General features: G+C 38.2%; 1 protein-coding gene across 1 annotated transcript; it reads left to right on the top strand.

Annotated features, from left to right (window-relative positions):
• The first annotated feature begins 43,525 nt into the window (after positions 1–43,525).
• LOC118653764 (melanoma-associated antigen B10-like) lies at positions 43,526–44,653 on the top strand. Its single transcript, XM_036304520.1, has 2 exons — positions 43,526–43,838; positions 43,914–44,653. The coding sequence occupies exons 1-2, from the start codon at positions 43,526–43,528 to the stop codon at positions 44,651–44,653; spliced, it is 1,053 nt and encodes a 350-aa protein (XP_036160413.1).
• The last annotated feature ends 27,436 nt before the right edge of the window (positions 44,654–72,089 follow it).

The raw sequence follows: 72,089 nt of genomic DNA, 5'->3' as shown, positions 1-72,089 counted from the left end.
TTCTATCTTCTTTCACATTTGTATCCCCTTACTAGAGTGCTTCCATGAAACAAAGGGAGGCAAAGGAAGCTGGAATCAAGAATATTCTTCCCATGCTTACTGTGCTAGTATATTCTAAATGAATGAAAGTATGATATTTTTAGGGCTTAGTTTATAGTCTATTGAATGGGACCAGTATTCAAATGTATGAGTTTAGAGCACAGGTTGGCAAATTTTTCCTGAAAAGGGACAGATAATAAATATTTTACTGCTTCTGTTTGAAGACCATCTGGTCTCTGTGTCAACTACTCGCTCTGTTGTGGTAGCAATAAAAATGGCCATACATTGCACATAAACAAATGAGCATGGCCCAGTTTCCCCCCAAAAAAACCTTTTACTTACAAAATCAGGCAATTGTCCTGGTTTGGTCTTTGAGCTGTCAACCCACTGGTTTAGAGGGTAGCTTGTTATGTGCATATTTCCCAAGGCAAATTCCATTGGCAAAATCACAACAACGTTTTACATAATAATTCTTTCCAAACTATTCAGTAATGCATGTAAATTAAATTTTTATAACTGAAAATTGGCAGTCAGATAGAAACTAGGTTACTTGTGTGTTAAATAATAAATTTCTTTAACAAAGGACATAATGGACTAAGGAATACTGGAGGTTCAAGTGGAAAAAGCCTACATATGTAATATCTTTATGCAAGTATAAATAATTAAAAGGTTATAGATACATTTAAAAATTTTTATTCAAGTATTATTGGCATACAATACAGGGTGGGTAAAAGTAGGCTTACAGTTGTGAGTACGTGCAACACAGTTTATTCTTGTATTATTATCTTTTAATACATATTTTTCTTGATTTCAGAGAGGAAGGGAGAGGGAGAGAAAGATAGAAACATCAATGATGAGAGAAAATCATTGATAGGCTGCCTCCTGCACACCCCACACTGGGGATGAAGCCCGCAGCCCGGGCACGTGCCTTGATTGGGAATCAAACCGTGACCTCCTAGTTCATAGGTCAATGCCTCCCACTAAGCAATGCTGGTCGGGCTTTCTTGTATCATCATTTATTAATTATTGTATTATTTTCCATACAAACAACTGTCAACCTGCTTTTTACCCACCCTGTATTATTACAGATACATTTTATAAGATGATCATGTGTTTTTTTATATTAAATTCATTCACATGTAGTTTAAGTTAATAAATGTTAACTATCTCAGCTGGCGTATCTCGTAGGTCAGCTGGTGCTGGCCTATGAACCAGGAGGTCAGGTTCAATTCCCAGTCAGGGCACATGCCGGGGTCGTGGGCTCCATCCCTAGTGGAGGGCATGCAGGAGGTGGCTGATCAATGATTCTCTCTCATCATTGATGTTTCTCTCTTTCTCTCTCTCTCTCTCCCTCTTCTTTCCTCTCTGAAATCAATAAAATATATGTTAAAATAAAATAAATGTCAAGTAGAACAGAGGACTCAACTTTGCACATCTGAATTTTCTTGAGAGTTTTAAGAATCACAGATGAAGCATTTCTATTTATTATCATGGCAGGAAAACTATTAATAAAATTGCATTCCCCCTGCCATGAACAGCTGAAAGCATGGACAGAATATGTGAAACAATTCTTTTCAGACTTGAACAACTGCAGAATTCCTGGGAGAAAAAGGTGAGCCCTTCGATAGCCCAATATTTCAGCCTGGATGTATTTGCTAAACTCTGGCAAAGGGAAAGTGATTCCAAACTGAGCACAGAGGCATTTCCAGGATTAAGAGACAGAGACAAAAGTTTGGAAGGCTGAGATGGCTGTAGTTTGTGGGGCAGAGTACCAGGACAGAGAAATTAGGTATTGAATGAGTCCCATATATCTGAATTGGGGTCCTCTTGAACATCTGGCTGAATAAATGTCACATGCATAAGGTGAGACTTCCCAAGGTCCGGAAAAGAACAGCTATCAGAGAGATATAAACTGAAAAGTTCTCAAAGTTCATATGGGGTGAGAACATAACCAAAGTAAAGTAGTCTATTGATCATCTGAGAATTCAGTAGAGACCCCAAAAAGGCCACATTATAGGAGGAAGGTTATGCTAACCCTAGAATAAAAGCTAACCTAAACCCATCCTAACAAAGCTTAAAAATATGTCTCAGTAAGAAAATGCTGATAAGCAAGTACTGTACATAAATGTCCAAAATCAAACTCAATGTTCTTTCAAGGAAAACAACAAAAGACATTATTAACATGCATAATGTCCAGTATCCAATTCTCAGTTACTAAATATACATGTAGCAGGAAAATATGACTGATGACCAGGAAACAAATCAGTTAAAATGACCTAGAATTGACAGATGATAAATTTAACAAAGACTTTAATTCATTATTATAAACATAATTAAGGAAATAAAGAAAATGTGAATATAATCAAGAAAAAATTTATAAACGTGGAAATTATCCTGTGACTGTATTCACTCTGTCTCTCCCTAGCCCACTTGTCCTTGACTTGTCAGTTATAAGGAAGGAGTTATAGTTAATGCTTTGCTGCTAATTTTGCCTTATTTGACATATTTAAATGAAACATTCTCTATGGTATATATTTATAGTCACACTTGCTGGAGATGATTCTTTCCTATAAAACTCATATCTAATACAATTAACTGCTGAAATTATTTAAAAGAACTAAAATAACTTTGACTATTAAGCACATTTCTTAAATCAAATGTGGTATGTATTTGATAAAATTCCAATGAAACAAGATTATCAAATATCATTCAGAGTCAAATTTTCTAAGTATCTAACTGCACTGCATACTTGAAAGTCAAATCTGAGCCTGATTAGAGGATGTTTCTTCGTCATTCACTTTCATACTGCCTTTCAGAGAGATTTGTGTACCTGTTCTAAATTTGACAAGGATAATTTACTATATTTTCTCAAGCAACTTCTGGATGTTCCAAAGATATATCAGTAACTATCACAGGCACCCATAATTAATGCCGGAGTTGAGTCAGCATACAGAAAGTGTAGCCTTTGGATGGCAACTCTTGGCTGAATTCCTAATGTTCTGTTTCAATTTCTGATGAGGTGATGAAGTGGAAAGCTTGTACGATGTAATTTTGCCATATGTTTCTTTTGGGATTTTTGAAAGAGGATCAACGGTTTAAAATCACCAGATGAAACATGTCAGCTTGCAGAGACTAGAATGAGGAAGGTCAAAGCTAATGTTTTTTGAAATTCTACCTGAAGTGTCTGAATCCATTCCGAATAAACCTAAGTAGAGTGTTACAGTAATGCTTGTTAGGACTACAGAAATATGATACAAAATATGTGACTACACTATAATTCATACCTATTCTACATATTTAATATTAGAAACAGATATGATGTTAATTTGTTTTACAAAAGTTAGCATAATGCCACTAGTTTAAAATGTAAACAAGCCCAGACCATGATGAGACTCAATTTACAAATGTAACTTTTTTTTCAATAATTACCATTTAATAATCCCTGCAGTATTCCTAATACTTGCCAAATAAATTAATTTTGGATGACAGTCAGTGGTTAGGATCTGCTTAATATTTAATCTTTGTCATGTTTGCATAAAATGAGCATGAACCCTAAATAACACCAGTTTCTAAATATTTGAATTGGTTTGGCTTCAAAAATATTATTCTAATAAAAGCAATAACATATGTACACATTTTTAAGGGAAACAATTATAAGAATACTTTGATGAGCAAACCAGATAAACAAACATTATATTTGTAAGGCATGGGAGGATTTTTAAAGGCATTCTACTTACCCAGCCAGGATAAAGAAAATGACAGTATTCCAAAGGAATTGCTTAAAACAAAGACATTGATACCACATTGAAATCCCCTGATTTTTTTGTTTTCCTTTTATGTTTCTGATGGAGTTATTATTTACACACACACACACACACACACACACACACACACACAGAGTGGCCAGATTATTATGACCACCTAGCGTTTGTAGGCAAATTAACTATAATTTTGCGCTGAAGTTGCAAGGGGGCCAGATCATTATAAATAGGGAATCAGATTGTTTACCATGACAGTAGAAGTGATTTTTTTCTGAAGATGTGGGTAAACAACGCGATTTAACAGACTTTGAATGTGGGATACACACACACACTGAGTGGCCAGATTATTATGACCACCTGATGTTTGTAGGCAAATTAGCTGTACACTGCATCATACGGGATATGGAAGTCAAAGGCCTGTTCGAACACCTTTGCTGTCTGCAGTTACAAAGATAAAACGTCTCCAATTCGCACAGGAACACAAGAATTGAACAGTCGAGCATTGTAAAAAAGTCATGTGGTCCAATGAATCACGTTTCCAGTTGCATCATGCAGATGGCAGAGTGAGAATTTGGCGGAAACAGCATGAAAGCATGCACCCCACATGCATGAGTACAACCCTTCAAGCTGGTGGGGGCAGTGTTACGGTTTGGGGCATGTTTTCCTGGCATGATTTGGGCCCTTTAATTCGCGTGGAACAACGTCTGAATAGCACAACATACCTAAGTATTGCTGCTGATCAGGTTCATCCTATCATGTTGATGGCGTATCCCAATGGAGATGGCTTCTTCCAACAAGACAGTGCACCATGCCACGGTGCTTATATTGTGCAGGAGTGGTTTCAAGAACTTGAGGGAGACTTTACCTTGCTTAGGTGGCCCCCACAATCACCAGATCTCAATCCAATTGAGCACTTGTGGGACGAAGTTAAAAGAGCCATCAGGCAGCTGGTTCCACAACCATCAAATCTCACAGAACTGGACAGTGCTATTCATCAGGCATGGTGTCAGATTCCTCACATCACCTTTCAACATCTTGTGGAGGCAATGCCAAGAAGAATCGCTGCAGTATTGAAGGCAAAATGTGGCCCAACGAAGTACTGATGGGGTGGTCATAATAATCTGGCCACTCAGTGTATATATTTCAGAGAAGAATGAAGAGGAGGGAGAATCATCGAGCCTGCAACCCAGGCACATGGACCGGAATCGAGCTGTGGCCTCCTGGTTCATAGATCAATGCTTAACCACTGAGAAACACTGGCCAGGCCTGACAGGAATGATCTTATTTCACCTATAAGACCCGCACTTTTAAATTTTTTCATTAGAATAATTTTGTTCTTCTAGAAGCCACTATGTTCTATCCCCTAACCCAACCCTATCAAGAATGTGAGTAAATTAATATTTAGTCTAGCTCAACTAGAAAATAGTTTTACTTTGTGTATTAAATATATATTATACAGAAATGTATATATGGCTTGTTATATTTTTTTTTCTAAAAAGATATATTAATCACACAGAAATTTCCAAGACTGTAATGGAACCTGTTTTTTATTAAAATAGTAAGACCTTTTTCAGACTTGTGTCTCCATTAACTAATTTTTAAATGATTTTCAGGGCAGAGTGTGGGTCTTCTTAAAACTTGCAAAGTATTTTGCACACTGTGATCTGTTCTTATTTTTTCTCAAAATTTGAGTATGAAAATTTTCAAACATATCAAACATCTGAAATACTTGCATATTAAATAGCCAGATAACTACCTGTAATTGCTACCATCTTTATGTTTGCTTTATTTCATATATCTTTTCATTCCCGTATCCATCCATCCATAAATCCATCTTTCTGATGCATTTTATAAACATGCATATCTTTATCTAGAGTTCACTATTTATTTTCAGACCTTATATTCTTAGAGGCAAAATTCACACTCACACTCAGGGAAATCAACAAATCTTAAGTGTACTGTGTCATGAGCTTTGACAAAATATACTGTGTAACCCTTGAAGATATGAAATAGATGCAAATCCCTATCAAGATATGAAACATATCCACCTGGCCGGTGTGGCTCAATGGTTGAACATCAACCCATGCACCAGGAGGTCGAGGTTTGATTCCAAGTCAGGGCACATGCCCAGGTTGCATGCTCAATCCCCAGTAGTGGGTGTTCAGGAGACAGCTGATCGATGTTTCTTTCTCATCGGTGTTTGATCTCTCTCCCTTTCCTTTTCCCTTCCTTTCTCTGAAATCAATAAAAACATATTGAAAAATATATATGAAACGTTTCCATCATCCCAGAGAATTCCTGAATGCCCTTCTGAAGTCAGTACCTAAGAAGTGACTCCTGTTCTTATTTTACCCATAGTTTAGTTTAGCTTTGGACTTAGCTTAATGTCTGCTTCCCATTTCTCCACATCCCAGTAATTCATTTTCACACTGAGCTAGAACATTATACCACTTCTGTAGTGAAAATCAAACAAAGAATAGACAAACAAAATAATATAAACTAAAACTAATTGATCTCCCCATTAACCAATGGGACCACCATGACATTCAACATCCATTACAAGTTGGTCCCAAACTTCTTTCAAGCATTGCTTAAGGCATCCCCTATAACCCCCATCAATTCTATAATTACACCAATCTCTGTTTCCTTAAATAACCCATAAATATTACACTATTATCTTGGGTCATAAACAAGCATTTAATAGATTTAATAGTCATGATTTTGGCTATCTGAATATCCATTGCATAGTAAATTTAAATACAGCTGAATTACAGATTTTTTAAAAATACATTTTTATTGATTTCAGAAAGGAAGGAAGAGGGAAATAGAAACATCAATGATGAGAGAGAATCATTGATTGGCTGCCTCCTGCATGCCTCCCATTGGGGATTGAGCCCACAACGCGGGCATGTGCCCTGGCTGGGAATTGAACTGTGACCTGCTGGTTCATAGGTCAATGCTCAACCTCTGAGCCAAACCAGCTGGGCTGAGTGACAGATTTGAATTACAAGTTCTGTAAAATTGATGTGTGGAAGCAAGTACTACAGTAAGTGAATGACCCCATGCATCTGCCTCTCAATGTAATGACATTTGTTATAGGTCAAATATACATTCAGTCTCACCCAGATTTTGAAGGCATCACTTAATTATTTCACTATGTTTTAAAGGGACATTTTAAATTAGAAGGAAACACAACTTACAAGATTCACAACCTTAGGATTTATCCCTCTGATATATAAATACTGTAACCTAGTTACTTCTCTGTGCTGCAAAAAATGGAAAAATAAACTTTTATTCTTATTCTAAATATGTTCATTTTTATCATAGCCCTTTATGTTTTCTCTTAATTACCTATTTACATGCTAATTCTTTCTTAGAAATTAAAGATTAGAAAGAATCCCACATACTTGAAATGCTGTAGATTGTTTTTTAGAATATATAATTCAGCTATTTCTTTCTAAGCAAGATTTAAAAAAGGACTTTTAATTATTTTTATTTAATTTTTTGGGGTGACATTGGTCAGCATGAACATATAGGTTTCAGGTGTGGGATTCTATGTTACAAGATCTGTATATTGCACTGTGTGTCCATCACCCAAAGTCAAATCTCCTGTTACTATGTATTAAGATCTTCTTCTCCCTCCACCCTCTTCCCTCTGGCAACTACAACACTGCTCTATTCATGAGTTTCAGGTTTTATATCTCATATATGAGTGAAATCATATGGTTCTTAGCTTTTTTCTGACTAACTTATTTCAGTTATCATAATGTTCTCAAGGTCCATCTATGTTGTTGCAAATAGTGCTATTTCATAAAAAAGAAATCTTAGAGACCATGATGAATTGGTTATATATAAAAATATCAATCTAATATCTTAAAAATGTATCATATCTACATAATTATTCATTTTCTTTCATCCGTTTTGAATATTTTTCTCCTTTATACTATTCCATGCACTACATTCACACAAATTCAAGAAAATAAGGAAAGATAGATAATTTTAATCATACTAACAATTTTTGTTAATTTAAGGAATCAAGAAAAGATTGGAAACAGATCTTCAAATATCTTTCTTATCTCTCATGAAATTTCTTCTATTTGAATGACAATATAAATGCCCTGTTTTGAGATATTCATGTAGGAGTTGATAAATGTACACAAAATAAGGGAGACTCGTAAAAAATGTAAACTGATTTGTAAAATCATGTCAATACCACTGATAGATAAACCCCCAAAGTAAACTAAACTGTTATAGAAATATTTTTTAAACACTATCAAAAAGAGTTCATGAGATGAACAATATGTGATGTCATATTATATCCACAGATAGTGTTTACATTAAATCAGGAAGGACAAGTTAGAATCTCAGAGGCTCAACACAAGAGTTCATGTCTAACTTATGCCTGAGTGAATGCCGTTTAGCAGGGGATCTGCACATCACAGTCATTTGGGGACACAGGCTGGTGGAAACTCCAAACTGAAATGTTTCTCTGATCTCTCAAAATGAGAGATTATAGGAAATCAAGAAGTGTCTTATAAAGATTCCCCTCACAGATACATATCTTCCCCTGGATTTTAATTGGCTAAAGCAAGTCACATGGCTAAATTCAACTTTAAGGGTATATGGAAGTGCCTCGATGATCACTTCAGTATTCTTGACAGTTGATGATAAACTGGTTTTTGTGAAAGCCTGGAAGTTTTTCTGTTTGCATTTGTATTTAGGACATTTCATTACCACTAAAAGCAACGGTGTACACATATGTGTTGGGCGAGTGGGTGGTTTCCTTAATTCTTGCATTATAGCAAGTAACTTCCATCATTCACAATTTCTTAGCTTTCTGTATACTTACTAGCTGAGTGAGAATGGTTAAGCTAATGGTCCATCCCATTAGTTGAGCAATAATAATGAATTAGCAGTACCATTGTGCCTCAGAAACCATGGGCTTTTTCCTTGTTGTACCTTCTTTCATCACCATAAGAAAAAAGATGGATGTAATAGATCCACCTTGATGCCTTGTTAAGTTTAACCTTTTTATATATGTAGGTTCAGAGGAAACAGAAGTGCATACTAATAATGTCCAATTAAGGTTTGAAGGTTTCAGAAAAATAAAATAGCTCAGTTGTTTCTGAAATTAGAAGTTCATTCTAGGATAATATGAGCAGAAATCAGCATTTTTTTTTTTATGCCAGAGCACCACAGCAATTCAGTATGAGGAAGGGAGGGCTGGGAGAGACAAGAACTAGATCATAACATGTCTTGTATGTTATGCTAAGAAGTTTGGATATTATCCCATAAGTGAGATTGCAATAAGAAGAGCATGTTTTAGTGGGTTTTGTGTATCTGGATGGATATGGCCATTAGACATTTGGATATTTCAGTTGAAGCTGTGGGGATAGCTTGTTGCTGGATAAAGAGATTTGAATGTGATCTGCATATAGATGGTGGTGAATAGTGGAGACTGGAAAATATACCCCAGGGAAAATTGTACAGGTGGAGAAAATAGTGGGCAAATGTTGACATCAAAGACTGTTAACTATATTATTACTAGAGGCCCGGCCCTTGAAATTCATGCACAGGTATGGTCCCTAGGCCTGGCCTGGGATCAGGACTACCTTCCCCAGCTGCCTGAAGCCAGCCCCGCCCCCCACTGCCACCCACCCTAGTTACACGTTCGCCATCGGGTGATCAATGCCTGACGGCGGGGGGAAGGGACCGAGAGGTCGGCTATTCCTGCCCACTCACCAGTCCGACCCCCGCAGTGGGTGATCATCAGGAGATTGGAGCCTGCTGGCCAGGGAAAGGGACCAAGAGGTGGTCAGTGCGCCTCACAGTGACTGGTCCAGTGGTTGTTCTGGTCTTTCTGCTTTTAGGGTCAATTTGCATATTACCCTTTTATTATATAGGATTTTCTATTTGTACCAGTTATGGGAACCTTAGCTAACTCTCACTGTAAAATCCACTGACTACTGTTCTGAAAATTACTGGCAAGGAGTAGTACAAAGTGCTATAAAAACCATAATGGTGGGGATAATAACAAAGGGTGAGCTACTTAAGCTTGTCAAAAAATAAAAGAAGAAAGGGAAAGGATAGCCAGCAGCTTGTTTATCAGACTCAAGATGTGCCAGGTACAGTTCTAAATTATATATATTATAGTTCTAAATTATATATATTACATATCTTCATTTAGTTCTCACAAAAAAATGGGAACAGAGAATGGTTAAGTAACTTGCCAAGCTAGTAAGAGTTAAAACAAGGATTTATTTTTAAAAGCAGAATTTTTTTTTACCCAGGTTGTCTGGCTCCATAATCTCTGCTCTCAACCATCATTGCCTCTCTCTGCTTAAACTGATTCCAATATATGCAACCCTATGTTCATTGCAGCACTATTTATAATAGGCAAGATTTGGAAACAGCCCAAGTGTCCATCAGTAGATGAGTGTATAAAAGAGTGTGGTACATTTACACAATGGAATACCACTGAGCCATAAAAGAGAAGAAAAGCATAGATGGACCTAGAGAGTATTATGCTAAGTGAAATAAGTGACTCACAGAAATACAAATACCATATGATTTCATTTACATGTGGACTCTAATGAAGAAAATAAACAAACACAATAGAAACAGACTCATAGATACAGAGAACAGACTGACATCTGTCAAAGGGAAGGGGTGTTGGGAGGCTGGGTGAAATAGGTGAAGGGATTAAGCAAAAAACCCCACACGAACTCATAGACAGTGTGGTGATTACCAGAGGCAAAGAGGGGTGGGGGCAAGTAGAAGAGGGTAAATGGGGGATAAATGGTGATAGGAGGAGACTAGGCTCTGGGTGGTATGTACATAATACAATATACCAGTGGTTCTCAACCTGTGGGTCGCGACCCCTTTGGCAGTCGAACAACCCTTTCACAAGGGTCTCCTAAGACCATCCTGCATATCAGATATTTACATTACGATTCATAACAGTAGCAACATCACAGTTATGAAGTAGCAACAAAAATAATTTTATGGTTGGGTCACAACATGAGGAACTGTATTTAAAGGGCCAGAAGGTTGAGAACCACTGCAATATACAGATGATACATTATAGAATTGTACTCTTAAAACAGTATATAATTTTATTTACCAATGTAACTCCAACAAATTCAATAAAAATATTTTAAAAACTAGTCCCATTGTTTTCAGAATTTAGCTCACGAGATCGTGGTGATATTTTCAGCTATACTCTTTCCAGCCTTGTAGAGAAGCATCTAATATACTACATTTTCTTGCTTCAGTTTGTACTTTAGTAGGTTCTGACTTTTAATAACTGTTATAGTGCTATTAACCATAACAAATGGAATGTTAAGCATTCTTATTTATTAAATTAACTATTATTTATTTGGAAAGCAGAGGCCATTTAAACTATCTTTAAAATGAAAAATCTGTAAAGAAAGTGGAAATGTTAAGATGACTTAGAGTCAAGACATTCTATGATAAAGTTATCCAGTTATTTATTCTTTCTGACATCAGTTTCCTCATCTGAAAAATCGTGTCTATTTTATAGAATAGTTGTGGGCATCAAAGCTGGTGTTCATAGAACATCTAATAATATTCTCAAACAAATTTCTCAATGTTTTGTATACTTCATTTAAAACTCTATATGAAAGTACAACTCAAATGAAAATTACATTCCAAACATAATGACTGCTATAAGGAAGAGAAACATTATTGTATGGCTATTAGTAGAACATCAAATTGTCTTACGTTCATTCATTTCACAAAATCTAATTTCATGTAAAATTTAAAACTTAGAATAATGATATATTAGTGTCAGGTTTAGAGTACTTTGAAATCATTAGTTTGAATATTCTAAAATTATACATCTAATTTGCACCACCTCAAAGTCAACTCATAAACCTCTTTCACACACCCAAGTTTGAGGTAGAGCTAATATGACTTTAAAATAACATTTTAGTCATAAGTAAAGGGAAAAATTTTTCTCAAAAATATCCCATTAAAATAAGGAAGAACAGTATCCGTGAAATAAAAATCTGTTCACATAATATAGTCTGCTATCATGCATAATTAAAAACTCATTTGGGCTTTAGAAGTCTAGAAAAATATTCCCATTCAGACATAAGCTGCATATAAAGAACTGGGGAAGATGAAATAGAGGGCTTTGTTTTTTCTAATCATGTATAATGTCTGCATATGCATGTTAGCATTTTTGAATTGCATTAATATTGAAATCTTAATTTGAGTCAACTGAGAAAACATTCATCGAACATTTACTCTATGTGTAGCACTATGTTAGGTTCTGATATAGAAGAGAAATTGTTCCTACCAGCAGGCAAATCACAGCCTTGTGGGGGACAGCCAATCAGAAAATCAGTAGCAAGAAAAAATTACTATAAAAACAGTGCCATATTCTTGTAGAAGTGATTAGGAAAAGCTTAATAAATGAAATTATTTTTACCTGGATTTACACATTTTCAGTGGGAAGGGAAAGGTACATAGCAGCATGATCATGAATAATAGCAGCAAGGAAGAAAAAAAATCAGAGCATATAGGTAAAATCAGTAAACTATTTTAGGCAATTAAAATGTTTAGAGAGTACTTATTTATTCATAATGTATATTTATAACAACTATTGTATCAGAATATACAAAATATAGCACTTAAAATAGTTTCACAAAATGATAATTTTTATTTAGCAAAATTATTTTAATGGTTGTACGAAGTGTTGATTTGGTACTATATGGAAAATGAGGGGAGAAAACCTGGGGGAAACTAATACTTTCTAATAGAGCACTTTTTAAATTCAATTTTGTCCTCTCTTCATATGCTGGTTGTGTGTATTTGGCAGGAGCATGACTTAACATGGGTGCGGGTGTGTGATGAGAAAAATTTTAAACTTGTGTGATCATATCATACTTTTGAAAATTTTATATATATCATAAAATTTTGGTTGCCAATGAGAAACTATTTTTAAAAACCACCTGTTCAGGATGTTAATATAAAATTGAGAATTGCTTACATAACTTTTTAGAAATAGGTTATGACATGCAATAGCCACTGGTGCATAAGACGATGGTAGGAAAATAATGAAAACTTTCTAGAATATAGGATTTGGGCAGTATGTATCTTAGGGCTTTAGGCATTGTTGCTGCTTAGAGACAACTACTGTCTGTAATGTGTTTATAGGCTACATCTTACCATGTCATTCTCTTCCTCCTCCTCCTTCCTTTTCTTTCTCCCTCTGAGAGTTATGTATCAGATGGTTCCCTAGAACTCTAACGCATGCACTTTTCCCACACCCTCAAACCCACTCTTGGAGATGGCCTGTATTAAGAAGCATTTTGTTGATCAGTAATCATGGAATCATAGGATATCATTCTGAAAACGTGATTACTTGAGCATTTCTTGTCCAAAACCTAAGATAGTTAGGAAGAACTAAACTGAACTAAGTAGATGAATTATTAGTCTTATAAGATTGGAAGGTACTATCATAAGAATAATCTAGAAGCAAAAGCACTGTACTAAGCACTTTAAATATATTGTTTAATTTAACATGCAAAATATAGGCATGTAAAAAATATACAGACTCACATGTATCCAAACCACACCAAAGATGTCGCTTTTGAAAATACACATGTATTATATCATCTTTATGAATAAACAATTGGAAAATAGCAAAACTATTTGGCTTGGAAAACTGAGTTCTTCTAAATGTGGGTGTCGAGTATACGCCAACTCCACTAATACCATTGGAATATCCAAATGCAAGCATCTGGATGTGAGCATATTAATAAAAATCATCTTTCTGCAAAATAGCTCAGTATTATAAAGTTGCACACCTGAAATTTATATAATGTTATTAACCAATGTTACCCTGATAAATTTAAAAAGAAGATAGAAACAAATAAATAAACCTAAAGAAAAATAAATTAACTAATAAATTTAAATGGCTCAACTATTAGTTTACAACAATGTATGTTCGTATACAAAACTATTTTTACCATTATATTTTATCTAAGCTACTGAACCAAGTTTAGCATTCACAAATTGTCTTCATCCTTCTAACTGTGACAGATCATGTCTGTTGTCTTTTAGTTGTTTCATTGACATTCCATACTATATATAGTGTGTACTGCAGGAGTTGGAACTCTGGAAACTACATTTTCCAAACCCACTTGATAATTGTTGGGTAATCATTCTCTCTGGGTCTCTCACATTTCTACTTGAAAACAAGGCATTAGCTGCCCTATTTTACAGATTCTCATTACAAGGACATTTATATAGCAAAAGGCCATGAAAAATCAAGGCTAAAGCTACTCTAAGAGGAATTTGCATCCTTGTAAAAATAACTTTAATACAGAGCTGATTGTATAGTGCAGTTAGAGAAATTTTAATTAGTGAAATTATAAAGTAAAATGTAATAATATACATCTTCAACAGTATTTTAATAGAGATTTCAACTAGCTATTGTATTCCAGCTAAATTAAACTTCTTTTGTTCTTTTTATATTAAAATTTTATGTCTACTTTTATGCATGGTGTTCAAAGCTTAATTTGACAAAGCTGTATTTTATTTAGCAGTAAATTGAAGCAAAAAGAATATGAAGAAAGGAGCATAAGACCTAGGTTATGTTCTGCCTTTTTTTACATTCTAATAAAATGTCTAATCAAAATTACCTAGATATATTTGATGCCTACTTCCCATAAAATTAGCAACAAAATAATCTACCCTAATTTACCTCACATCATTGTGGTATAGACTAAATGAAATAAAGTAAGTGACACACTTCCCATATTATACATTTCTTTATAAAAAATAGTTGTTGCTCAGCCAGTGTGGCTCAGTTGGTTGAGCATCATCCCATGCACCAGAAAGTTGCTGGTTCCATTCCTGGTTGGGACACATGGCCATGTTGCAGGTTCAATCCACACTAGAGGGCATACATGAGGCAACTGATCAATATTTCTCTCTCACTGATGTTTATATCTCTCTCCCTCTCCTTCCTCTCTCTGAAGTCAATAAAAAAAAAACATTTAATTTTTTAAATTGCTAATTTATGTATATTTTTATTATAAAAGGAATTGATGCAGCTTACCATCTTTGACCCCCATGCACTTCCAACACTAGCAATTACAAGCCCATAGAAATGTTGGATGAAATGTATTAAAAAGGCAAATATTTCTATATTTTAAGTCAATATAAAAAAAGATCTACTCCCAAAGTATCAGCAAAGAGTAAGGAACAAAAATATAATAATAAGAGAGTGATATTATCCCATGAAGGTTTAAATAATTAATTTTTGAACCTGAAGGTAAAACTCTAAAATAAATTTTTTCATAACAGCAAGATCTTGGATACATACAACAATATGAATGAAACTTAAAATATTATGCTAATTGAAAAACATGACTCAAAGGGTATATATTGGGCTCCTGGTTACAGTTAGGATGGTATAGACTCACTTCACCCTGTTCCTCCCTGATAAGTAAAACTAAAAACCCTGGACAAATTATAACAGATGTAACAGACGATCATAAGAGTACTCTGAAAGGTAGCATGAAGTGGGCAGACTGGCTAGGGAATCTCAGGTCTTGAGAAATTATGTGACATTGGGTTCTCTATTTTTTTTTTCTTTTCGTTTCTCTCTCTCTTTTAAGTATTCTATGTACTCTTAGTGGGTGGTGGATTAATCTCTAATTTGGAACACCAAACAGATACATACCCTGAAAAGCCCAAAGAAAAGCCATTTTTTCAGCCAAAACACACAGAAAGGGAAAGCCAGAGTAACAAACACTTTTAGCAAATAGCCAGACACCAACAAATACCATGCATGTCCCCCAACCTTCCCCTGTTGGGTCAGTCCTGGGCAGATCCTTGTGCAACCTACATGTGAAACTGATCCTGCATTCGTGGATTGGAAAAATCAACATAGTTAAAATGGATGTATTACCCAAAACAATATACAGATTTAATGTGATACCCTTCAAAATCCCAATGTTGGTTTTTAAAGAAATAAACAAAACAAGAAATTATCAGATTTGTATGGAACCACAAAAGACCCCGAATAGCCAAAGCAACTCTGAGAACAAAGGAAAGAATCTGGAGGTATCACATTACCTGACTTCAAATTATACCACAGAGCTACGATAATCAAAACAGCATGGTTTTGGCAGAGAAACAGAAACACAGATCAGTGGTACAGAACAGAGAGCCCAGATATAAAAGCACATGTATACGGGCAGATAATTTTTGAGAAAGGAACCAGAAACACACAATGGATTAAAGATAGTCTCTTCAATAAATGGTGCTGGGAAAACCAGAAAGCCACATGCAAAAGAATGAAACTGGATTACAGTGTGTCCCCATGTACAAACATTAATTCAAAATGGATCAAAGCCCTAAATATAAGACCTGAAACAATAAGTTACACAGAAGAAAACATAGGTACCAAACTTATGTACCTTGTTTGTAGAGAACATTTTATGAAATTGACCCAAGACAAGGGAAGTAAAGGCAAAAATAAATGAATAGGACTATATCAAACCAAAAAGCTTCTGCACAGCAAAAGAGACTGACAACAAAACAAAGAAGCAGCCAACCAGATGCGAGATATTTGCAAACAGTGGCTCTGACAAAGTTTTAATTTCCAAAACATATAAAGAACTCATAAAACTCGACACCAAGCAAACAAACATCCCAATCAAAAAGTGGGCAGAGACCTGAAAATACATGTCTCCCAAGAAGACATGTGAACAGTCAATAGATATATGCAAAGATGTTCAACCTCACAGGCAATTAGGGAAATGAAAATAAAAACCACCTCACACCTGTTAGAGTGGCCATTATCAACAAGACAAGTAATAACAAGTGTTGAAGAGGTTGTGGAGAATAGGGGATCCTCATTCACTACGGGTTGGAATGTAGACTGGTATAACTACTATGGAAAATGGTCTGGTGATTCCTGAAAAAATTAAGAATAGAGCTACCATATGACCCAGCAATCCCTCTCCTTGGTATATACCAAAAACAAAGCAAAACAAAAAAAAAAAACCAACAACATTAAAACATGCATTCACAAAGGTATATGCACCCCTATGTTCACTGCAGCATTATTCAAGATGGCCAAGACATGGAAACAACCAAAGTGTCCTTTGATAGAGGACTGGATAAAGATGTGGTACATATACACAATAGAATACTACTCAGCCATAAGGAAGGATGAAATACTGCCATTTGCAGCAATATGCATGGATCTTGAGAATATTATGCTAAATGAAATAAGTCAGTCAGGAAAAGCTAAGAACTATATGAGTTCACTCATTAGTGGGGTATAAAACTGAAACTCTTGAACACAAATAGCAGTGTGGTGATTGTCAAAGGGAAGGGGTTGGGGGGACGGGGAGGAGGGTTTGGTGATAAGAGAAAATTTTACTTTGGGTGGTAGGCACATGGTGCAATATACAGATCTTGTAACATAGAAACGCACACCTGAAACTTATATGTTCATGTTGACCAACATCACCCCAATAAATTTAATAAATAAATATGTTTTAAAAATCATTTCAATAATATTGTAAATATATTTTAAAACAGTGTGAATCTTAAGTATCTCACCAAAAAGAAAAAAATATTTTCGTAATCATTTCACAATGTATGCATATATCAAAAAGTCATGTACACCTTAAATATATATAATTTTTATTTGTCAATTATACCTTAATAAAACTAGAAGTAAATAAAAAATAAAATAAAGAAAGCCAGAAAATATCTAAAAGTTTAAAATACAAATAAATTTCAAGGGCAGCAAATAGAAAACAGTATAAATATGGCAGCTATTAATCCAAATATATCAATCATCACTTTTAACATCAACACCCTAATTTTACCAATTAAAAGACAGTGCCTTTTATAAGACCCTGGCATATGTTGTCTACAAGAAACCTACTTAAAATATACAGAAACATATGGATTAAAAGTAAAGGAATGAAGAAAGTTATACCATGCTAACACCAATTAAAAGGAAGTGGCATTAGCTATATTAATTTCACAGACAGGAAAGTTCAGATCAAGAAAATTTATCAGGGATAAACAGGGGCATTATATGATAAAAGGGTAAATCATCCAATAACACATATTGATCCTTAATGTGTATACACCTAACACAGTATCAAAATATGTGAGGATAAGGCTGATATAACTGCAAGAGAAATAGATGAATCCACTATTATAGTTGGAGACTTTATCACACCTCTATCAAATATGGACAGATCCAGGAGGCAGAAAATCAGTAAGGACATAGTTGAACCCAACAGCATCATTGATCAACTGAATATAACTGACACTTATAAACTATTTCCAACAACATCAAAATACACATCTTCTCAAACTTACATAGAACATTCTGAGCTACAAAACACACATTAACACATTTAAAAGAATAAAAATCACAAGTTTCTATTCTCAGACCACAGAGAAATTAAACAAGAAATCAGTAAAATAAAAATAGCTGGAAGTCATACAAAATATGTTATTTGACCATAATGAAATCTAACTATCAATCAGTAACATGGAAACAATAGAAAAATCTCTAAACACTCAGTAATTAATAAATATATGTTTAAATACTCTATGGTCAAATAAGCAGCTCGAATTTTGAAAATTACATGGAAATAAATGAAATGAAAATACAACACATCAGAATATGTGATACAGAGCTACACTAGTGCTGAGAGGGAAATTTTTAGTAAGGAGTGCTTACATTGAAAAAGAGAAATGTCTCAAGTCAATATGTAAGTCGCACTGCTAAAAACAAGAAAATAGAAGAGCAAAATCATTCCAAAGTGAGAAGAAGAGAATGATAAAAGAAAAGCAGGAAAAAAATGAAATTGAAAATAAAGAAAGAAAACATTTTAAAAAGAAAAAGTTGTGTCTTTGAAAAAAATCAATGAAAATGGGTAAACCCAGATAGCAAGACTGACAAAGACAAAAAAAAAAAAAAAATAGACGATGCAAATTACTAATATCAGAAATGAAAGAAGGGCCCTACATGGTTTGGCTCAGTGGATAGAGTGTCAGCCTGAGGACTGAAGGGTCCCGGGTTTGATTTTGGTCAAGAACACATTCCAGGGTTGGGGGTTCGACCCCAAGTAGGGGGCATGCAGGAGGCGGCCAAATAATGATTCTCTCCCATCATTGATGTTTCTATATATCTCTCTCCCTTTCCCTTCCTCTCTGAAATCAATAAAAATGTATTTTAAAAAAAGAAAGAGAGGCTATCACTATAAAGGAATGATACAGTGATCTTTACACAGATTTGACAATTTAGAAGAAATGGACCAATTCCTCGAAAACCACAAACACCAAAACAATCAAGTTGAAACAGATCATCTGAATAGTTTTAAAACTATTGAAGAAATTGAATTCATAATTTTACAAGATGTCAAAAAAATCCAGGCCCAGCCCAGCTGTTATGGCTCAGTGGTTGAGCATCAACCCATGAACCGGAAAGTCATGGGTTTGATTCCTGGTCAGGTCAGAAGCCGGGTGTTGCAGGGTCGACCACCATTAGGGGGAGTGAAGGAAGCAGTTGATCAATGACTGTCTCTCATCATTGATGTTTCTATCTCTCACTCCCTCTCCTTTCCTCTCTCTGAAATCAATTTTTAAAAAATTAAAAAAATATCCAGGTCCAGATGGTTTCATTGGTAATCTACCAAGTTGTCAAAAAATTAACACTAATTTTACAAATTTTTTCACAAAATAGAAAAGAAAGGAATGTTTCTCAACTCATGTTATAAGACCAGTAGTATCCTGATATCAAAACCAAAGACAGTTCAATAAGAGAAAACTACAGCCCAACTTGCATGGCTCAGTAGTTGAGCATTGACCTATGAACCAGGAAGTCATGGTTCAATTCTTGTCAGGGCACATGCCTGGGTTGCAGGCTCACCCCCACTGCAGCAGATCAATGATTCTCTCTCATCATTGATCTCTCTCTCTCTCTCTCTCTCTCTCTCTCTCTCTCTCTCTCTCCTTCCTCACTGAAATAAATAAAAATATATTTTTAAAAAAGAAAGCTACAGAGTTATCTCTCACATGAGCATAGATGCAAAAATCCTGAATAGCAAATTCTTTGCAGTGATGCCTAAAATTAGTTACACAGCATGACAAAATGAGATTCATTAAAGGTATGTAAAGCTGGTTCAATATTTAAAAATCAATCAGTAGCTCTAGCCGGTTTAGCTCAGTGGATAAAGCGCAGGCCTGCGGACTCAAGGGTCCCAGGTTCGATTCCGGTCAAGGGCATGTACCTTGGTTGCGGGCACATCCCCAATAGGGAGTGTGCAGGAGGCAGCTGATCGATGTTTCTCTCTCATTGATGTTTCTAGCTCTCTATCCCTCTCCTTTCCTCTTTATAAAAAATCAATAAAAAATATTTTTAAAAAATCAATCATTACAAACTACAATATAACCAGAATAAAGAAGAAAAAAATATGATCATAGCAACTGATATGGAAAAGACATTTGGAAAAAACCCAACAATCATTCATGATTAAAAAAAAATCACATCAAGTTATCCACAGAGTCTATTTACCACAATTTGGTAAAGAGCATCTTTTTCTTGAATTTATTAGGGTGACATTGGTTAACAAAATTATATAGATTTCAGATGCACAATTCTACAACACATCATCTGTACACTGCATTATGTGTTTACCACCCTAAGTCAAGTCTCCATCCATCACCATTTATCCCCCCTATACCCTCTTCCACCTCTTAACATCATATTTAATGGAGAAAGATTGAATGTTTTCACTCTGTCAGGAACAAGGCAAGCTAGTCTGACCCCACCACTCCTATTAAACATTATTCTAGAAATTCTTGCCATTATGTCAAAACATAAATAACATACACACATATTGTAAAGAAGAATTAAAATTATCCCAATTTGCAGAAGATACTATTGTCTGTCAAAAATTACAAGCAATCTACTAAAAATCCTTCTAAAAATAATAAGTGATTTCAGTAAGGTTGTAGGATACATGATCAAACACAAAAAACAATCGCATTTCTATATACTAAATATGAAAATGTGAAAATTGAAATAAAGAATTCCCCAAATTTTAGAAATATGCCAAATTAAAGACGCAAGATCAATAGAACCAAAGAAGATTAGATTAAAACAGACATTCATGGGTGTACATCATACTTAAACTGCTAAGAGCCAACAAATTAAAAAACAACAACATTAAAAATGCCAGAGAAATAAAGATGAATTGCCTACCTGGGAATGATGATATAAATGCCTGCATTCTCAGGAGTATTTATCCATGGAGACATGGAGAAAATGGGGCAGCATCTTCCCAATGCTGAAAGCAAAAAATATAGCTGTCAACTAAGAATTCTATGTTCATCAAAATTATCCTTCCAAACTGAGAATGAAATAAAACACAATCAAATCTAAGATGACGTGTCACTAGACAAACTATAATGCAGGTAATACTAAAGCAAAGTCTTTAAGCTGTAGAGAAAAGACATCTCATGGAAATGAAAAGCTATAGGAAAAAAGCGAGGTATATTGCAGAGAGAAAATATGTGGATAAATATGACTTTTTTTCTATTTGGAAATATATCTCTATGAAGCAAAATGGTCAATATTATTGTATATATAAAATACATGACAAAAATATATTTGTCATATTAGAAATATAACAAAGGAAAGGAAATGAATTTAAGGAAATAAAGTGTTGGGAGGATACATTCAAATTGAGTGGTACTATCATAACTCTAAATAGACCAGAATAAGATAAAGATTTATATGCCAATCCCTAGAGCAGCAATTAAACATGGCATATAGGTAGTAATCTCATTACCATGGCTGTATAATGAATTCTTCCTAAATTTATCTTTTATAATATACTCATTATTTACTGTGTTTGTTTCCCACTGGATTGTACCTCATTAATACCACCTTCACATGGCTTATACCTGACACACATTGGAAATTGAAGAACAATTTATTGAATCAATGAAATATTTAAATTGAAATACATTATGTGAACTGATAAGAAAAAATGCAATCCTGGGAAGATCATGTGTCTTCACAAAAACAGTTTGTCTTATGGGCATAGAAAGTGTATTAATTTTCAATAATAAAAAAAAATACAGATCCAAAAGTATTTCAATAACTAGTGATTGCAGAGACGAAACTTCCACTCATGGCATATCAGCAGTCTTTAGCCCAACTATCCTGCTGAGAAACATTAAGAAAGCTGGAAGATAGTAAAGATACTATTTGAAGGCATCACGACCCAAGGAAGCAAGCATTTAAAGAGGTGGGATCTCAGAAGAGAAGCCTACGTGGTGAAATACACCTGAATTTGCTACTTCGTTGCTCTGGAAGTGTTTTGCTGATTCCAACGATGAGACTCCGGATCCAAGATACTAAACAGGAAGCTGTAGCTAAGCAACTGAACAGGATTCCAGGCGTCTCAACCAACGCAGGGCCACAAGTTGTACCTAACTGTGCACCAAGGGAGAGAGACTCTGAAAAACAAACCAGGGGTTCGGTAGGCACCCCCAGGTGGCTATGCCCTAATGGCTATCTGAACCTAAAATAGAAAACACAAAACCTGGGATCCGGTTTCCAGAAAAACTCAATCACTGAGTGTGATGAGATGAACTATCCCCACCTTAATTGCCTCTCAAAAGCAAATGCTCACTGAAGAAAAGATCAAACCACTCAGCAACTTCAATGACCTCTAGTATTTCATAGAGAAAATCCAGCACGTGATCAAAAATAACCACACGCAAAACGTAGGGGGAAGCACAACCCCTAACTTTTTGCATGTGGTTATTTTTTTTTTTTATCACGTTCTGGATTCTCTGGGGTGAGGGCAAGTGCCGGGGGTGGGGGGTGGGGGTGGGGGTAAGGGAGGCCAAGGGGAAGGCTAATGGAGAAAAAAAAAGGAGACATATGTACTACTATTTGTAATACCTTAAACAATAAAATAAAAAATATTAAAAAATCAAGGGGAAAAAAAGTAAGGTTGGACGGTCCCACCTCAGAGCCAGCTGTCAGCTGCCTGTAGCCTGACACCTGAGAACCCCTGTCTCCGGCCACCCTGGGAGAGGGGGGTCCCTCAGGGACATTTCAAGGTCCCCACCGCCACCCATGGCTGCTGACTCAGCTTTCCGCTGCCCTCATCCACCACAGTGGGAATGACCGGTTGGTCCCTGGAGAAGCCACCACCTTCGCCCGCCCCGCAGCCTGTCCCACAGCCCTTGCCATGAGGCTCTGTTGATCTACGTGGTCGGGGGAGGGAGGGTTTGGGGGGGCACCCCTGGAAAACCTGTTACCTATGCCTCCACCCATGCTTCCTACGCCTCCAGTGGCGGTGCTGGGCCCCATCTCCCAAGTGCGCCAGAATTACCATGCCAACTGCGAGGCCTCCATCAACAACCAGATTAACTTGGAACTCTACGCCTCCTACGTGTACACGTCCATTGCCTTCTATTTCGACCACCAGGACGAGGCCCTGCAGCACTTGGCTACCTTCTTCCTGTGGCAGTCAAGGGAGGGAGTGGGAGCAGGATGAGGCTGCAGAACCAGGGAGGGGGGGGGGCGGATCCGCCTGTGAGATATCCGGAGGTCTGACTGCAACCAGCGGGCGAGCGGCCTGAAAGCCATGAAAAGCGCCTTGCACGTGGAGAGGATGGTGAACCAGAGTCTGCTCCATCTGCACCAGCTGGCCACCGGCAAGAAGGACACCCACCTGTGCAATTTCCTGAGGGACCACTACCTGAGCCAGGAGGTGAAGTTCATCTACAGATTGGGAGCCAGTGTCACCCAGCTGTGCAAGCTGGGAGCCCCGACATCCAGCCTGGCAGAGTACGTCTTTCACAAGCTCACCCTGGGTGCCAGCAAGGAGAACTGAGCCTGGACTGCCTTCCTGAGAGCCATGGGGTGACTTCCCCTGGCCGCCCTGCCCAGCATGCCTATTGCCATATTGCCCTTGCAAAACGGGCACTTCAGTTTTCATGTTGAAGTTTTAATATTTCTTCAAATAAAGTGATTGGTTCTTAAATAAAATAAAAATAAGTAAGTGGGAAGGAAAACAACACCTATTTCATCACTGGGGTGGGGGTGGGAATTCATTTCCTTCATTCACTGAGGATGTTGGAACAGACAGAACTAAGACTTGACTACAACCAGTCAATTTAGAGCAACAGTGAGATACCTATTAGATGGGCAACAATGAAAAATATTGACCATAGCAAATGATGGCATGAGATAGAGCAAATGTGACTCTAGTATAATGATGGTAGGGAGTATAACAGTATATTCACACCACATAACACTTTGGCATATTCTAAAATAACTGAAATGTACAACTATCACATAATCCATGCATTCTGTTCCTTGAAGTTTTTATAAAAAAAAAAAGTGAAATGATACCTCTCTACAAAAACTTCTACAACAATGTCCATATATGGAAGCGGTTCTCAACCTGTGGGTCGCGACCCCTTTGGCGGTCGAACGACCCTTTCACAGGGGTCGCCTAAGACCATCCTGCATATCAGATATTTACATTATGATTCATAACAGTAGCAACATTACAGTTATGAAGTAGCAACGAAAATAATTTTATGGTTGGGTCACAACATGAGGAACTGTATTTAAAGGGTCAGAAGGTTGAGAACCACTGATATGGGGAAGGGTGAAGGGCTTGTGAAGGATCACACAGAAGAAATGGGAGTTTCATAAGGAAACTTGGTAGGGGAGGAATGAATATTTATATTGCAGTGATGGTTTCACGAATACATATTTTGAAAAATATGCTGTTAATGATAGTGTTTTGAAATTTTTTTTTAAATTGGTTATACCGCAATGAGCCTATTCAAAATGTGCAGCATGTGTCAAATGTGTGTCTTCAAGAAAATTTGGAGCATTTTATAGATATTAACAAGATCATTCTAAAATTGAATGAACAGAGAATGGATCTACAACACCTAACAACATTTTGAAATAGTAGAATAAAGATGGAGGAATCTCTCCACCAATTTCAAGATGTATTATATAGCTACAATATTCAAGATCCTGTGGTATTACTAGAGAGAGAGACACATAGATCAATGAAACAGAAAGGGAACCTAGAAATGTCCCATACAGCATGGCCAATTTATTTTTTATAAAGCTTCAAAAGCTATTCAATTGAAAAATAATAGTCTTTTCCCAAACTGTGCTAAAGTAATTGGCTATCCATAGGCCAAATATTGAGCCTCAGTCTAAACTTCACATCTCATACAAAAAAAAAAAATCAACACAAATGTATCACAAATCTAGTTGTAAAACAAAATCTGTAAAACTTATATAAAAGAAATAGGATATGAACATTCAGGTCTTAGGATTGAACAAAGAGTCAATAGATTTGACACCAAATGTACAATCTATACAAAGGAAAATTAATAAGTTAGACTTCATCAAATTTGAAAACTTTTGCTATACTAACAGTTTTATCTCTCTTAATCAATTGGAACAGCAAGCTACATACTGTGAGAATTTGTTTATAAGTCATAAGCTGACAAAGGGGTATTTATAACATATACAGAACTCTCATAACAAAAAGTTTTTAGACCTAATAGAAAACGGTCAAAAGAAATGAAGAAAAATTCCACCAAAGGTATATACTTACAGCAAATAATCACGTGAAAATTGTTTAACAACTTAGAATGGCTAAACACCATAACATACTGGCAATGATACAGACAAACTCATACATTGCTTGTTGTAATGTCAAATACAGCCACTCTGAAAAAGTTAGGCAGTCTCTATAAAAACCAAACATGCAAATAGCATATGACACAGAAATTGTACTTTGAAATATTTATCCCAGAGAAATGAAGACCCATGTTCACAAGAAAACATGTACTGAAATGTTTATCACAGCTTTTTCTGTAAAAGCCAAAAACTGGAAACACCCAGGTGTTTTTAAAAAAGTGATTTACACAAATGGAATACTGCTTGGCCATGAAAAAGAAGGAAATCTTACAGTTTGTGACAGCATTATGCTATGTGAAATAAACCAGAGAAAGACAAGTGCCATATGATTTCACTCATATGTGGAATCTAATGAACAAAAAGAACTAACAAGCAAAAGTAGAGAAAGACTCATAGAGAGCAGGCTGACAGCTGTTGGGGAAAAGGGGGCTGGATGAAGGGTGGGGTGAAGGGATTGAGCAAAAGAGGAAAAAAAGGGAGGAAAAACTCATAGATATGGACAACATGTGGTGATTGGCAAGGAGAGTGGTGGTGAGAAGAGGTAGAGGAAGGTATAGGGGTGATAAATGGTGATGAATGGATATTTGACTTGGAGTGGTGAACACACAATACAGTGTACAGATGAGGTGTTGTAGAATTGTGCACCTGAAGCCTATGTAATTTTGTTAACCAGTATCACCCCAATAATTCAATAAAAAGGAAAAAATGTGAATGATTACACCCATACCATGGAATTCTCCTCAGTAATAAAAAAACAAAACAAAACAAAACATTTGTATTCAACAACCTTGATGATACTCCAGATAATAATTCTAAGTGATAAAAGCCAACCCAAAGGTCAATAAGTAATGATTACCTTCACTGCCTGGTCTGCATGGCTCAGTGGTTGAGCGTCAACCTATGAACCAGGAGGTCATAGTTCAATTCTCGGTCAGGGAACATCCCCAGATGTGGGCCTCATATTTAAAAAAGAATGATTCCACTTGTAAAATATTCATTGAATGAAAAAAGTTACAGAAATGAAAAACAGATTAGGAGTTGCTAGAAGTCAGGGATAAGCCAAGGGGCAAGGAGGACTTGTCTATAAAAGGGAAACACTAAGGATTCTTGTGGTGATTGAAACGTTTTGTATCTTGACTAGTATAAATGTTAATATCTTGGTTGAGATACTGTACTATAGTTTTGTAAGATGTTAAAATTAGGGGAAAGTGGGTACAGGGTATCCAGAATATCTGTATTATTTCTTAATAACTGCAAATGAATATACAATTACCAAGAATAGAAATTAAATTTTGTTTATAGTTTTTTTTTTTATTGCTTAAAGTATTACAAATGGTATTACATATGTGTCCTTTTTTTCCCCCACCCTTGACAATCCCCTGGCTTCCCCTACCCCCCAGTGTCTCTGCCTCAAACAGATTGTTTATAGTTTTGATATAAAACAAATTGATTGGAACGGGAGAATAAAAACACCTATTACATAACACTTGTTTCAAAAAATAGTCTTGGAGAAGACACCTGCTTCTTGTAACAGTCAAATAGCATAAACATCCTGCTGAGAAAAACTGGGAAAGCTGGAAATACATGAAAGACATCTCTTCAAGATATCAAACTCAAGGAAGCAAGCATGGAAAGGACAGAATATCTCAGGAAGAAGAGAGACCCTGGTAGTGAGATCCAAATTTGGTAACATGTTTCCCCACAAAGTATTTGCCAACTCAAAAGAGGTTATTGAACGCTGGAGATGCTAAGCCTAAACTTGAGGCCGAGGAGCTAAGCACCTGAGCAGCACTCTCAGCTTCGCAAGGGACACAAATTGAGCTCAGGACACAGCCAGGCAGAAGGCTAATGAAACAAAACAAACCTTGTGGGTTATTTTGGCATCCCTGAGGGGCTATACGCTAAATATCTACATGAACCAGAAATAGAAAACGCCTCCAATAAGACTGGAGACCCAGTTTTAAAAGTTGGTTTCAAGGTGAAAAAGAACTTCCCCCAGGTAACTGCCTCTGAATAGTGAAAGAAACGGTCCCTGGAAGAAGAAAAATGCCACCCAGAGCCTACAATTTCCTCTGTAGAAGTTCATACAGAAAATCCAACATGCACTAAAAGTAACCATACATGCAAAAGTATAAAAGGATTAACATTAGGCCTTTGATCTGTTTTCTCCATTTACTGGGGATACCTGGGACAAAAAGAACTAAGACTTGGTTACACATGTGCAATTCAGACAATGGGCTACCACTGCACACCATGAGAAGGACTACCGTTAAAAATACTGAACATAACAAGTGCTAGCAAGAATGCAGAGTGGAGGAGACACAATGCTGGTAGGATGTAAAGTGGTATAATCATGGTGCAAATATTTGTCACATTATAAAATAACTTAGAGATACCCTAATCATGTGATCCAGCATCCCACTCTTTGAAGTTTATTCTTGAAAAATGAAAGTATCTGACTATATAAACATTTATATCATTAAAGTGTGTACAGAAACAAATATATATGTAAATATGTATTTACATAAATGATTTTTTATATATATGTGCACACAAGTGACATTTTAATTTGCTTTATTTTTGTTAGCAATATATCATGGATATATCATCTATAACTACATAAGATCTACCTGATTGGTTGTATAGTTACATAATATCCATGGAATGAACACAATATAATTTATTTAAAATAGCTCTTTTGCCAATGTTATAACCAGAAGTTTATGCTTAATTTTGAGTAGCTGTGTTGGATACAGTCCTAAAAGTCAAATTAGTTTTTTAAAGAGTTTGTAAAATAAGAATTTGCTAAAAATGCCAAATTAATTTCCAAAAGATCAGTACCATTTTAAAATTTCTTGATAATCTGGTATCAAGATAAAGAGAATCTTGTTATTTATTTAATTTGCACCAATTATTAAGCATATTTATTATAATTGTTGAAGATTTATGCTTATGCTGTATAAATTGTTGTATTTTACTATTCCATTGATTAGTTTATTATTTTATAATTATTTGGAATAACAAAAATTTTCTATATTAAAACTATATAGATGTATATACTCATGTTACTTTCTCTTATGTTTTATATATTGCCTGTTACTGAGTCAACTCCATAATATACTTACATAATAGTTTCAGATATAGACTGTGATTTGCCAAAGCAAGTATTTTGCTGTAGGTAATACAAGTGTCACTTTATTCTTTATAAAGGATTTTAATTTCTTCTATTTTTTTCTCAACAGCAAGTGAGCAATTATAAAAACAATTTTGATATTTTACTTGGAAATGCACTTAAATTATTTTACTTTGTACACAATTTGTAGATATGTATTAAATAAGAAATAAAAATTAAATATTTTTCCTATAGATTCTCTTTTGCTTCTGCTATGTTTATTTTGCTATTGTCAACCACATAAGTAATATTTTTATTTAGATACATTGAATAATTTGGACTTACAATATTGGCATTGAAATATTTGAGGCATTTTATTATTTAACTATATATTAGGCACTTATATGAAATATAACAATATCAGTGAAGTAAACAATTGTATACCAACTGAAAACATGTAAAAAATAAAGATATATTACCTATCCGAGAAAAACATGATTTATAAGATGGCTGGCTTCTCAGCAGAATCCATGGAGAACCAGAGAAAATGGAGAAGAATCTTCCCAATGCTGAAAGAAAATATAAAACTGTCAACCCAGAATTCTACATCCATCAAAATTCTGCTTCCAAACTGAGAGTTAAATAAGACACAGCCACATAAACAAACCTGAGACAATTTTATGCTTGACTAACTGTAAATAACATTGCTACCAACATGTGGTAGACACAGAATCACGGGAATGAAGGAAGAGTCTGGGCTGCAGTCCAAGATGACATCCTCCATTGGTAGCAGTTGGTAATGGCAGCTGATTGGAACTTCAGCCTGGGAATTTACATAGCAACCAAACTGCTGCATTCTATTGATTATAAGAGAGTCATTAAGGGTAGCCTAGAAGCCCTGGTTGGTTTGGCACAGTGGGTAGAACACTGGTGTACAGACTGAAAGGTCCCAAGTTCAATTCCTGTCAAGGGTGTGCAGGAAGCAACCAGTCAATGTTTGTTTGTTTTCTCTCATATCATTGATGTTTCTATCTCTCCCTCTCCCTTCCTCTCTGAAATAAATAAAAATATATTTTAAAGAAAAGGTTGGCCCAGGGGCCATAAACTCCTTCTCTTAAAACAAGGGAGTGTCAAAAATATGTGGCATGTTTTTAAATCACCACAGATAAAAACCCAAGAGAAGAATTTATGTTGAATAACAAAAATTATCTAATAAACACAAAAGTAGGCACAAAAAGAAAAGAGAAATAGAAAGAGATGGAAAAATAAAAAATAAAGGTCAAGATAGACAACTATATATCAATCTATATTAATAGAAGTATTATTTTTAAGTCTAAATATTCCAGTTAAAAGGCAAAGTTTTTCAGACACACACAAAAAGTCCCAAGTATACACTGTTTATATGAGGGAAAATTTAAATTGAAAGATAATGTAAGGTTGAAAGTAATAGTATAGAGAAATAATGTATCATTAATAATGTATCATATATTAAAATTAAAAAGTAAATTGAGCATAAGAAAGCTGGGATAGGTAAATTACTGCCAAACACATTAAACATCCAGGGAAAAAATTACAAAGAAGGATATTTCATTATGATTTTAAAAATTCATCAAGAAATTAATACATTATTTACATGAGAAATGTCATTATAGAATCTAAAAACAGACAAACTATAAGCAATTTTATTCCAATAAATTTGAAATTACATGAAATATCTAACCCAACTTAACCAAAAATAAAATGGGAAACCTGTATGCTCCTATGCTTATTAAATAAGGTGAACCTGCAATGAAAAATCTATTTATATACAAACCCTGGGTGTAACCCCATCACGACCGAGGCTCAGCCAACTGGAAGGAAGTCAGTCCTGCAGGGGTTGCCTTAGCAATGGCTGCACCCTCCCCGAGCTGTTTTCTGTGAGGGCAAGGTTTGAGGCAGGAACCCGCCCTTGAAGCGTGGAGGCATATCTTTATAAAGTTTTAATACATTATATTAGAGGTCGTGGTGGTACTGTTTTACCCACAGCGTCTACAGGAATTGCTGCAAATTTACTTCTCGGTAGAAGCACCTTTCATTCCCAATATAAATTACCGATTCTATTAAATGAAACAGTGAAGTTGCTAAAACTATTAAAAAGGCACAAATTCTCATTGTGGATGAATGCACATGGCATCCAGTCATGCTATAAATGCCATAGACAGATTGCTAAGAGAAAGTATGAATTTGAATGTTGTATTTGGTGGGAAAGTTCTTCTTGGGATTTTCGACAATGTCTCAGTATTGTACCGAATGCTATGCCATCGGCCATAGTACAAACAAGTTTAAAGTACTGTAATGTTTGGGGATTTTCAGAAAGTTGTCTCTTACAACAAATATGAGATCAGAAGATTCTGCTTATAGTGCATGGTTAGGAAAACTTGTAGATGGCAAACTTGATAGCAGTTTTTATTTAGGAATGGATATTATTGAAATCCCCTGTGAAATGATTTGTAATGGATCTATTATTGAAGCTACCTTTAGAAATAGTATATCTATAGGTAATATTAAAAATATATCTAAACATGCAATTCTTTGTCCAAAAAATGAGCATGTTCAAAAATTAAATGAAGAAAATTTGGATAGACTCAATGGAGATTTTCACACATATTTGAGAGATGATTCCATTGATTCCACAGATGATGCTGAAAAGGAAAATTTTGCCATCGAATTTCTTAATAGTATTACTCCTTCGAGAATGCTGTGTCATAAATTAAAATTGAAAGTGGGTGCAATCATCATGCTATTGAGAAATCTTAATAGTAAATGGGGTCTTTGTAATGGCACTAGATTTATTATCGAAAGATTATGACCTAACATTATTGAAGCTGAAATATTAACAGGATCTGCAGAGGGAGAGGTTATTCTGATTCCAAAAATTGATTTGTCCCTATAAGACACTGACCTCCCATTTAAATTAATTCGATGACAGTTTTCCGTGATGCCAGCATTTGCAATGACTATTAATAAATCACAAGGACAAACTCTAGACAGAATAAGCATATTTCTAATTGAACCCGTTTGCGCACATGGTCAGTTATGTGTTGCTTTCTCTCGGGTTCAATGATCATGTGACGTTAAAGTTAAAGTTCTAAATACTTCATCAAAATGGAAATTAGTCAAGCACTCTGAAAGTGTTTTCACTCTTAATGTGGTGTACAGGGAGATATTAGAATAAGTTTAATCACTTATCAGTCATTGTTTGCATCATTGTTATTTTCATATCATGTTTTTGTTATTTTTATATAATGCTTCTGTTGTTATTATATCCTTTAGTTACTGTTTATTAATAAAGTTATATATATTTTATCTTTAATTTCTTTATTGGTTAAGGTATTACAAATGTGTCCTCATCCCCCCATTAACCTCCAACCCCGCCCCCCCCCACACACACACACTCATGTTCTCATCCCCCTGTTGTCTGTGTCCATTGGTTTGGCTTATATGTATGCATACAAGTACTTTGGTTGATCTCTCCCCCTTACCCCCACCCTCTCCTACTTTCCCTTTGGGGATTGACAGTAAAACTTACTTGCTTTGATGTCATGTTTTCTTTTGATATAAGCTTCTTCTTACAAATTCCAAGAAAGGAGAGGATTTGGGAGTAACATGTAGTTCATTGGGAAAAAGCTTCCCAATACTTCCAGCCGACTCCAGACAATTCCCCATGCACAGAAGTGCTTTATAAAAGTTGATTCAGTGGCCCAGCCAGTGTGGCTCAATGGTTGAATGTCAACCCATGCACCAAGAAGTCACAGGTTCGATTCTGGGTCAGGGCAGGTGCCCAGGTTTCAGGCTTGATCCCCAGTAGGGGTCATGCAGGAGGCAGCCGATCAATGTTTCTCTCTCTCCCTCTTCTTTCCTCTCTCTCTCAAATCAGTAAAGACATATTTTTTATATATTTTTTTATTGCTTAAAATATTACAACGAGTAGTACATTTGTCTCTTTTTTCCCCCCTTGAACTTCCCCCAGCCTCCCCTACCCCCCAGTGTCTTAATAAAGTTATATATTATTTTCATATACATTTTACTAATTTCCTTTCATCTATCACACTTCTACTATAGAGAAAAGGCAAGTAGCAATATTAAAATATTGCCTCTAATTCAGCGGTTCTCAACCTGTGGGTCGCGACTCCTTTGGGGGTTGAACGACCCTTTCACAGGGGACGCCTAAGACCATCGGAAAACACATACATAATTACATATTGTTTTTGTGATTAATCATTATGCTTTAATTATGTTCAATTTGTAACAATGAAAATACATCCTGCATATCAGATATTTACATTACGATTCATAACAGTAGCAAAATTACAGTTATGAAGTAGCATCAAAAATAATTTTATGGTTGGGGGTCACCACAACATGAGGAACTGTATTAAAGGGTCGCGGCATTAGGAAGGTTGAGAACCACTGCTGTAATTAATTCCCTTTTAATGTGCAAGAATTTCATGGACCAGGCCACTAGTCTTCTATAAAAATCCACAGTCTCTGGTGACTGAGTTGGTGATTTTTTCCCTATAATTGAGAAAGGAATGACACCAATCTAGAGTTACATCAAGTCTGACATATCTTGACAAAAGTGGGTTTTAGCCAATAAGAAATTTCTTGTTGGATTAATACTTTGAAATCATAATGTTGCAATAAAACAAAGGAAGAAAATAGTATGACTATTAAAAGAGATGCAAAAACTGGTATAACTTATCACCCACTTAAGATTATAAATAATTCAAAAAACTGCAGCTAATATTATAATAAGTGCTGAAATATTTAAATCTTCCCTTGAGATCAGGACTGAGAAAAGGATTCCTATCACAATTTCAATTAAATATTTATGTAGGGCAATACTACACACACACAAAAAAACAACAAAAAAAAAACACATAAGGATGAGAAAAGAGGAAATGCAACTGCAATTATTAACATCTTAAATGAATATTATAATAAATGAATTGAGCAACACTGATGAACACATGATTAATAAAAACTCAACTGTAATTCAATCTGCTAGAAACAAATAATTAAAATATTAAATTGACTATAAATACATTTAAAACAAACTCAAAGATTATCAAATATTAGGAAAAATTTTAATGAAATTGTGCAAGCACTTTGCATGACAAAACTATGGAAAATTATTGATAGGAATGAATAAAGATATGAACAAGTGAAATGGTGTCCAAAGTTTATTAAAGAAGATTCTTTTTTCTCAGACGATCTATGCTTCCCACATGTTCTGTAAGGCTATAAGTAATAAAAAGGCCTAATGAGGAAAATTAATATAAAATTACATTCCCATTAAATAGAAAGTGTAAAAAAATTACTGGTGACTGTTAAGGAGAGTTTTGGAAATTGTGGTTTCCCACCACTAACGTTCCAAGAGAAGCTGTGCAGTAGCTGGTGAATATATTCTACTGGGAAATTACAGATAGGTTGATGGCTAGTGACTGCTTCATTTTATCAGTTAATATCTAAGTTCATATGATGCTCTTATTTGAGAGTATTTGGGTATCTGGCTACCTAACTATTGAATTTCTTATAGCCTACTATTCCAGAATGGATCTTTTCAATCATGGGGACAGTTTTCATTTTTATGATTACATTAAAGTTGCATGCATAAATAGGACATGGGGTGTATAATTTCGGGAACATTTCAATGTTAGCATCACTGTGGACTCATGTGGGTTATGTTCATGTATGTGCCGTGCCCGTGGGTGCCTAGAACCCATAGAATTGAAGAAGTTTTGCTTGGAATGTTTGAGAAAACGACACTAAGGTCAGAGAGGTGAAGACATTTTCCCAAGTTTATGGAGACAGAATGGCACAGTTGAATCTGGAAGCCACCCTCCTCAACCCAGTCCTGAGGGGTACATTAGCTATTCTCTCAAAGTGAGTTTCCATAACTATGGACACTTAGTAACAAGTGTGCCTCCTTTAAGGAGGAGGAGGACACATTCAAACTCATCAGGATCATTTCCCGAGACCTGAGTAAATGCTGTACCTGGATTCTGTTTGGGTCCAAATCACAGTTATTGTTTCAATTTGTATACTATGTGATCACACATCAACTAAGCAAAGCTATTAGCTGACTTCCCCCTCCAGGGTCCCAGGTCTTGGAGGAGAGAAGCGATGCTGAGCATCCAGGTGCGGGCTCTCAGACCTGCGGAAAGGGGACTCCCAGGCTCCCAACCACGGGGACTTCCCAGAATGCAGCGCGGGACCCCCGCGTGGGCCCCCCCCCCGCCCCGCCCCGCCCCCACCAGGTGCTCAGACGCACAAGGCCTGGCGGTTGACGCCAAAGCTCTATTGCCTCATTTCTGTCTTGGCGTTTCCAGGGAGTGAGCGGTGAGATCTGAGGGCCTGAGGCTGGTAGGCCTCGGGTAAAGAGCGAAATCCCAGTCTTCCTTTGTGGTCAAGGAGTGGAGGAGAAGATCCGGAGCGCCCGGAGGTACTGTCAGGCCCATACCCCTGCCCCTGCGGTCTACCTGGGGAGGAAACGGCAGGACTCTCACTCTCTGGGATGGGGACGGAGGTGGGAGTGAAGTCTTGGTCTAATGGACCCGGTTGGAGGTCAGTCTTGGTCAAATGGGGGGGGGGGTCTTGTCTAATGGGGGTAGGGAGGTCTTGGTCTAATGGGGGGGGCTTGGTTTAACGGTGGTGGGGTTCTTTGCCTAATGAAGGTGGATGTTCTTGGTCTAATGGTGGTAGGGGTTTTTGTCTAACGGGATTGGTGGTTTTTGATCTAATAAGGGTGGGGAGGCTTGGTCTAAAACGGGTGAGGGGTAATTTTCTAATCTAGGTGGGGTTCTTAGTCTAATAGGGTTTGGGGTTTTGGTCTCATGGGGGTGGGTGGTCTTGCTCTAATGGGGGAGAAAGGTCTTGTTATAATGGTTGTGGGGTGTTCAGGGTTTAATGGAGATGGTGGTTCTTGGTCTAATGGGGGTGGAGGAGGGCCTTGGTCAAATGTGGATGGCCACAAGAGTGAGGACTGAAATTCCTAATAATTACTTAGGACAGAAGATTCCCATGGGAGTGTGTAAGAGATCAACCAGAGGACTTGTATGCATGCATAACCAATACACACAGACAGTGGGTGGTGAAGGCATGTGCTGGGGAATTCAGAGGTTGGGGGAGGTCACATGGGGTAAAAGGATACATGTAATATCAAATGTAATACGTTAACCAATAAAAGAGTGATCCTACTCATTTGTGGAACATAATTAACAATGTAAATTAATGAACAGAAACAGATCCAGAGACAGAGAAGCATGGATCAGAAGTTCAAACCTCAGAGGGAAGGTAAGGGAGGGTGTGTGTAATGGGGAGAGATCAACCAAAGGATTTGCATGTATGCATATAAGTCTAACGGATGGACACAGATACCAGTGGGGGGAGGGCATGAGTGGGGGATTGGGAGCGCAATGGGGGATAAGGACACATATGTAATACCTTAAGCTATAAAGAAAAATTTTAAAAAAATTACATTCTCAATAAATACATAGAATAAAAAGTGTACTCTTGACTGTTAAGAAGAGTTTTGGAAATTGTGGTTTCCCACCACTAAAGTTCCAAGAGAAGCTGTGCAATAGTGGGTGAATATATTCTACTGGGAAATTACAGATAGGTTGATGGCTAGTGACTGCTTCATTTTATCTGTTAATATCTGAGTTTATATGATTCCATTATTTGAGAGTATTTGGGTATCTGGCTACCTAACTATTGAATTTCTCATAGCCTACTATTCCAGAATGGATCTTTTCAATCATGGGGACAGTTTTCATTTTTATGATTACATTAAAGTTGCTTGCTTATGTAGGACATGGGGTGTATAAATTGGGGAACATTTCAATGTTAGCATCACTGTGGACTACTGTGGGTTATGTTTATGTATGTGCCGTGCCCGTGGGTGCCTAGAACCGATAGAATTGAAGATGTTTTGCTTGGCATGTTTGAGAAAACGACACTAAGGTCAGAGAGGTGAAGACATTTTCCCACGTTTATGGAGACAGAATGGCACAGTTGAATCTGGAAGCCACCCTCCTCAACCCAGTCCTGAGGGGTACATTAGCTATTCTCTCAAAGTGAGTTTCCATAACTATGGACACTTAGTAACAAGTGTGCCTCCTTTAAGGAGGAGGAGGACACATTCAAACTCATCAGGATCATTTCCCGAGACCTGAGTAAATGCTGTACCTGGATTCTGTTTGGGTCCAAATCACAGTTATTGTTTCAATTTGTATACTATGTGATCACACATCAACTAAGCAAAGCTATTAGCTGACTTCCCCCTCCAGGGTCCCAGGTCTTGGAGGAGAGAAGCGATGCTGAGCATCCAGGTGCGGGCTCTCAGACCTGCGGAAAGGGGACTCCCAGGCTCCCAACCACGGGGACTTCCCAGAATGCAGCGCGGGACCCCCGCGTGGCCCGCCCCGCCCCGCCCCGCCCCCACCAGGTGCTCAGACGCACAAGGCCTGGCGGTTGACGCCAAAGCTCTATTGCCTCATTTCTGTCTTGGCGTTTCCAGGGAGTGAGCGGTGAGATCTGAGGGCCTGAGGCTGGTAGGCCTCGGGTAAAGAGCGAAATCCCAGTCTTCCTTTGTGGTCAAGGAGTGGAGGAGAAGACCCGGAGCGCCCGGAGGTACTGTCAGGCCCATACCCCTGCCCCTGCGGTCTACCTGGGGAGGAAACGGCAGGACTCTCACTCTCTGGGATGGGGACGGAGGTGGGAGTGAAGTCTTGGTCTAATGGACCCGGTTGGAGGTCAGTCTTGGTCAAATGGGGGGGGTCTTGTCTAATGGGGGCAGGGAGGTCTTGGTCTAATATGGGTGGGGGGCTTGGTCTAACGGTGGTGGTGTTTTTGGCCTAATGAAGGTGGATGTTCTTGGTCTAATGGTGGTAGGGGTTTTGGTTCTAATGGGATTGGGGGGTTTTTGTCCAATAGGAGTGGGGCTGCTTGCTCTCATAGGGGTTGGGGGTGATTGTCTAATGGAGGTGGGGGTTCTTAGTCTAATAGGGTTTGGGGTTTTGGTCTCATGGGGGTGGGTGGTCTTGCTCTAATGGGGGAGATGGGTCTTGATCCAATGTGGGAGAAGGGTCTTGTTCTAATGGGTGTGGGGTGTTTATGGTCTAATTGAGGTTGGGGTTCTTGGTCTAATGGCGGTAGGGGTTTTGGTCTAATGGGATTGAAGGGTTTTGGTCTAATATGAGTGGGGAGGCTTGGTCTAATAGGGGTTTGGGGTTTTGGTCTAATGCTTGTAGGGGTTTTGGTCTAATAGGATTGGGGGTTTTGGTCTAATAGGGGTGAGGAGGCTTGGTCCAATAGGGGTCGGGGTGTTTTTTTCTCTTGGAGGTGGGGGTTCTTAATCTAATGTGGTGGGGGGGTTTTGGTCTAATGTGATTGGGGTGTTTCATCTAATAGGGGTGGGGAGTCTTGGTTTCATGGGGGTGGGGGTCTTACTCTAATGGCGGAAAGGGGTCTTGGTTTCTTGGGGGTGAAGTTTCTTGCTTAAATGAGGGGTACTTGGTCTAATGGGGGTAGGAAGTTCTTTATCTAAAGGTAGTTCTTGGTCTAATGGGGGTCTTGATCTAATGAAGGTTGGGGTTCTTGGTCTGATGGGGATGGGGGGGTCTGGGTCTGATAGGGGTTGGGGTCTTAGTCTAATAGGCGTGGGGTCCTTGGTCTCATAAAAGTGGGAAATCTTGGTCTTATGGGGTGGTGGTCTTGGTCAAATGGGGGTGCCCATATGAGTGTTTTTTGAAAACCCTAATAATTCCTTAGGACAAAGGAATCCTATGAGTACGGTAGGAGATCAACCAACAGACTTGTATGCATGCATATAAGCAGACACAGACACTAGGGTGTGAGGCAGGGGTGGGAAAACTTTTTGACTTGAGGGTCACAATGAGTTCTTAAACTGGACTGGATGACCTGAACAAAAGCATGGATGGAGTGTTTGTGTGAACTAATATAAATTCAAAGTAAACATCATTACATAAAAGGATACGGCCTTTTTTTTTCAATAGTTTTATTCATTTCAAACGGGCTGTAGTTTGCCCACGGCTGGTGTGAGGGCATGAGTGTGGTTGAGGGTCAATTGTGGTTAATGACACATATGTAATACCTTAATTAATAAAGAAAAATTTTATAAAAAATAAAATTACATTCTCAATAAATAGAAAGAGTAAAAAGTCTACTGGTGACTGTTGATAGTTTAGAAAATTGTGGTCTCCCAACACTAAAGTTGAAAGAAAAGCTGTGCAATAGTGGGTGAATATATTCTACTGGGAAATTAAAGACACGTTGATGGCTAGTGACTACTTTATATTATCTGTTAATATCTGAGTTCATATGATTCCATTATTTGAGAGTATTTGGGTATCTGGCTTCCTAACTTTTGAATTTCTAATAGCCTACTATTCCAGAATGGATCTTTTAAATCATGGAGACAGTTTTCATTTTTATGACTACTTTAAAGTTGCTTGCTTATGTAGGACATGGGGTGTATAATTTGGGGAACATTTCAATGCTAGCATCACTGTGGACTCATGTGGGTTATGTTCATGTTTGTGCTGTGCCCGTGGGTACCTAGAACCCATAGAATTGAAGAAGTTTTGCTTGGCATGTTTGAGAAAATGACACTAAAGTCGGAGAAGTGAAGACATTTCCTAAAGTTTATGGAGACAGAACGGCACAGTTGAATCTGGAAGCCACCCTCCTCAACCCAGTCCTGAGGGGTACATTAGCTATTCTCTCAAAGTGAGTTTCCATAACTATGGACACTTAGTAACAAGTGTGCCTCCTTTAAGGAGGAGGAGGACACATTCAAACTCATCAGGATCATTTCCTGAGACCTGAGTAAATGCTGTACCTGGATTCTGTTTGGGTCCAAATCACAGTTATTGTTTCAATTTGTATACTATGTGATCACACATCAACTAAGCAAAGCTATTAGCTGACTTCCCCCTCCAGGGTCCCAGGTCTTGGAGGAGAGAAGCGATGCTGAGCATCCAGGTGCGGGCTCTCAGACCTGCGGAAAGGGGACTCCCAGGCTCCCAACCACGGGGACTTCCCAGAATGCAGCGCGGGACCCCCGCGTGGCCCGCCCCGCCCCGCCCCGCCCCGCCCCCACCAGGTGCTCAGACGCACAAGGCCTGGCGGTTGACGCCAAAGCTCTATTGCCTCATTTCTGTCTTGGCGTTTCCAGGGAGTGAGCGGTGAGATCTGAGGGCCTGAGGCTGGTAGGCCTCGGGTAAAGAGCGAAATCCCAGTCTTCCTTTGTGGTCAAGGAGTGGAGGAGAAGACCCGGAGCGCCCGGAGGTACTGTCAGGCCCATACCCCTGCCCCTGCGGTCTACCTGGGGAGGAAACGGCAGGACTCTCACTCTCTGGGATGGGGACGGAGGTGGGAGTGAAGTCTTGGTCTAATGGATGGGTTCGGATGGGTTCAGGGCCAGGCTTGGTCTAATGGGGGGCGGGTCTTGTCTAATGGGGGCAGGGAGGTCTTGGTCTAATAGGGATGGGGGGCTTGGTCTAACGGTGGTGAGGGTTCTTGGTCTAATGGTGGTAGGGGTTTTGCTCTAATGGGATTGGGGGAGTTTGGTTTAATAGGGTTGGGGAGGCTTTTTTTAATAGGGGTTGGGTGTGTTTGTCTAATGGAGGTGGGGGTTCTTAGTCTAATGGGGATAGGGGGATTTGGTCTAATGGGAGTGGGGTGTTTGGTCTAATAAGGGAGGGTAATTTTGGTCTCATCGGGGTTGGGTGTCTTACTCTAATGGGTGACAAGGGTCTTGGTCTAATGGGTGTGAAGGTCTTGGTCAAATGTGGTTGGGGGTTCTTGTTCTAATGGAGGTGGGGGTTCTAGGTCTAATGGGGTGGGGGTTATTGGTGTAATGGAGGTGGGGGTTCTTGTTCTAATGGAGGTGGGGTTTCTGGTTTAATTGGGGTGGGAAGTTCTTGGTCTAATGGGGGCGGTTGGTGTAATGGAGGTGGGTGTTCTTCGTCTAATGGGTGTGGGAAGCTCTTAGTCTAAAGTGGGTTCTTGGTCTAACGGGGGTCTTCATCTAATGGAAGTTGGGGTTCTTGGTCTGATGGAGATGGGGTATCTTGGTCTGATGGGGGTGGGGTTCCTTGGTCCCATGGAAGTGGGAAATCTTGGTCTAATGGGGGTGGTGGTCTTGGTCTAATGGGGGTGCCCACATAAGTGTTTATTGAAAACCCTAATAATTACTTAGGACTAAGGAATCCCATGGGTGGTGTAGGAGATCAACCAACAGACTTGTATACATGCATATAAGCAGAACCAATAGACACAGACACTGGGGAGGGGGAGGGCATGAGTGGGGTTGGGGGTCTGTTGGAGTTGATGACATATGTAATACCTGAATCAATAAAGAAAAAATTTATAAAAATAAAATTACATTCTCAATAAATAGAGTAAAAAGTCTACTGCTGACTGTTAAGGATAATTTTGAAAATTGTGGTTTCCCACCACTAAAGTTCCAAGAGAAGCTTTGCAGTAGCTGGTGAATATATTCTACTGGGAAATTACAGATACGTTGATGGCTAGTGACTGCTTCATTTTATCTGTTAATATCTGTGTTCATATGATTCTCTTATTTGAGAGTATTTGGATATCTGGCTACCTAACTATTGAATTTCTTATAGCCTACTATTCCAGAATGGATCTTTTAAATCATGGGGACAGTTTTCATTTTTATGATTACATTAATGTTGCATGCTTATGTAGGACATGGGGTGTATAATTTGGGGAACATTTCAATGTTAGCATCACTGTGGACTACTGTGGGTTATGTTCATGTTTGTGCCGTGCCCGTGGGTACCTAGTTCCCATAGAATTGAAGATGTTTTGCTTGGCATGTTTGAGAAAACGACACTAAGGTCAGAGAGGTGAAGAGATTTCCCCACATTTATGGAGACAGAATGGCACAGTTGAATCTGGAAGCCACCCTCCTCAACCCAGCCCTGAGGGGTACATTAGCTATTCTCTCAAAGTGAGTTTCCATAACTATGGACACTTAGTAACAAGTGTGCCTCCTTTAAGGAGGAGGAGGACACATTCAAACTCATCAGGATCATTTCCTGAGACCTGAGTAAATGCTGTACCTGGATTCTGTTTGGGTCCAAATCACAGTTATTGTTTCAATTTGTATACTATGTGATCACACATCAACTAAGCAAAGCTATTAGCTGACTTCCCCCTCCAGGGTCCCAGGTCTTGGAGGAGAGAAGCGATGCTGAGCATCCAGGTGCGGGCTCTCAGACCTGCGGAAAGGGGACTCCCAGGCTCCCAACCACGGGGACTTCCCAGAATGCAGCGCGGGACCCCCGCGTGGCCCGCCCCGCCCCGCCCCGCCCCCACCAGGTGCTCAGACGCACAAGGCCTGGCGGTTGACGCCAAAGCTCTATTGCCTCATTTCTGTCTTGGCGTTTCCAGGGAGTGAGCGGTGAGATCTGAGGGCCTGAGGCTGGTAGGCCTCGGGTAAAGAGCGAAATCCCAGTCTTCCTTTGTGGTCAAGGAGTGGAGGAGAAGACCCGGAGCGCCCGGAGGTACTGTCAGGCCCATACCCCTGCCCCTGCGGTCTACCTGGGGAGGAAACGGCAGGACTCTCACTCTCTGGGATGGGGACGGAGGTGGGAGTGAAGTCTTGGTCTAATGGATGGGTTGGGGGTATCTTTCTTCTTGTTCTAATCGGGGAGGGGTCTTTGTTTAATGGTGGTGGGAGGTCTTGGTATAATGGGGAGTTCTTAGTCTCATGCAATTGGGGAGGCTTGGTCTACTGTGTATGGGGTTTTATTCTAATGGGTGTGGCCTCAAAAGTGTGGACTGAAAACCCTAGTAATTGCTTAGGACCAGGAATCCCGTAGGGGTGTATAAGAGATCAATCAAAGGACTGGTATGCATGCATATAAGCATAACTAATAGACACAGACCCTGGGAGGTGAGGGCATGTGCTGGGGGATGGGTGTTAACGGGGGGAGGTCAAGTGGGCGAAAAGATGTGTAATATTATATGTAATATTTTAAGCAATTAAATAACATATTCTCACTCATTTGTGAAATGAAATGAACAACATAAACTGATGAATAGAAACAGATCCAGAGACAGAGAAGCATGGATCAGAAGTTCAAACCCCAGAAGGAAGATAGGGGAGAGCGGGGGTAAGGGGGAGAGATCAAACAAAGAACTTCTATGCATGCATATAAGCCTAACCAATAGACACAGACACCAGGGTGGTGAGGGCATGATTGGGAGGGGGGGGCAATTGTGGTATCAGGACACATATTTAATACTTTTGTAAATAAAGAAAAAAGAGAGATCCCATAAGACACTGCTCCTGATGTAGCTCTAGAAGCCCATGCCAGCAGGGTGATGAGGTAGGGCTCTCCCTCACTTCCCCCAGGTCTCACAGGGGTAAGGCCATTGGGGTAAGGAGTTTAGTTCACAGTGGAGAGGGGAGGAGGCCGGGCCCTGCCAACAGTGGGTCCACAGGATGATCCTGTGAAGGAGAGGATCCTCCACCTCAGAACACAGGGGACCCGCAGAGTCCTGCTCTCAGCCCAAGGTGCACCCTCACTTCCTCTGCAGGGTCGTAGGGCGGAGCAGGAGCCCTGTGGGTGCCTGGATCACTGCCCTCAGACCCTGCAGACATGGCCGGGGTTAAGGTCCAGGTGCTATGTCCCTGCTGAGGGCGCACACGCCATCTCACTCTCCCTCCTCCAGGGGCCCACATCACCTCCTCTCCTGCCACACAGGTGCCCGCTGCCCCTGGCCAGTGTCATCATGCCTCGGGGGAAGAAGAGTAAGCACCGCGCCGGAGAGAGATGCAGACCAGTCCAGCTGGAGGCTGGGACAGTCCTGAGTGCTCAGACCTCTGCAGAGGAGGGAGATGAGTCCTCCTCCTCCTCTTCGTCTGAGGTTTCTTCCCTGGGCAGCCCTGAGCCTGCGCTGTCCCAGGAGCCTCAGGGAGCCGCAGCAGCCATTAGCTCTCCCCGCAAGGCAAGAATCGCGTGGCCATGTCTTGATACCACTACCACCAGCACCGAGAGCCAAAGCGAGAGCCAAAGCGAGGAAAGTGCAGGTGCCGCCCAGGCAGGTGCCTGCCAGGCAGGTGGCTCCCAGGAAGGTGCCTCCCAGGAAGGTGCCTCCCAGGAAGGTGCCTGCCAGGCAGAGTCGCGGTCTGATGAATCCCACAGGAGCCCTCTAGACCAGAAGGCGATGCTGCTGGCGCAGTTCATGCTGCGCAAGTATAACATGAAGCAGCCCATCACCAAGGAAGACATGATGAAGCATGTCGTCAGGAAGCACAAGTCCTACTTCCAGGAGATCCTCAAGAGAGCCTCTGAGCTGATGGTGCTGGCCTTCGGCATTGATGTGAAGGAAGCCGACCCGGCCGGGCACGGCTACGTCCTGGTCAGCAAGCTGCATCACAGCGGGGATAGCAGTCTGCACGGGCAGATCATGCCCAAGAAGAGCCTCCTGATGACCATCCTCTGTGTGATCTTCATGAAGGGCAACCGCGCCCCTGAGGAAGAGATCTGGGATGTCCTCAATGCGATGGGCATACATGCTGGAAAGGAGCACAACCTCCACGGGGATCCCATGAAGCTCATCACAGAAGAGCTGGTGAAAGAAGGCTACCTGGAGTACCGCCAGGTGCTCGACAGTGATCCCCCGAGCCACGAGTTCCTGTGGGGCCCACAAGCCTACGCTGAGACCAGCAAGATGGAAGTGCTGGAGTTCTTAGCCAAGCTTCATGGTACCCAGCCCAGCGCCTTCCCACACTGGTGTGAAGAAGCCCTGCAGGATGAGCTGGAGAGAACCCGCCAAAGATTCGAGGCGGTGATTCGAGCTGCCTCTCCAGCCTGTGATCTTTCCAGCACCCCTTTCAGCAACCCCCACATGTATTGAAATCTGAAGCACTTCCCTCACTCTGGCTTGAAGTGGTGGGGGGCGGGGTGGGGGGTGCTGGGGAAACGCAGTGCACATCATATCTGTGCTCCTGTTCTGTTATTAAACGATTGCTTTACCTATTGTTGCTGAGTGTTTTCAAATGCTGTTCTTTAAAACAAGTGTAACTAGCGTCAGAATCTAAATGCACAAATGATATTGGTTATGAGTTTAATGTTGTTTATGAGGCTTAAGAGTAAGAGTTTTGCTTTTTACTGAAGAAATGGAGTAACCTTCCGTCTTACATAGTGATCTGGAACAAGACAACATGGCATTAGAAATGTATTTCCTTAGAAATGTGACAGCAATGAGTGGCAAAATAGTTGTTAAAAAAATGTATTGAAATCGGAAGCACTTCCCTCACTTTGTGCTTGAAATGGTGTGGGGTTGGTTAGTGCTGGGGGGAACGCAGTGCACATCATATCTGTGCTCCTGTCCTGTTAATAAATTATTGCTTTATCTTTTTGTTTCTGAATGTTTTCAAATGTTCATTAAAACAATTTTAATTAACATCAGAATCTAAGTGCACAAATGATATTGGTTATGGGTTTAACGTTGTTTATGAGGCTTAAGAGTAAGAGTTTTGCTTTTTACTAAAAAATGGAGTAACCTTCTGTCTTACATAGTGATCTGGAACAAGACAACATGGCATTAGAAATGTATTTTCTTAGAAATGTAACAGAAAGAAGTGGCAAAATAGTTGTGATAAAAAATCCAGAGAAAAGTAAAAGATCAATTCTTGGTTTCCCTTATTCCTTGTGTTCTGCTGTTCTATAAAATAAAAGTTATATACTTGCACTTGTTTTGTTTATTCAAGTACAGAACAGAAATGAAATCATGATGAATTGTTACTGCCTTTTAAAAAAAAAAATTCTCAAACATTAATTGAGCATCTGCTCTTGGGAAGGCTCTATGGTGGGGGGCGGGGAGGGCGGGGGGGGGGAGGATGGTGAGAAAAAGAAGACAGAGCTACTGCCCCTAGAATGATGGAAGCTAGAACCAGCTATGGTAAAAGGAAGATGGTGAGATACCTCTAAGACAATAATCCAGTGAAAAGTATGAGGAGGGGAGAAGAGGGAGGTTGTGATAAGAGCAGACAACCTGGGGTCTTGGGAAGCCTCAGTCCTTTCAGTGGGCGGTGATGCTATGTGGAGGCGGGTGGGGCCTCAGAGGAGGGTGTGAGTGTGGTGAGCCAGGGCCAGACCCTTGCGTGGTGGGTCTCAGAGTTGAGGAGCTAAGCCTCCAGAGGACTGCTTTTAGCAGCGACTGGGATCCTGGATGAAGCAGAGAGAACTCTCCCCCTGCAGCGGGCATGGAAGGTGCCCTGGGCTTTGGGCCCAGAGCAGGAGAACACAAGGCACAGACTCATCTCCAGGGAGTTTCTGAGAAATCAGGGCAGTACTTCCTCAGGGTGGGATGCCAGGGAGCCACTGTGCTGGCGCCCCTTGCCCTGGGCTGGGAGAAACGGGGTGTGCTCCATAAAAAGGCATCTTAGCTAGTTTATCTTGAGTAAAATTTGTCAACCTCTAAGGGAGGCCTTGATTTTGGGAGAGCTTAAATGAATGGAAAATGGGGTGATTCTGAGCAAAGGGCAGCTGGGAGGGAGGAAAGGAGAGTTGTTTTTGATACACATTTTAGGAGCTTTGTGTTATATGCAGATGAGGGACATCCCCTAACATCCCAATTAAATACTGTGTCCTCTAAGAGGAATGATTTGCTGAGGTATTTTTTCTTGCTAAGCAGGATTTTTGGCAGAGTTGTTAGCTGTTCTTTAGCACTGCATATATCTCCTGGATTAACACAACAACAATACAAAGAAAAAAATCTCAGCAGGAGGGTGGGTCTTATTTAAGGTCCAAGAAAATCACAGTAGTAATTGCCATTCTTTACAATCGCAATGCACACCAGTCACTGTGCCAGGTGCTTTACACACACCACAAACACCCCAGCAGTCCCAGAAGGAAGGAGGCACCAAGCCCAAGTCATTGATGAGGAATCCGAGGCTCAGAGGGTTTGGAAAGGTTCAGCATTCACAAGGCTAGTGAGTGACAGAGCCCTAGTCTGAATTGGTGAAGAACCCACCCTGCTCCACTCCTCCCAGCCTTGTGTCTATTCATTCATTTCTCTTCTCACTATTCCATGATGTTTCTCAGATGGTAGGAAGCAGAGGCCTGTGGCTAAAGTACTGAGAGCAAGCCTGAAGAAGGGGTGAAAATGAGAATGAAGCACAATGTAGGGATTGTCTGTGGTTCATTTACCCAGGGACCTCCTGCCCCCTCCCCTGAGGCTCCCGGAGAGCCCCTACCCACCCCCTTGGCTCCTTGATAGCTGACTGCCCTGAGCCCAGCACAAGTGTCCAGTCCCAGCCCTTTCCTGCATTATAGCGCCCTTCCCTTGGGTCTTCCCAGTGTGCCTGCCTCCTGTCCACACTGGAGCCTGTCCTGCCATCCAGCTCTTCTCCACATCCTCCCCTGCAGGCTGCACCCTGCTCCCCTGAACACACAGCGCATGCCCCCTGCCTCCCCAACCTGGAGCACCCCAACTCCCTGCAGAGTCCCTCCTTCACTGTGGACCCCTCTGACAGCAGCGGCCCTTTCCATGCAATTCCTCACTTCAGATGGGGACGTTTGCACACCTCTCCTCAACCCCTCTGGCTGCCTCCATCACATTCTCAGGGTTTTCAATCTGCTGATTACTACAGTCTGACTTGGCATAGAATCTACTGGCTCTTTGTAGTAGAATTTTAATGGGCTGAATTCTTTGGGATTGGCCACAGAGTACATAGGCCAATAAATGAGTTTACCTTGTTGGTCAAAACTAAAGCCTCTTTTGTAAAGAGCAGATGAGAAAAGATCGTAGAAACCACTGAGACAACATCTACATAGACAGAATTTCTAAAAATCTAGGAGTCTATGTAGATAGACTTTCTAAAAACCCAGAAAATGGCTCCATGACAGAGATGATATCCTTGGTAAGAAAAGGAAAAAGTCAACATTCTTCCACTGCCACTTGTGTCTTTGTTTTTTCAGAGAGAAAATCTGATTTTAGGTCATAGTGCAAATAGTCTCATTGCTCCAAACTTCCAACAGCATGAATGAATCACAATTTTCTTTCCTTATTACATCCCTCTAAAAGTCATTCCTCTCCTCAGAAGTAACCACAATTAAAATTTTGTGTTACTTTGTTTTTAAAAATGTTTTAATTTTCAATTACAATTGCCATTCAATATCATTTTATATTAGTTTCAGGTGTACTGCATAGTGGTTAGACATTTATATGATTTATAGAGTGATCCCCCCAATAATTCCAGTACCCTCCTTAGCACCACACATAGTTATTAAAATACTAGAGGCACAATGCATGAAATTCGTGCAAGAGTAGGCCTTCCTTCCCCCGCTGCTGGCACTGGCTTCCCTCCAGCACCGGAGACCCGGGCTTCCCTCACAGCTCTGACTTCATCTGGAAGGTTGTCTGGAAGGACGTCTGGTCTAATTAGCATATTATGCTTTTATTATTATAGATTATTGACTATATTCCCTATGCTGTACTTTACACCGCTGGACTATTTTTTAACTAAAAACTTTGTTATCTTAAAATGTATTCTAGGCTTATCCTTACATAGATGTGTTATAAAAATACATTGTGACTTTTTAATATACATGCATAATAGTGTACATATTGGTCTGTCTCTTGCCTTTGTCACTTACTAAAATGAATGCAGGATCTCTCAGTGAGAGCACATATGGATCCATCATTTAACTACTCCCTAAAATTCTAAAGTGTGTATATGCCATCATCATTAATTTAATCATTTTCCTCTGGATGCACACATATGTTGTTTGCCATTTGTTACTGTGTTTAATGGAACTGAAATCAACATCATTGACACGAATTCTTGGGCAAATATGTATGCTTTCTTCAAGCAAAGACAGCAAAGAGCAAACTGGATTAAAGTGGAGATAATATGATTGCAAAGTTTTATGAGTATTGCTGAAATTCTGTTCTAATAAAGCTATGCTGATTCATATTCTTACATGGTAATATATGTAAATAATTTACACTCACAGGTGTTTCATTTTATTAGCCTTTTAAATTTTGGTCCACCTTTTGGGTGAAAATATATTGTCTCAGTTATTTTAATTTCCCCGTTTTCTAAGTAGGTTGAGCAGAAAATTAACTTCATCTCTCATCCATAGAAAGCAGGATTTCTTCAGTGATGCCTTGAGTACCAAAATTCCTCCAGGCATGCTTTAAAATTCTAAAATGCCAATAACTTTTTTCCTTTGACTCTGAGAAAGAAGAATTTGATCAGAATGACTAGGTACCAGGGAATGGATTCAGACAGAATACTGTCAGCTAGTGAGGAACATCGGGACGAACCCAGGGAGAGAGCAATGACCAGAGTCCATGAGAGGGATGATGAAGTGCAGGTGTGCAGGCCTCTGAAGGCCAGGATTCCATGACATAACCTCTACCTGCTATACAGTAGTTATAAGTATTTTAGATGTGGAACCTCTTATTCCAACTTAAGCCTTCCCCAGAAACCCAATCCATGATTGGGCCTGACTGCTGTGGCTCAGTGATTGAATGTTGACCTATGAACTCAGAGTTCACGGTTTGATTCCCGGTAGGTCAGGGACACATGCCTGGATTGTGGGCTCGGTCCTCAATAGGGGCGTGCAGGAGGCAGCTGATCAATGATTCTCATTGTTGAGGTTTCTGTCTCTCACTCCCTTTCCCTTCCTCTCTGAAATTAATAAAAATATATATATAAAAAACAAAAAAGAATTCACTGAGCACACAAGTGAAGTTAAGGATCTCAGATCAGAAGTACAATTGTACAAAGACAGATATTTATTAATAAATAAAGACAGATAAAGACATATTTATTAAATAAATAAATAAATAAATAAATAAATAAATAAATAAATAAATAGGGAGAGAGAGACAGAAACATCAATGACGAAAGGGAATGATTAATTGGCTGCCTCCTGCACACCCCCTTCTGGGGATTGAGCCTGCAACCTGGGCATGTGCCCTTGACCAGAATTTAACCAAGGACCCTTCAGTTCAAAGGCTAATGCTCTATCCACTGAGCAAAACCAGCTAGGGCAAATATATATAAATATATATATATATATATATATATATATATTTAAAAACAAACCAATCAATGATTTGAAGGCAGATAAGTCTGGGTGAAGAGGGGACTGTAAGCTCATTGTCCTGCCCACTCAACACTTCTTCATCCCTCTCAGGCAGTGAGCCCTGAAACCCACACAACTCTGGTGTTCCCTAAATACTACTAAGAAAGCTCAGTGCTGGAAACCCTTCTATCATCCTTTTGGGTCTTGCTTTTAAGCTTTGGTTGTTGGGCCCAAAGCAGCATTTACTGTTTGGCTAATCTTGCCTAACTGTTTTGGAAAAAGACTTCTGACTACTATATCTGATGGCCCATGAATGCTGTGGTTTTCCACTCTGGTGAACAGGAACTATTGCCAGTCTTGTGTGACCTCTGGAGTTTCTGTGGCCCTCATCTCCCTAGAACAGTGGTTCTCAACCTTCCTAATGCCACGACCCTTTAATACAGTTCCTCATGTTGCGGTGACCCCCAACCATAAAATTATTTTCGTTGCTTCTTCATAACTGTAATGTTGCTACTGTTATGAATCGTAATGTAAATATCTGATATGCAGGATGTATTTTCATTGCTACAAATTGAACATAAAGCATAGTGATTAATCACAAAAACAATATGTAATTATATATGTGTTTTCTGATGGTCTTAGGTGACCCCTGTGAAAGGGTCATTCGACTTCCAAAGGGGTAGCGACCCACAGGTTGGCGACCCATGGGTTGAGAACCACTGCCCTAGTACTTTGTATCGTGAACTCTAGCAACCTTGGCCTCCCCAGATTCCAAGCTCCATCTCTTCAATTCAGGGAAATTATAAACTCTGCCTGAGTTCCCTCTACTTGCACAAAGGCCTGGAATTTCTCTTAAAGCATTAAGCTGGGACAATCACAGGGCTCACTCCTTATGTTTCCCAAATTTCACGGATCATTATTCTTCATTACCTGGTGTAGTATCTTGCAAACCAGTGTTTTATGTTTTATATATTCTTCATCTTGATTGTTCTTATTGCTGTTATTTCTGGCAGGAGGGTAAATAAAGTCCTTGCTACTAATTTTGACTGGAAACAGAACTTGCCTATCTCAAAATTTCATATAAGTGGAATCATACTGTCTGTTCTCTTTTGTGTCTGACTTCTTTTACTTAACATAATGTTTTTGAGTTTCATCCATGTTGTACTATGTAAAATAAATGTATCCTTTATTGAGCAATATTTCTTTATTGAGTTTTATTCCATTGTCTAAGAATTCCATTTTGTTGCACATTCATTAGATGGTCCTTTGTATTGTTTTCAGTTTTTAGCTATTATGAATAGATGTGCTATGAATATTCGTGTACAACCCCTTTTACAGACATATATTTGCATTAAATTGTTAGAAGTGACATTTCTGGTTCCTAAGGTAGGTGTATGTTTAATTTTATGAGAGACTTCTAGAAAATTCCAGAGTAGTTGCAATATTTTGCACTCAAACAATATATGTGTATTTTGGTTTTTTTGACATCCTCACTAACATTTTGTGGCATCAATTATTTTATTTGTAGCCACTCTAGTGGGTAAGTGGTGTTGTATTACTATGATTTTAATTTGAATGTTCCTGATGTGCCTGAATAATTTTTCAAGGGTTTATTGGCCATTTACTTATCTTTTGTGAAGTGTCCATATCAGTTTTTGCCCATTTTTATTTGTTGGGTTTTTTTTCTTTTTATTTTTGAGCTGTTGAAGTTGTTTACATATTCTGGAAATAAGTCCTTTGTCAGACATATGGTTTATCAATACCTTATGTAACTTGCTGGTTTGCTTATTAGTTTTCATAATATCTTTTGTTCAGCAGATTTTTAAAATTTTGTATTATCATTTTTTTATTTTAGTGTTATCTGGCTTTTGTCTAAGAATTCTTTGACTACTTCCAGCTCATGAAGATATTCTCCTATGTTGTCTACTAGAAGCTTTAATCTTAGCTACAAGTTTTGGGTCTATGATCCAACACAAATTATTTTTTTTTGTATTAAGTTGGGTAGTAGTCAAGGTTCATGTTCATCCAGTACCAACTCATTTGTTGAAAACATTTTTATTTCCCCATTAAATTTATTGGCTACATTGGTTGAAAATTAATTAATCATATAAATTTAATTCTATTTCTGGATCATCTATCCTATTTCACTAATCTATTTATCTGTCTTTAGGCTAATCACTGACTTCACTACTATATTTTAATCATAAATATTGAAGCCAAATGGTATAAACACATTAACTTTGTTCCCCTTTTTCAGGATTCACTAACATATTTCCTCTTATGTTTCATATAAATTTTGGAATCAGCTTGTTGATTTCTATAAGAAAAGCTAGCTGTAATCTTTTTTTTATTATTTTTATTTATTTATTTTTTTTATTTTTTTTTATTTTTTTTTATTATTAGTTAAGGTATTACAAATGTGTCCTCATTCCCCCCATTAACCCCCAACCTCCCCCCCACACACACTCATGCTCCCATCCCCCTGTTGTCCATGTCCATTGGTATGGCTTATATACATGTATACAAGTCCTTCGGTTGATCTCTTTCCCCCACCCCCGCCCTCCCCTACTTTCCTTCTGGGGATTGATAGCCTGATTGCTGTTTCTCAGTCTTTGAGTCTGTCCCTTTTCATCAGTCTATGTTGTTCTCTATAATCCACAAATGAGTGAGATCATGTGGTATTTATCTTTCTCTGACTGGCTTATTTCACTTAGCATAATGCTCTCCAGTTCCATCCATGCTGTTGCAAAAGGCAAGAGTTCCTTTTTTTTTACCGCAGCATAGTATTCCATTGTGTATATGTACCACAGTTTTCTAATCCACTCATCTGCTGATGGGCACTTAGGCTGTTTCCAAATCTTAGCTATGGTGAATTGTGCTGCTATGAACATAGGGGTGCAAATATCCTTTCTGATTGGCGTTTCTGGTTTCTTGGGATATATTCCTAGTAGTGGGATCACTGGGTCAAATGGGAGTTCCATTTTTAGTCTTCTGAGGTTAGCTGTAATCTTAATAAAGATTATTTCAAATCTATGGAATGATTTTGTTTCTTCTTATAGTTTCAGTTTCTCTATGAAATATTTAGTTGTTCATTCAATATGTTTGTATTTTCCTTTAAATCTCTGGACACATTTATAACAGGTGTTTTAAAGTCTTTGTTATTTTCATGATCTCTGATTTTTCTCCTGATTATAAGTTATATTTACCCTATTGAGTCATATTTTCCACTTCCTTGTATACCTAGTAGTTTTTTAATGGTATCTTGTGAATCTGTAGATTTAATTTTTCTTAATAAAAAGTTTAGGTGAGCAGTTAATTCATTTACCCATCATATTGTTTCTTTTGAAGCTCATTGCCAAGCTTTGTTAGGATGGTCTATGGTAGCCATTATTCTTGAATTACATTAGCCCTATTCCTAAAACTTGACTTGTCTGAGATTCCACTGAATTACTTTGGGTGTTCAGAGAACTCTCCCCCAGGCTATTCAATACTTAAAAGTCTCCCAGCCATGTTTGTCTTCCGATAGTTGTTCAGCTCATTGCTCTCAGTATATTTTTTAAAATTCCCCTGGTACTTGCTCTTTGCCCAGCCTGATGGTACCCTGCCTTTCACATGAACAGTTTAATGTTCAGTGAAAGCTGCAAGGGGATCCTTCTATAGATTTCTAGAGCACTAACTCTACCCAGCTCTCTTCTCTCCAACAACTTGCCCTGCAAACTTCAGCAGCTTTACTATTCCCAAACTCTGATCACTGTGTCCTTACTCCATTGAGTATATTGTGTTCTCTTTTGGCTTATCCTCCCTGCACTACAGTCTAGACAACAAGCAGAAACACAGGGTGATTTGGGGAGCCCACTTCATTTGTTTTCCTGCTTCTATGGATCATAATCTTGTTTTGACTGTTTTTCAGTCACTTCATATATTCTGCATATTTTAAGTTCTTTACAGCAACTAGAAGTGGAAGTTCTGAGTTTTTTTTATAATGGCTATTTTTTTTCAACATTTTATTTCAGACTACTTTTAGACTTATAGGAAAGTTGCAAAAATAATATAAAAAGCTTCAATAGATCCCTCACCCAACTATTACAATGTTATCTTAGATAACTACTGCCAGAACCATGAAATTAACATTGCCCTAAAAGCATTAACCAAATTAACTACCTCATTCAAATTTCACCATTTTCCCATTACTATCCTTTTGAAGGATCCAAATCAGTGTCCCATATTCCATTTAGGTGTTATTTCTCCATGTACTCTTATAATCCACAATAGTTTCTCAGTCTTCCCTTGCTTTTTATGACATTGACAGCCCCAAAGAGTACTGATCAGTTGTTTTGCTGAATGTCCATCAATTTGGTCCTGCCTAATGTCTTCTCATTATCAGACTGAGTTCATACTGCCTTGGAGAAAGAACCATAGAAATGGTGCCATGTGTTTCTCAGTACACCATATCATAGGGTTCCGAATTTCAATTTCTCTCATTACTGCTGACATCACACTTGGAATTATTGGTGGTCTGTGCTGGGAGTTTCTACTGTAAATTTATTATGATTTATCCTATAGTTGACAAATGCCTTGGGGGGAGATATTTGCGACTAGGTAAAAGTGTTCTCTCTTCAAACTCTCTGATTCTAGCACCCATTAATAGATCAAATGTGCTGTAATCAACACTGTGGTATTTACCTAGTAGTGGTTTCTATTTCCCTTCTTTACACAGTCATTAATTGCAATTCCAAAAACTATAAGGAGGAGCTTTCATGTCTCTTCCATCTATATATTTCATCAAGTATTTATTTATATTATTATGGACTCATGAACTTTTTATTCCTCTGGTTATAATCTATTAGCATTATTTTGTTGCTGAAAATGTTGGTTATTATAAGCTCCTCTTTTTAAAAACACATATTTTTATTGATTTCAAAGAGGAAGGGAGAGGGAGAGAGAGAGAAACATCAATGATGTGAGAGAACCATTGATTAGTTGCCTCCTACGTGCCCTCTATTAGGGATCAAGCTTACAACCCAGGTATGCACCCTGACTGGGAATCGAACTGTGACCTCCTGGTTCATAGGTCCATGTTCAATCACTGAACAACACTGGACAGGCAATGGCAGCATTTCTTACTCAATTATTTATTTCTAGTTATTCTTTACCAATAGACAACATCATTCACACAGTGCATATGTATGTATCAGAGATACCAGTGATCATAAGGATGTACCAAAACTATATATCCTGATATTTAAATTACAAAACTGTCTCTGTCTCATATATTCCTGTGGTGCTTTGTTTATTTGGGTGAATGTCTCATATTTATTCACTTTGTCCCACATACTGTTTCATATACAACAGCTAAAATGTTTCAGATTGCTGCATATACTAGGGTTCAACCTGGTCATATGCATTGGGTTTAATTCTTGAAACAAGGAACTTAATGTCTCCATTTGGCCATTAAAACCAGCTGAAGCACAACTATTTGTCCTGATGTTGATGATGGATCCTGTACTGTTTGTGTCTTTTAAAAAAATTATTGTTGCCAAGTAACTGCAAAACTCATTCAGCATTGCTAAGGATAAGCCCTTTCCCTATTAAGAAGAAAAAGATGACAGCCTGCTGTGCGAACAATAGGAAACTACCTTTATCATTCCAGGCACAAACACTTCATCACTAGGGGTGCATCTTTACAAAAAAAAAAAAAAACTTTGAAATTTTTCTGTAAAATATTGTTACTGTTCACTGACATGAAACTTTTAGAGCTTTTTTTTTTTTTAAAGAATATGTTAACTGGCAGAAAAATTGGAGATAAAGTCCAGAAAATGTATTATACATATGTATTTACCAAATAGTTGTTATCTAAATGCTCCACCTTAGGAGAGATTGGAGTTATTATTATACATGGCTTCTTGCCCTACTTAATTCTAGCAGAATCAGCATCCTCCCACTTTGTTGTAGAGAAGGATAAAAAGTCTCAAGTCAGATCAAAGGCCAAGTTGTGACTAGTGTGAGAAGAAAAGGATTGCATACTCTTTTTTTCTTTTAGCTACCTAGCCTCTCAAGATATAATGTTCCATTTGAAATATTTGTTGCATGAATGTCAAAAAAAAAGTAGCAGGTGATAAAATAGTGTCAATAACTCAACTCTGGAAAATATCTTTAAAAATGGAGGCCTATGGCAGCACAGATACTAAGTTCTTGCAAAACCTATCTTAGCATTCCACACTGATTCTTCCAGGAATAAAATTACTGACAAACTCTCATCTACTATTCAATCCCTCTTTGTAAATAAAAATATTTTTCATGTAACATGGGAGTGTAAAAAAAGTGCTTTTAGATTTCATGTCTTAGATTTTGTAAAAAATTGGAGGTGCTCTTGCTCCAATGTTGAATAGAACATTTGATGCATATGTTTCACTATATTATAACAAGTAAAGAATACTAAAGAATTTAAGCTCAGCTGGCACGACTCAGTGGTTGAGCATCGATCCATGAACCCAGAGGTCATTGTTTGATTCCCGGTCAGGACACATGCCCAGGTTGCAGGCATGATCCCCAATGTGGGGCGTGCAGGAGGCAGCTGATCAATGTTATTCTCTCTTATCATCAATGTTTCTATCTCTCTCTCCCTCTCCCTTCTTCTCTGAAATCAATAAAAACATATTTTTTTTAAAAAAAGGAATTTTATATAGCGAAACTGTGTTCCTCTTCAAAGCACATATTCACCTTTAAATGTTTCTAAGTATTAAAAAATACTGACATCTTTATTCATAAGCCTTTTGTGGGACTAGCTAAAATTTTCCTTTTTCCACACCCTTTAAAAAGGCATTTGAAAACCACATGCTGATTTATTATCAAATACTTGAACAAATATATAATACAGTATTTCCCAAAGTAACACGAACTATTTGTTATAGGTATGATGGATGCAAATTAATTCTTGCCCCCCCCCCACTTAGGGGTATTTAAGTACACATTCTTTTACATAAATCATATATTAATATATACGAGATGACTATCTTTGAAAGTTCTAACCTTGAATAGGCAAATCTAAAATAAATCCAGTATTAAGACCAATAACAAAACATATTCAAGTCACATGAACGGATAGTAGAACGAATTACTTATACTCATCTTTGAGCTCACATTTCATTTCTAAGCCAATGTTTCAAATCAAGAACTGTATTTTGTAAGCCACTTTAATGTGGTATGATTTTCTTCTTTTAAAAAGCTGAATAATATACCATCTTATCCATATACCACATTTTTCAAACCAAGATCTTTATATTTTTTCTTTATTTTATTTCTGTGGAAGAGGGTATATAGGGGATAAATGGAGATGCAGACCAAGATCTTTAAAAGAGATACTCCCTCACTGAAGTACAGGAGTATCTGTCAGACCTATTTAAAATTTTGTAATCACTTACATTAACACTAGTTTTTTTCCCCTTCAACTGTATCCTACTATTGAATAAATAATATCCTATTGCAGGGATTGGAATCACTCATTCTGAGAATCCAATATAGTATATTTAAGTTTTGTATGTACTGATGCATTGTACAGATTTTTTTTCATGGCAGAAGTTCGGTGCCTTTTGTTATATTTCAAAAAGTGTTAGCAACTCCAAGAGAGTTGAGAACTCCTTCCCTTGTATTTATTATACCACTGGAAATTTAAGTTAAATTCTAGGATTTTTTAAACTGTATTTTGTTTATGATTCTGCAAGCAGAAATTGATTCATTTGTATATGGGCATGACAACTGACAGAGTGTGCCAATTCAAGTGTAAAGAAACATTTAATTTGGCCCAGAAATAGACCCACACTTTTATGGTCAATTAATACTTGACAAAGGAGGCAAGAACATGCAATGGGGTAAAGATAGTCTGTTCATTAAGTGGGATTAGGAAAATTGGACAGATATGCACAGAAAAATGAAAGTAGACCAACTTCTTAAATCATACACAAAAAGAAACTCAAAATGGATTAAACACTTAAATGTAAAACTTGAAACCATAAAAATCCTAGAAGAAAACACAGGCAGTAAAATCTCAGGCATCTCTCATAGCAATATTATTTCTGATATATTGCCTCGGGCAAAGGAAACACAAGAAAAAATAAGCAAATGGGACTACATCAAACTAAAAAGTTTTTGCACAGCAAAGGAAACCACCAAAAAAATGAAAAGACAAGCCATTGAATAGGAGAACATATTTGTCAATGATACATCTAATAAGGGGTTAACATCCAAAATTTATAAAGAACTTATACAGCTCAACCCCTCCCCCAAAAAATCCAATTTAAAAATGGGCAAAGGACCTACAAAACACATACAGATGGTCAATAGACAAATGAAAAGACGCTCAACATCACTAATCCTCAGAGAAATGCAAATTAAAGCTACAATGAGATATCACCTCATACTTATCAAAATAGCTATCATCAATAAATCAACAAGCAAGTGTTGGTGAGGATGTGGAAAAAAAAACAGGGAATCTTCATACACTGTTGGTGGGAATACAAGTTGGTGCAGACACTATGGAAAGCAGTATGGAGTTACCTCAAAAAATTAAAAATGAAACTACCATATAACCCAGCGATTCAATTCCACTTTTGGGGATATATCTGAAGAAAACCGAAACACTAATTCAAAAGAATATATGCATTCCTATGTTCATTGCAGCATTATTTACAATAGCCAAGATTTGGAAGCAGCCCATTTGCCCATCCACAGATAACTGGGTAAAAAATCAGTGGTACATTTACACAATGGAATACTACTTGGCTGTAAAAAAGAAAGAATCTTACCTTTAGCTATAGCATGGATGGACCTGGAGAGTATTATACCAAGTGAAATTAGCCAGTCAGAGAAAGACAAATACCATATGATTTCAAGTCTATGTAGAATCTAATGAACAAAATAAACTAACAAAAAAAGAGAAACAGACACATAGACACAGAACAGACTTATAGCTGTCAGATGGGAGGTGGTTTGGGGGCTGGGTGAAAAAGCTGAAGGGATTAAGAAAAAACAACAAAAAAACCCCTCATAGACACACACAAAAGTATGGTGATTATCAGAGGGAAATGGGTGTGGGAGGACATAAAAGAGGATAAAGGGGGGTTACATGGTGATGGAAGGAAACTTAACTTGGCTGGTGAACACACAATGCAATATACAGATGATGAATTATAGAACTGTACACTTGAAACTTACATAATTTTATTAACCAATGTTACCCCCATAAATTCAATTTAAAAAGTATTGTGGAACATCCAGAGAATGGAAATTATTCAGTACTTAAAAAGAGATGAGCTACCAAGCTATGAAAAGACATGGAGAAAACTTAAATTAATATTATGAAGTGAAAGAAGCCAATCTGGAAAGCCTACATCCTGTATAATATCAACTACATTCTGGAAAAAAAAACTATGGCAATAGTAAAACGATTAGCAGTGTCCAGGGTTAAGGGGAAGGGATGGTTGAATAGACATAGCACAGAGGATTTAAAGGGCATTAAATTATTCTATATAATACTAAAATGGTTGGTACATGTCATCATACATTTGTCAAAATCAAAAGCAAGTACAGCACCAAGAGTGAACCCTATTGTAAACTATGAACTTTGTGTAGTAACAAGGTGTCAATGTAGGTTCACTGATTTTTAATAAGTGTATCCCTCACTCTCTTATGAGATTTTGATGGTAGGGAAGGTTAAGTGTGAGGTCACAGGCTTTATAAAACTAATTTCTATTCAAAAAAGTAAAATATAAAGTGAAAGAATGCAAATACTTTTACTTAGTTAAAATTATTCACTTCCAAAAAAATTAATACATTAGGTATATTGTTACATGAGGTGATGGATAGATATAGCATATAGATTATTTTCTGGGAATTTAAAAAAAAATCTATTCATATTTGAAATGCTTAAAATTATATATGAGTACATTGAATAGTATATAAATAACAGCATACATATATATGCATACTTATATATTCACATACACTTTGTACATTGATGTAAACTGCTTTTGGCAGCTAGTGAAAGAAAATACCACTGAAACATACCTGAATAATAAAGAATATTAGCCCTAGCTGGTTTGGCTTAGTGGATATAGCATTGGCCTACAGACTGAAGGGTCCCGGGTTTGATTCCAGTCAAGGGCACGTGTCCAGGTTGTGGATTTGATTCCCAGTAGGGGCTGTGCAGGAGGCACCTAATTAATGATTCTCTCTCATCATTGATGTTTCTATCTCTCCCTTCCTCTCTGAAATCAATAAAAGTATATTTTTAAAAAAAGAATTCTAGTTGCACATATAACTGGCAATAAAATTGTAAGTCAGGCTTCAGATTTGGCTTATGCCAATAACTTTTGCTTCATTTTCTTGAAATAATCTTGACATTAACCAACCACTTTTTCTCTCTTTGGTCTGGCAGCAGGAAAACTGCAGCATCTTTGGGCTCCACAACAACATATAACAATTTGCAGAAGGTATGACATAGCTCTTGTACTCCAGCAATCCAAGAGACTTTTAATCCACCCCCCCACACACACACAGATTACCCACTTAAATCACTTGCCCACTTCTGTCCAGTTTCCAAGATGTAGTATGAATTCATTGGCCTAAGCCATTCAAGCTCGCACACCAATTAGATGTGTGGGGTCAGATTCCTCTGAGGCACATGGAATGAGAGTATTGAATGTTTGATCTAAATTAAGATTCTGGTAAGCCCAGCCAACATGGCTCAGTGGTTGAGCGTTGACCTTGACACAGGAGGTCACAGTTTGATTTGCGTCAGGGCATATGCCTGGGTTGCAGGCTCGATCCCCAGTGTAGGGCATGCAGCAATGATTCTCTCTCATCATTGCTCTCTCTCTCTCTCTCTCTCTCTCTCTCTCTCTCTCTCTCTCTCTCTCCTCCCCCTCTTTCTCTCTTCCTTTCTGAAATCAATAAAAATATATTTTTTAAAAATCAAGATTCTGGTAGGGCTCAAGGAGAGGGGGAATGGATACTGTGAGAACTTCTACAATGCACACTCTAATTGTATACTGCTGTATATTTTACTAGATCAATAATATTTAACATTTTGATGAGCAAGTACCTATAACTTAAATGATAAAATTATATTTTACTTGCTGTTCTGTCTTATGACTGTGGTGAATTTCTGAATGCATCGTATTTTATTACTATTCCATATCTTCAAAAATGAAAATTCACTGAATCAAAAGAGGGAATATATAATTAGAAATAAAACGAATTCTAAATTTTGCATGAGTGTACTCTGCACGGGGAATTCTTGATGAATTCCTGTATCATGAGAGATAACGACAAGCTCAATTATTTCAAGTCAGGCTAAATCTTTCTACATTAAAAATGCTCAGATAAAAGTTCTTCAATTTATGGGTATTTTACCTAGAACATAGGCCTCGGTCTTTGAAATATGTTAAGTGAAGTTCATTTTGCATTATGCAATATAGTAGTTCTATGAACTTTCTCACAAGGAGCTTCTAATTTGGTTTGTCTTTACAAGGTTGACAAGTTTTTAAAACTTTGTGTCAGTCTTTTCTCTATTTTTTTCTCAAATACTTTCTTCTTCATTTTCCATTTTGTATCACATTGACCCCAGGAAAAAAAAAATATTTCTCCCCCATTTCTGGGTCAGCTGGTATTGACTGTATTCTGCCAATGGTTAGGCACTATCAGTGGGAGGAGGTAAAAGGGTATTTCTCACTGTCTCTGTCTGCCAATGGGGCATTTTCAGCAGCAGTTGCTTCTCCTCAGTTCTTATAAGAATTGATTCCAACTTCTTCCAGGAGACTCCATTTCTGGATGTCAGTACCCCCCCTGCCCCGCCTCTTTCCTTCATCCCTTCAGCCAAAGCGTCTTTAGAGATTGCTAATCTTGGAGTTACCTCATCATCTCCTGCCTGTTTTTTTTTTTTTTCCCCAGCAATCCCATCACCTGTGTAATCATTCCCAATCTTAAATTTACTCTGTCTTAAATATTCTGAAAGGTTTCTGTTTCCAAAATGAAACATAACTGGTACATAATTAAACACGGTTTTATTTAATTACCTGTATTTAACCTTTTGTTATATGTTTTCTGCTTCTCCACTCCTACACTTGAAATTGCACTGGCAACATCATTAGTGGCATAAAAACTGCTAAATCCAATGAGTAAATTTTATTTTATTTATTTTAAATATATTTTTATTGATTTCAGAGAGAAAGGGAGAGGGAGGGAGAGATAGAAATATCAATGATGAGAGAGAATCATTGACTGGCTGCCTCCTGCATGCCCCCTACTGGGAATTGAGCCTGCAACCTGGGCATGTGCCCTTGGCCAGAATCAAACCCAGGATTCCCTCAGTCCTCAAGCCGACACTCTTATCTACTGAGCCAAACTGGCTAGGGATCCAATCAGTATATTTTAGTCCACTGGACACTTTGACTTTGTTTGACTGATGACTACTCACTTCCTTAAACTATTTATTCCCTTTAATTTTACAGTGCCCATCTTTATTATATCTACCACTCTGATGACCTTGCTTAATATCTTTCATGACCTATTACCTTGTTCAGTTTTTCTTAAACAATGTTGTTTTTGTTTGTTTGCCTCATTTTTTTGCTCTACTAGGATGAACTTTCTTAATCTTAAGATTTCAAGTACTATTTAAGTGCTGGTGGTTCTTAAATCTATTTCTTCATCATTAAACATATTATTGCACTTCCAAAGCATATTACCTAGCACTTTCTGGATAATTTCCAAATCTGAACTCTTTACCTCCTACTTTCTGAACACAGACACACATAGACACAGACACACACATGGACCCCAAACAAACAAACCACAATAACGTGCTCCTTTTTATTGTTTATTATATAGATGACACCATAGTCTAACTAAACACCAAAGACAAGAATGTGGGCTCTATTATTTACCACTGTATCTGCTATTAGTCTTGCCTCATGCTATGGATGCCTGTGCGTAGTCATTTCCCACCTATGTAACCAATAGGATATTGCGTAAAGACTGTATTTGACTTCAAAGCTAGATTTCCAGCTTATCTCATTTCCTTTTTCCTGGATAGCTGGTTGTAAGGAAAGGCAGCTGCTGTTTCCTGAGGACCCTCAGGTAACCATACAGAGTCCTCCTGCCAGAACTATCTAGAAACATCTCCTGCCAATAGCCAGGTGAGTGAGCTATCTTGGAAGCAGATACTTTAACCATAGTCAAGCCAGTTGACATGCAGCACTAGCTGACATCGTGACTGCAACCGCAGAAGTGAATACCAGAGCCTGAACCACCTAGGTAAGCTGATCCAGAATCCTGACCCACATAAACTGTCTATATATATAAAAGCCTAAGCTATCAGACCACCAAACGACTGAACAACTGACCACCAGAGGACAGATGCTCAATGCACAGGATCAGGCTCTCCCCTGTCTGGATCAGGCCTGCGGGGATTGGGAAGAAACTGGCTATCTGACATCCCCTAAGAGGTCCCGGATTGCGAGAGGGAGCAGGCCAGGTTGAGGGACCCCACTGGTGCACGAATCCATGCACCAGGCCTGGATAATGAGATAATGAATGTTTATGTTGTTTCTAGCTGCTAAGTTTTGGGCCAATTTGCTATGTGATAATGGATAACCTAAACAACTACTTTGTCTGTTTTACTCCTTACTAATCACCAAGTTGCGTTAATATCATATCCCAAATATTTCTGGTATCCATCCTTTCATAGTCAAGAACTGCTGTTCTAGTCAGGTACTCATCAACTCTGGCCTGGATTTAGCCCTCAAAATTATTTTTTCTTCTAATGTGCTGCTTTTCAAATTAATTCCCCAGTCTACTTTCTAAGGAAGTTATATAGAATTCAAATTAACCATTCCACTTTTATACTTAAAAAATTCCAGTGATTCTTATATATTAATACAAAAGTCTTTGTTACAATGTAAAAAGTCTAAGGAGTAGGCAGTCTGCAACCTGGAAGAGGAATCTCACCAGAACCTAACCATGCTGCCTCCCCAATCACAGACTTCCATCCACCAAGCTGTGAGAAATAACTGTTTATTGTTTAAGGCACCTTGTTTTTGGTATGTTTGTTATAGCAGCCCAAACTGAATAAGAGAGTAAGAACAAATATTTGGCAAGAGCATGGATGGATCTGGAGAGCATTATGCTAAGCGAAATAAGCCAGTCAGAGAAAGATAAATACCACATGATCTCACTCATTTGTGGATTATAGAGAACAACATAGACTGATGAAAAGGGACAGACTCAAAGACTGAGAAACAGCAATCAGGCTATCAATCCCCAGAAGGAAAGTAGGGGAGGGCGGGGGTAAGGGGAAGAGATCAACCGAAGGACTTGTATACATGTATATAAGCCATACCAATGGACATGGACAACAGGGGGATGGGAGCATGAGTGTGTGTGGGGGGGAGGTTGGGGGTTAATGGGGGGGATGAGGACACATTTGTAATACCTTAACTAATAATAATAAAAAAAAAAGAACAAATATTTCTCATTGGTTTTGAATAGAAATGTACAATTGTATGCTTTATATATAATTTGCAAGTCTAATGGAGCAAATAGACTCATGAGTGAAGTTTTCCGAACTGCAAAAAAAGTTATATATGAGTAAGGGGCCGGGGGGGACGGGGGGGACAGGGAGAAAGGAAGGGAAGAAGAGAAAGAGAGAAAAGACAGATTTAGACAGAAATAGTGGTGGGTCAAATTACTACAAGGCCAGTGGCTCATTTTATATGCTAAGTGATCGATGAACATTTCTAAAGGTAAGTAAATAAATAATATTTCCTGTAACATACATGATTTACAAGATTGCATGGATAAACAGATTTATATATCTTATTTCTTTGCACTACTTATTAAGCAAAAGAGAGTCCTCTAACTAAGGCAATAGATTATGTATAGTTCGATTTTAAATAAATTTTTCTTACATAGTACTTTCTTTACATTATTCAGAGTTAATCAGAATATATTATCTAAAATTCACTTCCTTATTTTAAATGAAATATGTGATAACAATGTCAGCATTTTATTTTTTATTTTTAAAATATATTTTATTGATTTTTCACAGAGAGGAAGGGAAAGGGATAGAGAGTTAGAAACATCGATGGGAGAGAAACATCAATCAGCTGCTTCGTGCACACCCCCTACTGGGGATGTGCCTGCAACTGAGGTATATGCCCTTGACTGGAATCGAACCTGGGACCCTTCAGTCTGCAGGCTGACGCTCTATCCACTGAGCCAAACCGGTTAGGGCCAATGTCAGCATTTTAAATCAAACGATAAATATAATTGTAATTTGCCACTTTTCAGTTATCAGTTTAAAATGATCAAATTTTATAATACTTAATGTCCAAAATGGTAAACATATGTATTTCAGGGCTTATGTCAATCATTTCGGTACATTCAGTATCTAAAAAAATGCCTAATCTTTAGACACTCCATAAATATGGTTTGAATAAGAGTGAATTGATCAGTAAGTACGATTATATCATTGATATATGAACTTATTATATTTGGGCTAATATAAGTAGATTATCATTCATTTAAGGTTTGAGTTCTGATCCAATTATCTGAAGAAATAAACATTAAAAGGCTAAAATATATTTTAATGAATGTTCACTGTAACTTAGATTGCAACAAATTTTAATAATATTGATCAGGGTCACAAACGTGGTGGTTAGTGACATCAAGGTCTAAGAGGTGAGAGAATCCTATGAAACACTTTTCTCAGGGATGGGGTGCGGGATGGGGAGATATATGCTGGGACAGTGAGGCCATTAACTTTGAATGATGTCTAAGATATTAAATAGGATTGCTGATCTGTTTAGTTTTTATCAACCTTAATATCTTGCTATACAAAGGAGAACATTATAGGTGTGGATGAAAAAGAAATGAGAGATGCCTTCAACTGAGAGTGACAGTTGACAAGATTGCAGAAACTGGAGAGGGCAACAACTGTGTCAAAAAACATTATAATTGAGGGAAATCAGAGAGTAATTTATATTCTTTAGGAAAATTTAATTATGCCAGGAAATATTAATGATCTCTAGCACAAAAATATAAAATAATTTCATAATATTTTCTTCAGTCATTAATAAAAAGTAAAATTTTGTTTAAGGTACCCTGGGTTATAAAGTAATTGAAAATTAAGAGAATGCACTAAAAAGCGTTTTTCTGAAAAATGTTGAAGACATACTTATGCAATGAGTTCATTATAAAATGTGTTGTTTCTAAATTACATGAAAATGTCCTTGAAAAACAAATATAAAAAACTACAATTCCCTTCTAAAACAATAATAAAATAATTTATAATATATACATAATATAAAATATATAAAACAAAGATAAAATATATTTACCTGTTTTTAATAAAATATAAATGTATAAATAATATAACCATATAACAAGATAAAGAATAATTAAAAAGCAACTTTTTCTACTGAATACTTGCAATATTTGCTTCACTGCTATTTCTTAAATATTTAAAATATGTGCAAAGTTTTACCTTTCATCTCATTCCCATTTCTAGCTCCTAAAATAGCCCTTATATTACAGTTGATATACACCCATCCCATGCAAAGTTTACATTTTACATAAGCATGTGCATACATACAACCATAATCATCATAGTAAATAAGGCTGACATTTATTGAGCATAAATCTGTTAAAAGCACTGTTTTATATACTTTGCAGGAATTAATTTATTTAAACTGTGTAACTCCTTATAAGGTAAATTCTATTATTATTCCTATTTTAAAGATGAAATTAAGGTACAGAGAGTATAAATAAACTTATATCAGATGACAGGACATAGATTCAAGATTTGAACCCAGCCCTGGCCGATGGGCTCAGTGGTTAGAGCTTAGGCCCATGCACCGAAGGATTATGGGTTTAATTCAAATCAAGTGCACACACCTTGGTTTGCTCATCTGCAACCAATGTGTCTCTCACATGGATGCTTTTCTCTCTCTCTCTCTCTCTCTCTCTCTCTCTCTCTCTCTCTCTCTCTCTCTCTCTCTCTCTCCTCCCTACCTCCCTCCCTTCCACTCTTTCTGAAAAAGCAATGAAGAGATATCTTCTGGGTTTAAATATACTTAAACCCAGATAGTCTGCTCTACAGCCTGTAATTTTAACCATTAATTACACTATTTTCTTAAAAAATAAATGCTTATTTTTAGATAATTATGGGTTTATATGAAACTATAAGAAACAATGCAGAAAGATCCTGTGTACCCTGTACGCAGTTTCCCCCAATGACAACATTTGTAAAACATTACTATTATGTATTAAACAGGATATTGAAATTAATACAGTCAAAATACAGACTAATTCCATCGCCACAAGGATCCCTTGTATAGCATAGTGTACCTATCACCCCCTGCCCCTGTGCCATGGAAACCACTGGTTTTATGTCCATTTCTATAATCTTGTCATTTAAATGGAATGAATAATACAGTTTGTAATTTTGGGGGAACTGGCTTTTGTCAATCAGGATAATTCCCTGGACACTATCCAGTAGTTTGTGCATCAATATTTGATTATTTTCTATTTCTGAATAGTATTCCATGATATGGATGTACTACCGATTGTTTAGCCATTCACTCATTGAGGGACATCTACATTGTTTCTAGTTTTTGGTTATTACAACCAAAGTTGCTATACACAGTCAATTAGTGCACAGGTTTTGTATAAACATAAGTTTTCATTTATCTGGGATATATTCTCGAGTGCAATTGCTGCCCTGACCGGTTTGGCTCAGTGGATAGAGCGTCGGCCTGCGAATTGAAGGGAGCCGGGTTTGATTCCAGTCAAGGGTATGTGCCTTGGTTGCAGGCACATCCCCAGTGGGGGGTGTGCAGGAGGCAGCTGATTGATGTTTTTCTCTCATCGATGTTTCTAACTCTCTATCCATCTCCCTCCTCTCTGTAAAAAAATCAATAAAATATATTTTTTAAAAAGAGTGCAATTGCTGAATTGTACAGTAATGTGTGCTTAGTTTTATAAGATGCTGTCAAAACATTTTCCAGAATGGCTGGACCATTTTACATCCTCACCAGCAATGGATGAGTGATCTACTAGTAGTTTCTCCACATCATGCCTCGCATTTGGCATTTTCATTATATTTTTATTTTAGCCATTATGATAGATATGTAGCAATATCTCATTGTAGCTTTAATTTGCATTTGCCTAATGGCTGATAAGGTTGAAGACCTTTTCATGTGATTACTTGCTATCCATATGTCCTCTTCAGTGAAATGGCATTTCACATCTTTTGCCCATTTTCGGATTGGACCAATTGTTTTTACTGTTGATTTTTGAAAGTTGTTTACATATTCTAGATACAAGCTCTTTGTTGGATATCTTGTCTCTCCACACTCTTAACAGGATCATTAACAGAGCAAATGTTTTTCATTTTAATGATACCTAGTTTATCAGTCTTCCCTTTTATGGATCATGGTTTTAGCCACTGGAAACAGCTTGGTGGGCCTGAAACTTGGATGGAGTGAGGTCTCAGGGAATCACCAGGGTGAGGTGAACAGTGTGAGCCAGGATGATGGAGACTCAGATATGGGGCCAACCTGCAGGCTTTGTTGAGGGAGGGTTCATAAAAAGAGCAATTGGCCCTGGCCAGTGTCGCTCAGTGGATAGAGTGTTGGCTCTCACACCGCAGGGTCGTGGAATCAACTCCTGGTCAATGTGCCTGGGTTGCAGGTTTGACCCTGCATGCGAGAGGCAACCAATCAATGTGTGTCTCTCACATTGATGTTTCTCTGTCTCTTTCCCTCCCTTCACTCTTTCTAAAAATCAATGGAGAAAAAATATTCTCCAGTGAGGATTAACAACAACAAAAAGAAGAAGAAAAGGAGCAATGACCTATTCTAACACTTTTGTTTGGCAGAAAGCCCCCCTAGCTCTCCCCCTGATGCCAGACAATTCAGTTCCTCCCCATATGTTCCTGGTGTCTTTCAAGCTTCTGGACCAGTGCTGGAGCTCAGAGGGAATGAGTCTGAGTAAGTCCATGTGCAGGCCCTTTTAGAGGAATGCCAGAGACTCCAGCAGTCCTCTGTCTCACTCAACTTCAATCCCTGCTGGTTTTTATAGCCAGAAGTTATGGGGACTTCTCTTCCTAGCATTGGAATCATGAGCTGGGGGAGGGGAGGCTGGGGATGTGCTGGGACCCCTCACTCCTCACAGGGGACCTCTGCAGCCAAGGCATCCCTCCCGATTTTTGTCCACCACACATGGGTGTGGGGCCAGTCCATTCCTCATCACCAGCCCTCTTACCAGTTTCAATGTGGCTTCTTCTTTAAATCCCTAGTGGTAGGACTTCCATTCAGCCAGATTTCAGGCAGCTCTGAATAATGGTTGTTCTGTACTTCAGTTATAATTTTGATGTGGTTGTGAAAAGATGGGAGTACCTACACCTCCATCTTGACTAGAAGTCTGTATTAGGTTTTTATTAATGATTTATAAGAGTTATTTGCTTTGGTATCTCTAACACACATGTGATATGTTTTGCAGATAATATGTTTGTATATGATATCATACTTTATAAATTCTGCTATAACTGGCTGTCTTGTTCAATGTATTTTTGAGATTCATCCATGTTGAAAGATGTGGCTTAATTCCACCTTCCGCATTTTATAAAAATAACATACTTTGTCTATTTATAACCTTGTTGATAAATATATACATTAAGGTTGTTTCCATTTTGTTCATTTTTATAAACACTTTTCTGTATGTGTTTTTGGCATATATGTAAGAGTTTCTCTAGGAGTAAAATTATTAGCCTTTAGACTATTGGCAGAATACTAAGATGTGTCCCCAAGATTGTCTTCTCCCAGTTACTCAATATAACATTAATCTAGGTAGTGTGATGAAGAGATTTTGCAGATATCAAATAGTTCCTAAATCATTTGACTAAATGTCCTCTTAAAAATAAGTAAATTGAGCATGTTAAAATGAATTGACCATAGTCCCTGCAAATTCTACCCTGGGGCTAGTAATTCTAAATTTTCTGCCTCCTCATCTTTTTTATATCAGCCATTTCAATTGGTATATTAGACTCTAATCTCACTGTAATAGAATGACATTTTTTTATTATGACTGATACAAATTTTCTTGCTGTATTTATCTCTGTTTTTAAATTTTTCAGACAGTATTTCACTCTTGCTCTAGAAATGATGTAGCTCTATGTATTTCCATTACTACAGAAAAAAATAATTTTCCATTTCCTTTATCTTTCTCTTGTACATAATGTGCCATCTATTTTTAAATCAAAAGCATGTAAACAAAAACAGCGTATTTTTTAGAGCTACAGAAATAAAATAATTTTGGGAAGAATCCACTAGATATCATTCCTATTGTTACTGAAATGACATACTGCCTAATGCCATGGGACATAATTTTCTTCACTGTATACACTTATGTGTAGCCTTAAGAATATTGGAAACTGCCGAAACCGGTTTGGCTCAGTGGATAGAGCGTCGGCCTGCGGACTGAAAGGTCCCAGGTTCGATTCCGGTCAAGGGCATGTACCTGGGTTGCGGGCACATCCCCAATAGGAGATGTGCAGGAGGCGGCTGATCAATGTTTCTCTCTCATCGATGTTTCTAACTCTCTACCTCTCTCCCTTCCTCTCTGTAAAAAATCAATAAAATATATTTAAAAAAAAAAAAAAGAATATTGGAAACTGAGAGAACCTGACTCACCTTGCAGGGATGCATTATGTTTAAAGTACACCTGGTTCTTTATTTTTAAAGAAAAAAAACCCCTGCAAAATCCTTCTATAAAGTAATTCGTCTTTGAAGTCTTCTTTCTCCTTTACCTCTTCTCTTTTTCACCTTTACCTTCCCTATCTTCTTACCTGTCCCATCTCAATAATGCAAACACAAAGAAGAAAGGCACTTGTAACCTTAGTATATGTATATATCTGCACTACAGCCTAGCAAAGAAGGCTCCTCTCAATATCCCTTGGTGACAGATCCTATTCACTGGGGAAAGATAGATAAATATGCCCAAGACCCAGTGAGCCAGATGGGAGGAAATGATTGAAACTCTTGCAACATCCTTTTGGAGGTCAAACATGGTTAGAAACTCAGGAATGTTTTGTGATGGTTCTAGATAGGATCTGCTGGCAGGAAAGGCCGCATAGCACAAGGTCATATGTGCCATGCAAAAGGGGGTAAAGAAGTTGATGTAGGCCAGTGGTCAGCAAACACATTAGTCAATAGAGCCAAATATCAACAGGACAAAGATTGAAACTTCTTTTGAGAGCCAATTTTTTTAAACTTAAACTATATAGGTAGGTACATTGTTATTAACTTAATTAGGGTACTCCTAAGGCTTAGGAAGAACCACACTCAAGGGGCCAAAGAGCCGCATGTGGCTCGCGAGCCACAGTTTGCTGACCATGGATCTCTAGGCTCTATATTAGGGAAAGAGCAATTTAACTTGAGAAACAAAAATTAGGTTCCTGCAGACATAAACATCTGAGGACCTGTGTGTTTGATTTGATTTCAAGTTCAAGAAGCAAGTTGCACCTGCTCCATAAACTTTAAACAAAGTAGTACATGTAAACTATGGATTCAGTGGCCTGTCCCAGATAGGACACCCTTTTAAAATTCTTCTGCAGGAAACATAGTAATATTGTAATAACTATGTATGGTGCCAGGTGGGACTGGCAATATCGGGGGAAGAATTTTGTGAAGTATATGATTGTCTAACAATTATGCTATGCACCTGAGCCTAATAGAAAATAATATTGAATGTAAACTGTAATTTTAAAAAAAGTTTTAAAAATTAAAATGTTCTCCTGCAATTATGGTTGTTTCAAAAAGTCCTCTTTAGCCTCAGGGTTATAAGTCAAGGCCCTGCAGATTTCATACAAAATCAGAGTCTACCTACCAGCTGATCTGGCTAAAAAACTTTTGATTTTGGTGCAGGCAGCCAGAGGGGCTGAGGAGAGGTGTGCAAACGTCCCCATCTGAAGTGAGGAATTGCATGGAAAGGGCCGCTGCTATCAGAGGGGTCCACAGTGAAGGAGGGACTCTGCAGGGAGTTGGGGTGCTCCAGGTTGGGGAGGCAGGGGGCATGCGCTGTGTGTTCAGGGGAGCAGGGTGCAGCCTGCAGGGGAGGATGTGGAGAAGAGCTGGATGGCAGGACAGGCTCCAGTGTGGACAGGAGGCAGGCACACTGGGGAAGACCCAGGGGAAGGG

Source organism: Myotis myotis, unplaced genomic scaffold (assembly GCF_014108235.1).
Source record: "Myotis myotis isolate mMyoMyo1 unplaced genomic scaffold, mMyoMyo1.p scaffold_m19_p_4, whole genome shotgun sequence".
Lineage (NCBI taxonomy): Eukaryota > Metazoa > Chordata > Mammalia > Chiroptera > Vespertilionidae > Myotis > Myotis myotis.
Note: the sequence above shows the minus strand (reverse complement) of the source record. Positions and strands in the feature narration are given on the sequence as shown.

Bases quoted from the DNA above. Each gene is read 5' to 3' on its own strand.
- LOC118653764 (XM_036304520.1), top strand. From the start codon at position 43,526: ATGCCTCGGGGGAAGAAGAGTAAGCACCGCGCCGGAGAGAGATGCAGA. The intron at 43,839-43,913 runs GTGCCTGCCAGG...CCTGCCAGGCAG, and splicing joins TGCAGGTGCCGCCCAGGCAG to AGTCGCGGTCTGATGAATCC.